This window comes from Salmo salar, chromosome 21, assembly GCF_965601325.2.
Source record: "Salmo salar chromosome 21, fSalSal1, whole genome shotgun sequence".
In the NCBI taxonomy this organism is placed as follows: Eukaryota; Metazoa; Chordata; class Actinopteri; order Salmoniformes; family Salmonidae; genus Salmo; species Salmo salar.
This window is the reverse complement of record NC_138311.1, coordinates 26761270-26833358: the sequence shown is the minus strand read 5'-3', so window position 1 is coordinate 26833358 and position 72089 is coordinate 26761270. Positions and strand designations below refer to the sequence as shown.

Below are 72089 nucleotides of genomic sequence, written 5' to 3'. Positions count from 1 at the left end.
CCTGTCCAGAAACAACCCCTAGCCCCTACTGCCCTACTAGACACTTGTGGAGATCTGTGAGGGATTGATGGGTGGTGACATGGTGAGAGCTCCACCTTCCCCACCGAAAGGCTTGGTGGAAATTTGGGGATATTGTTTACACCTGTCCAATCCTCTCAGACCTCCACAAGTGTCTAGGGGTAGGGGCTAGGTGTTGCTTCTGGACAGGACCCCACAAACCCTGAGGCGTTGGTTGGATGTTTCATTCCATTTCTATACACACATGAATTTGCACAGGTGTAAACTGGACACACCCACAGCACCTTATCAGGCTGATCAGACAGTTCTGAGTAGTTGAAGACCTTCTGTAAACAATGAAAGGATATATTTACATGTCTACTATTCACACCCTTGCTTTATTCCAGCTAGTTAGATGTGCAACCACTGACTAACTATAGCTAGCAGCATATCTCTAGTCTAGAAATAAAAACAGTTGTTTTGGCTGTATGGCACCATTGAATAAGATTACCCATGGTCAGTTAGGTAGCTAGGATATATCAGTCAGCTAACCATTTACAGTAACAGCAGTTCATTACTAAGTCAATTCACTCGAAATCTTACTTTAACTTGGCAGTGTGGCACAATACGGGCAGCTATTAATAGATTCATGAATTGATAATAGATTCATAGATTCATGGAATGGCGTTAGAAGGGTGAACTCCTACTTTGAAAGGATAGGAAGTGTAGGCTGTGCACTTAACCAATGACAGGCATTCCAAATTTAACCCCACCCCATGTGAAAATCTAAATAATAAGGTATTGTGTTTGTTTTTATATGCAAAAAACGAAAAACAACCCACTTTTTATTTTTCTATTTCTACTCAATAAAGAACAAGTCATTTTCAGGTTCCTGCTTGGTCCATTTTTACTCTGAAAACAAACAGTCAAAACATACACAGACTGTAATCTTACCTCAGGAATCTTGACATAATGTTGTCCACAACATAGGCTAATTATCTTGACTGCTGTGACAACATAGACACCAAAACATTTGTCAATTGTCCAGATCAACATTAATTCCCGTACTTTGGCTGTTGTTCTGTCACGTGCAGTAGCACACCAGCTCTTCATCAATTGACTGTCATTAAAAAAGTAATTTCCTGAATCAGCTGATGTTGTGTGATAATTTCCCCACTTAACTAAACAGTTAAACATCAAATGCGTATCAAACAACTATAATGCATCATTATTGAAGAACTCTGTTAATGACAGGATACATTTTGTTTGATTCATCTTGTTGAAGTTACTCTTTCAAGTTAGAAGCATTCGATTTTGCAATCCATACATTATTTTGGATATGTGTGCCCATGAAAACAGTTTTCACACCGTAACATAGGGAGATACAAAATGTTATGATGTTACAGTACACTTCTGAGGTCTCCATTCAAAAAAGAGTCCGACAGCAATATCCAATATTCAGTATCCATATTCAGTATCCAATATCCAATATCCAACAGAATTCCGTCTTCCACTCTCCTGGCTTACTTGGATACTAGCAGGGGCGCAACTTTCACTGGGGACAGGGGGGACATGCCCCCCCCCCCCCCCACACACACATTCTGAAATAGCATTTTTGTCCCCCCCAGTTTTATCATTGGAATGTGCAAAAACAAAACAAAAAGTTATTCCCCCCCACTTCTAAAACCAAAGTTGCGCCCCTGGATACTAGTATGTCAGTAGCTTAGTACAGGGATAGTTATGAAGGCTAAAACTGACCAATATGATATCCCCTCAGGCCCATTTTGACCAGACTGTGTTTTTCATCTTTTCTTTCATTATGGTTGATGTTCATTTTGACCTTTTGGGTCAGCAAAATAACATGTTTCTGTGTTTCAGAAATTCTAGCCGACTTTTTAATCAACTTGAAGTAGTACAAAAATCTATACTTCATCCCAGGTCAAGTAGCAACCGCCTATTTTGCAGTCCAAGGATATATTGGTGATGTTGAGGCCTGCAGTTTCTTCCTCCTAAAGCCACTATTGAAGATGTGTTATTGTTAAATCAATAGTAAATTTAGCCTCCTACAAGCACAAAGTTAACGACCACTTTAGTGTCTGAGTCAGTGGGAGAAGTCAGATTGATGAAACGTGTCTGGGGAGATGTTCTTCTCATAGAATGAGGTCAAGGAACATTTCCGTCCCCCTTTCTGTAGAAAGGGGTAACACATTTGTTGATTGTTTTCCTTTGGTTTAAAGGCAGTAATACATTTTATGGGGGTTAGGAAATGAAGCAGTTTCAGGAAAGGGCAGGGAGCACAGGTTGCAAACTGTGACATGGATCAACCACAAGCCTATGGTCTATTTAGATCTGTGGTGATAGAGTTATCTAGTCACTGGTGTCACCACGGCAGAATATTTGGCTAAATACTGCCCCCTATTGGATTGACCAACACATTTCAGCTTTCACATGCTAAGCAGAGAGGTGGTAATGAACAACCAAGCCTTTTTATTCAAGCAAGTGTCAAAACACTTCAATGTATTATACTGAAAAAGACTCTTGTGAGTTTAGAGTATTGACATTTATTTTGGCAGCAGAGTGAGCACAATTCAGGGCCACTAAGCCAGCACATATAATTCTAAAGTGCTTTTAAATTTGACCCTTTCTCTCCAGTGTGGTAGTGTGTGTGTGCTTGCCCCGGGGAGCGATTCGCTAATGTCTACATTTCCTGATCCAAAGCCACAAGCATGTCACACAAGACCACAGTGCACTCTGGGGGTTTACAGTATAGAAAGTTTTCCATTAGGATCGGAGAGAAACAGTCTGCATATAAACACAGCAAAAACTTACTGGCCAGTCTAGTTCCTCAAGTACATAACCTCATAACCCAGACAGTGGTGGAGAAATTAAAACTGAACTTACAGATAAAATACTCCAGCTATTTGACAATTACAACTATCATTATCAATAATTACAATTTTTATAGTATTTTCTTTTTTTTTAAAGGGACAAAGATAAAAGGCATGAAGCTGACGTCCCATTAAAGGCTTTATATCCATCAACTCTGGGTGACTGTACTGTACTTGACACAATGTTCTCTAAACAAAGACAGAGGTTAACGTCCACTGGGACAAGAACATCACATTCTCTCCTCACCCCTTCATGTGCACGTGAGTGTGTGTGTGTTGTGTAACTGCCAATATGTCTTACTTAAATAAAAATAATGTGTGTGTGTGTGTGTGTGTGGTGTGTGTGTGTGTGTGTGTGTGTGTGTGTGTGTGTGTGTGTGTGTGTGTGTGTGTGTGTGTGTGTGTGTGTGTGTGTGTGTGTGTGTGTGTGTGTGTGTGTGTGTGGGGGGACTGTCATTTCCCAGCTGGTTCTCTTCCCCTCTCTCGTGGTAACATCCAGAATAAGAAGCTTTGAGTTTTTCACAATGCAGGGGTACAGAGTCATAAAACCATTGACCTGTGATGTCAGAACGGTTGCATGTGAGATCCATGTGTCTATGAGGGCCAAAGCGCATCTTTAAACTTTCCCTCTCTCCCCCTGACAGGTAGTGTGTGTCTGATGTTTAGGATCACTCCATCCTCTCTCTATCAATCATCTCTGTAGCACTCTGAAGCAATGCCAGAAGAATGTAGGATCTGATGGCTGTGGATGGATGGCAAACGCAGGTGTGTGTGTGCGTGCGTGAATGTGATATGCATAAACTGCAAACTTCTCTCTACCTTGCAAGCATACTGTATCCATCTCACAGAAATACGCATCAGTCTCACATGTGAGTGTGCAAACACACATGCAAAAAGACACACCAGTGGAATTTCAAATGCTTCCCCTATCCAGAGATTGACCTTCCGTCAAGAGAATTTAGTACAATCTTAATTTTGCAGTAGAGGTCTCACACACCATTTTATATCTTCACTCCACATTTCATTACATCAGACTGACATCCAAATGGACTCTGCTTTGCTTTCCACACTTGAGTCCATGTTACCCTGTTGTGATTGACAGGCATACTCTACTTGGAAAAAGAGAGGTCTACAGTCAGAAAGAGTGATTTTAAGTATGTTTAAAGCCAAGAGACTGCATCCAGCCCCCACGGGGGGTCAGCACAGAAAAGAAATGTATGAAATGTATGCATTCACTACTGTAAGTCGCTCTGGATAAGAGCGTCTGCTAAATGACTAAAATGTAAATGTAAATGTAAAATAACCAGTAAAATGATTGGGAATCGTAAAGAGATAAATTACCCTCTGACAGGGCAGTTTAACCAAAATAATAACAATAAATAAGGGACATTTCATATGCATTAGTTATATTAGTATGGGAGAACGAAGCACTAGCCATGCATGTGTGGAACTCCACAGGCCAGAAGTGGGAACTCTCCAAAGACAAGAAACAGAGAGAGACAAACTACACATATAACTGTTTCATAAGCGGATGAAAGCCTTTAGAATGTCTAACCATTGTATCAAATTATCAATATTACAGTATTAGACTAGTAAAACCTACAAAGCAAACCTCTTGTGCAAGGTGACTCATCACAATGGCAGCCAGCTTGTTAAGTCCTATGAATTGTGATTTTCTCTCATACAGTTTCAAAGGTAGGAGAAGGTTCACAACGTTCACCATAGACATTTCCTGGAATGTATCCCAATAGCTCCATTTCCTAATAACTTTTCCTTCATGCACACTAATTTGAAAGAATTGGAGAAGTCATAGCAATATGGTGGAGAAGAGTAGACCTTTCTGGTACTTCCACCTATTGGTGGCCATGAAGGGAGAGTGACAAGGATAACCAACCTAAATATTTACCTCTTTCTGACAGTAGTTCAAACAAATGCCTCAAAAGATCGAAGGGAAGTGGAAAGTAGAAAAGGTCGATATTTAAAAAGGTTTTCAATTCTCTATTAGTCATGTCTTTAAATACAAACAGCCGTCACAGGTGAAAACTCAATGTTTGCTGTTATATGTTTTTTTAACTTCATTGCTCATGACTTTTTCCTCCGGTGCCATACCATGAACAGAATACTATAAAACATCATATCTGTGAAAACTGCCTCACCCCCAAGATTCCATAAAACCCTGCTTCTCTGAGGGCCGCTGAATCCTAACTTGATGTCAGCTAACTTGAGTGAATGTGCATAGAGTATTAGAGATTCAACCTAAGACTACCCGGGATCAGAATAATAAACCACATTAATAGGCATAAACAGCTCCCCTACATATCAACATATGACTTCATAAGGGTCACGAGGGTTCAGCTAATTCCTTTTGCTTTGTTTTCCCATCAGAGCTGACTCAGTAGTCCACAGCGCATAAAGCAGCGCTGAGATTTGCTTTGAGCCTTTGATCTCTGTGGTAATGGTTTGCTGTCTGAAACGTAACTCGGACTCATGCCACTAATATAAGCAGAAAACCTAATTAAGATATGTTCTTGGCCTCAGATTTAAGAAGTCCTGATGTAGTATATATTGTCCTAGACTTATGGCATAGAAACTAGGCCTAAATAATTGTACACCGACTTATTTGAAGTTAATAGCCTTCATGATTCAAACAATTTCATGTGAACAAATCATACAGTTGAACGTTTCCTAATCTGCATGACTGCAGCAAGTGTTTACTAAATAAGCAATAATTATTGTAAAGTTGGGAGGGCCAAGTTTTTCCCGTTGTTGTGTTGCTTCTGAATATTCGAGATCCTGGAACAAAGGCTGTTGTTGGGTTCTGGAACTTCTGCTCTTGTAACCAAAGGTGTTGTTTTGTTCTAGAACTGTATCTGGAACCAAGAGTGTTGCTCCAAACAGGTGCACTGCTGCAGTGGTTCCCAAAATGTGCCCCCCCCCCCCACCCTCCCTGCATCATCAGTTCTTGTTGTTATGTTAGTCATTGCATACCTTAGAGAGAACTTGTAAGAAATATCCAGATCAACGAGCCCATGTTAGCTAACATTGTTTTAATTAGGTTTTTTAGCACATAGTTATTGTTGTAATTTTTGTGTCACTCAAATATCACATTCATACACATTAAACATGGAAAAATGCATAAAATTGCAAGAAAATGTGCTTTAAAACATTTTCTTTGCACCCCACAACAAAATGTGTAGAATTGCAGGAAATAAACTTTAAACCTGCACAATTCTCTCCACCAACAAGAGAGGTGTGAACAGTTTGTGTGAACAGTACTTGTGTCCATAGAAGTAGACGTGGTGCGTGTGAGCGCGTGTGCGTGCGCAGGGGGGGGGGGGGGGGGGGGGGGGGGGGGGTGTTCTCCAGTGCTGGAAGGGGGGCCCGAGTTAACATTTTGGGAACCCCTGCTCTACTGGACAACCGTTCCAATATGTCAGACACATTTACTAGCTCTCCATAGAGGCAGAAAGAGAGAGAGAGAAAAGTTATGAACTCCTGCTGAGAAAGAGGTAACTGAGCCATTTTCTAACAGAGGAGAGGTGAAGAGAACGGGTGGTGATGATACTTTTTTTCCATTTAGTGAGGAGTTGATCAGAAAACTGCCAGAGGAAACCTGGGTGATTCTCATGAAACCAGTTTTACCATGGCAGTAGCAAACTGAGTTAGAAAACCATGATGTATCTTCAACAGGCCATCGGGACATCAGACTGCTAAACACCAATCACTAACCGAGAGAGGCTGCTGCCTACATTGAGACCCAATCACTGCCACTCAAATAAATGGATCACTAGTCACGTTATACAATGCACTCTAAATAATGGCACTTTAATAATGTTTACATATCTTACATTACTCATATCACATGCATATCACATGTATACCGCCTATGCCGCTTGGCCATACCTAGTTTATGGCACAGTGTCTTATTTTAAATAAATTCTAAATTTCCACCTGAATTTTAAAAATGTTCTCCTTAAATTCTCATTACCGAAATGCGTCCAGATTAAATTGTCAGATAATTTTAGAACATTTTACTTTAGAAAAACCTAACTTATTTGAATAAAACACAAAATATGTTGCTATAGTATGTCTATAAATAATAAAAATGGTATACTAGTTGAATTTTTTCAAGTATTTCAAGTCACCCATGATGGATCATCTGGAAGAGTATTCCTTATTTCCTTTAAATTCTTCACTTATATGCCTTCAGAATGAGGAACTTATTCTGAAACACCCTTTTTACTACACTTTACCTTCTCATTACCAAAATAACAAAAAAGCTCAAATTGGGAAAAACTTAGAGAACCGTTACTTTACCAACATTGAGGCATGAATGGGCTTTAGTGATTTGCTGGCTGACACATTATGGCTGTCATCTATTACTTGCAGATTGAGCTAAGGCCTCATTAACGAAACACACATTTCTCATTATTTTTAAGTACGTTTTGGTAATGAGAAGCTTAATTTCGGTAATAATACTAAGCTAATACTAATGTATAGTCAATGGGTGTGCTGTGCTGGTATCTTTAAATATTTACTAGCACTGCTTACACCTATTGTATAGATTTTGTAAAACATCAGTTATTTTATAAATTAGGGATTGTCAAGAAATATAGGTGTATAAAACCCATTTAATTTACTTAAAGCCACAATCTGGGGTTTGTGTTTCAACAAGGAGCAACCACTGCACCTAAAGGAGGATATCCCCCATTTTTTAAATGTGTACCTGTTTTAGAATATAACAATATTGTCGTTTGATATCCCAAGAAGGTTTTTGGTCCATATCCCACATATTTAGATATTCTATAGGAATATCATGTTATGCCATTTGCCCATAGGATCCCATTCAATTTAGAAACCATCTAAAATACCTTAGAACCACACATATCCATGTCCTAACACAAAAAAATTGTAATACATAATTACAGTACTTATACTTATGCTAAAATAGTATTTTACTATTTTAATAAATTGCATTAAGATCAAATAAAGAAACATTATCAACACTTGAAACGTGAATTGTCATAACACCATAAGCACGCATAAAAATGTGTTTACATGCAACAGAAATGATGAATCATGAAATAGATTAGAAAATCATTATTTACATTGTTAAACGTGGCTTTTTAAACTGAGTGCGTCTAGCTAGCTAGCTAGAGTGGGCAATGGACATAAGTGTTGACGTATCATAACTCAGGCTACGCTTTCTACGGTGATTAGTCAACAACGACGTTACCGCTTCAGAAATAGAACAGATTTATATTTTCTCCACCTCGCTTGAGCAGCCATCACTGGCACATTGAAAATGAATGAGCCACCCTGCCCACCACAAGCTGTCTGTTAGTGCCTTTATGCAAGTCATTTGGGATTAACCAATGACACAGTTTGATGATTTATTGGGTTACTAGTAGTTTTTCAATGGCAAACTATGCAACACTCATTATCATTACCGTAACACACCGACATTTAGGAAATATTAGGAAAAATGAAATGTATACTTAAGTAATTTGAGATTAACCCGATAGGGTGCCTTTTGATCTTTATCCAAATATGTGTACATATTACAGTCGTGGACAAAAGTTTTGAGAATGACACCAATATTAATTTCCACAAAGTTTGCTGCTTCAGTGTCTTTAGATATTTTTGTCAGATGTTAATATGGAATACTGAAGTATAATTACAAGCATTTCATAAGTGTCAAAGGCTTTTATTGACAATTACATGAAGTTGATGCAAAGAGTCAATATTTGCAGTGTTGACCCTTCTTTTTCAAGACCTCTGCAATCTGCCCTGGAATGCTGTCAATTAACTTCTGGGCCACATCCTGACTGATGGCAGCCCATTCTTGCATAATCAATGCTTGGAGTTTGTCAGAATTGGTGGGTTTTTGTTTGTCCACCCGCCTCTTGAGGATTGACCACAAGTTCTCAATGGGATTAAGGTCTGGGGAGTTTCCTGGCCATGGACCCAAAATATCAATGTTTTGTTCCCCGAGCCACTTAGTTATCACTTTTGCCTTATGGCAAGGTGCTCCATCATGCTGGAAAAGGCATTGTTCGTCACCAAACTGTTCCTAGATGGTTGGGAGAAGTTGCTCTCGGAGGATGTGTTGGTACCATTCTTTATTCATGGCTGTGTTCTTAGGCAAAATTGTGTCTGAGCTCACTCCCTTGGCTGAGAAGCAACCCCACACATGAATGGTCTCAGGATGCTTTACTGTTGACATGACACAGGACTGATGGTAGCCGGACAAGCTTTTTTCCCCAATGCCCCAAACAATCGGAAAGGGTTTTCATCAGAGAAAATGACTTTATCCCAGTCCTCAGCAGTCCAATCCCTGAACCTTTTGCAGAGTATCAGTCTGTCCCTGATGTTTATCCTGGAGAGAAGTGGCTTCTTTGCTGCCCTTCTTGACACCAGGCCATCCTCCAAAAGTCTTCGCCTCACTGTGCGTGCAGATGCACTCACACCTGCCTGCTGCCATTCCTGAGCAAGCTCTGTACTGGTGGTGCCCCGATCCCGCAGCTGAATCAACTTTAGGAGACGGTCCTGGCGCTTGCTGGACTTTCTTGGGTGCCCTGAAGCCTTCTTCACAACAATTGAACCACTCTCCTTGAAGTTCTTGATGATCTGATAAATGGTTGATTTAGGTGCAATCTTACTGGCAGCAATATCCTTGCCTGTGAAGCCCTTTTTGTGCAAAGCAATGATGACGGCACTTGTTTCCTTGCAGGTAACCATGATTGACAGAGGAAGAACAATGATTCCAAGCACCATCCTACTTTTGAAGCTTCCAGTCTGTTATTCCAGCTCAATCAGCATGACAGAGTGATCTCCAGCCTTGTCCTCGTCAACACTCACACCAGTGTTAACAAGAGAATCACTGACATGATGTCAGCTGGTCCTTTTGTGGCAGGGCTGAAATGCAGTGGAAATGTTTTTTGGGGGGCTTCAGTTCATTTGCATGGCAAAGAGGGACTTTACAATTAATTGCAATTCATCTGATCACTCTTCATAACATTCGGGAGTATATGCAAATTGCCATCATACAAACTGAGGTAGCAGACTTTGTGAAAATTAATATTTGTGTCATTCTCAAAACCTTTGGCCACGACTGTACTTGTACAAGTAATTGACAAAAAACAAGATTCAGAAAAGGTTGTGTGTTGCGGTATTGAGAAATTACAAAATCATTTTAATAACTTTCAGTGTTATTTTTAACTGAGGCCTTTTCATTAAATGAGCGGTGTTAAAAAATATTATAAATTGATTTGTTTATAACTTTTTGGGACTTTGAAAACTTTTGCAGTAATGCTAATTATCAATAAACATAATTAGGAAATATATCAATACAGATCTTAGTGATCCAAGAGGAATTATGGTGAAAAATGTTGTTTGTTTTCTCTCAATGTTTTTTGTCTAGTGCCAGATTCTTGAGAATCATCCACTACCCAGTCATCCTCCCTAGGAAGTAACCACCGTAGGGCATAACCTTAATGACCATGGCACCTAGCCACCTAACCTGAGTAGGAGGGAACCTTAATCTGAACCTAGGCCTCCCACAACAGGTGGATATTATCGGGCTATTGGGAGTGAATGGGTAGACACAGGTTGGACAAGTCAGGCCCTTTCTGAGACATTTATTAATGGTTTATTAAACATGTACTAATCCTCTCCATGGTTTATTAGCTTAATGGTTACATAACATGGTTCAGAATGTCAGTGAATAAATGTGCATTCATAGACTGAAGTCATGTTTATATTAATCAAGCTTTTAAATGGCATCTGGGTTTGAGGGGATATTTAATAAGAGGGCAGGCGAGTGGTGAAAGTGTGTGTGAGTGTATCACCATGTCAAATATAGGAGTTATTTAATGGGTGGGTGGTGAAAGGGTGTGTGTACACACTTGTGACCATGTTTTCAATCCAAAGTGTTAATTATTTTTTATCCCGGTGCAGCCGGTGGCCTTCCGTGTAGACGGGGCAGACAGGCGAGACGTGGGTAGCTCTCCATGGTTAAGAAAATAAACCAAGGAGCCAATGGGCACGTGGCGCTGCCAGTCTGTCTGCAAGGGGAAAGCCCTCAACTGGACACTTACAATTAGGTGTGTGTTGTGTATGCGCAAATTAGTCTGCATTTGTCTAAGAGATTAAGCCTATGTCCATACGTGTGTAAGCATGAGTGCATATCTGTGAGTGTGTCCAGATGAGCACTTAGGCCTAGCTTAAGTGCTGTGTATGCATGCAGACATCATTAGGCATAGGGAACAGAGAAGTGCACGTAGTGGGCTAGCAGGATGGACGGGGCAAGAGAGCATGATCTAGTCCAAAGGAAACAAAAATCAAGTCAACAGAGAATATCAGCCAAAATAATCATACCTGTAAAAGTGTTCAGCTCAAAACCTCAAAATGTGTCTGCTCACAATGTAGGCATGTGTGTGTGTGGTGTGTGTGTGTGTGTGTGTGTGTGTGTGTGTGTGTGGTGTGTGTGTGTGTGTGTGTGTGTGTGTGTGTGTGTGTGTGTGTGTGTGTGTGTGTGTGTGTGTGTAGACCTCAGCTGTGTGTGTCCTCCAAGATGATACCTGTGTGGCTGTGAGTCGTAGGTTTCAAGTACTTGCTGTAAGAATGGGAACTCATAAAAGGCCTCTGTGTTACTTTATCATTCCTTCCATCCCAGTAAACCAGTGGAGGGATGAATGCCAGAAAGAAAAGGGAGTCCAGATTGGGCTTCTGCTATCCGAGATCCTTGGGACGTCCCTACCCTAAAACATAACTCTAACCTTAACCCTTACCCTAACTTTAAGCATAACCCTTAACTAACCCTAACCATAACCCTTACCTAACCCTAACCCTAACCTTAACCATAACCCTAACCTTAACCATAACCCTAACCTTAACCATAACCCTTACCTAACCATAACCCTAACCTTAACCATAACCCTAACCTTAACCATAACCCTTATCTAACCCTAAACCTTTTACATTTAAATTTCAATGGGGTGATGTCAGAGTTGGGACGTTCCAAAGATTCCATTTAGACTTTTCTGTCCAGATAGCTCCATCTGTCTTAGTAATTGATACGGAGAGGATCACAACTCAGATAGGCAGACAGCTCTCGCACACGCACACACGCACGCACGCACGCACGCACGCACACACACACACACACACACACACACACACACACACACACACACACACACACACACACACACACACACACACACACACACACACACACACACACACACACACACACACACACACACACACACACACACACACACACACACACACACACACACACACACACACACGCATGCACAATCACCTTCCCTATAACCTATAATCCACCTTTCCTATAAGCCATTCTGTTTGTTTCGCTTGTTTAGAAAGATGGGCTGTTTTGATGACAACATCCAGCTGTTGCCTAAATCCTCACTCCCCCATTCTTGTGTAGGAACATCTGACTCATCTCTCACTGTTGTAGAACTCTGAAAACACTTGTCCTGTTTGTAGTGTAATTTTTGTTTGTGTACATGCATGTGTGTTAGCAGGCCTATCATGTGTGCATAATGCATACGTGTGCTTTCTGTGTATGCGCCCATCTACTGGCTACGTTTGGGACACACAGCTGTGTGTGTGAGCCTTTAAAATCCTGAATATAGTTAACGCGTTGGCTGTGTATTAAAATGATTCTCTATATAGATATAGATTGGGATCTGCAGAGATACTATTAGGCCTGGATATCAGACTTAATATAATCTGCGGTTGGACCAGCATTGTTTGCTGTTGCTGTAACCTGTTGGGAGTCAGCTTTGAGACACACACACACACACACACACACACACACACACACACACACACACACACACACACACACACACACACACACACACACACACACACACACACACACACACACACACACACACACACACACACACACACACAACGGTTCATCTCCTCATATGGTCAGTAATTAAGCCCTTGGTCTCTGGCACGCTCCTTATGCCTGCCAAGCCGTCAGCCAGACCTCCCAGTCAATTATGTGCTAACAGAGAAACTATGAGATGACATAAGGGTGACATAAGCAACATAAGCAAACATGCTAAAGCTATTTTTTTTTGCCCTGGGCGGCTGGTTATGACAAGTTGCCTAACAGTTTACATTAGTTGTAATAGAATCATCAAACATGTAACTGATACACACAAAGCACTCGTTCATTGATTCAAACAAGAAATAGGCTTACTTGAGTGCTCAGCTTCAAATTATATCACCATCTATTGTCACTGCACTAACCTCCCTTCACTGCCTCCCTATTCTCCTTCGCCACTCTTGTACTACCTCTCCATGTCCATAAATCTCTCCCTCGCTATTCTTCCCAGGTGGCTCCACAGATACGTTCCCGTAGCAACAGCCCCAACATGGCTGCCTGGAACGGCAATGGTTCACAGAACTCCGTGGCCCACCTCGACCCCCTCAAGGGCACCGTCCTGAGGGACAACATGGGGGGAGGAAAGGGGGGAGAGAGGAGGAAAGACCTGTCCAGGGATGACCTTGTGTTCCTCCTCAGTATAATGGAGGGAGAGCTGCAGGTGAGGACAGGACAGAACAGTTGCGTTCTAGTATTTCTGGATCTAGGTATACAGTAGATGTTTCATCCACAATCATGACCGCTGTGCCCTATAAGCTAACAAGATCAGGATGGTAGTATGCGGGCTAGTAATCCATAGCTCAGACTTGGCCAAACCACACTAGGGCCAAATCCTTATATGCATAAATGCGAGTGTTACATCGCACATTGACATCGTCAATGGGAGATTTGCTCCGAACTGAGTTGAGACCAGCTGTAGATGAGCTGTAGAGGAAACAGAATGAATCAGACTAATAAAAGAGCCTATTGTGACTAACTAAAACCATGAGTAAAACACTCCTAGACATGCCTCGCAGAACGTGACACACACACAGCCTACACCGCAGCTGCATAAGAAAGACTTGGGAGTGCAATCTCTTTTTCATCTCTATCATTCTGCATCCCTCTTTTTTATTCTATCTGTCCATCCCACCAGGCCAGAGATGAGGTGATCACGGTCCTGAAAGCAGAGAAGATGGATCTGGCTCTGTTGGAGGCCCAGTATGGCTTTCTCACCCCAGTAGAAGTGCTCAGGGCCCTGCAGAGAGACTCACTCCAGGCCCAGGCTTCTGAGGCCCAGGAGGCCCCACAGCAGGATGTCTACGAGAAACCCATGGCTGAGGTAACAGGAGATTAACACTAAGATTGAAAACACAGCCACTGTTAAAACCACCAGTCACACATAGGCTTGTATAGGCTTTAAGGCATGGGTTTTGAAGTAGAAAGCTAATGATAAACCATTGACCCTTTGCCCGTTTCCAACAACGCAATGAGAGCCACGGTGTCTTCAGCCCTGTCTTCATGTCCTTCTCTCTCTTTCTGTGTTAGCTGGACCGGCTGGTGGAGACTGGAAAGCAGAGCTACAGGCGGATGCTGGAGCAGCTGCTGCAGGTGGAGTGCTCCCACAGTGACGTCCTCTGCAGGCTGGAGGAGCAGGACCAGCAGCACCGTGCCTTCCTGCAGCGCAGCAATGACCTCACCTGTCTACTGGAGCATGACCGCGAGAGGTCAGTGACACCCACTGACCGCAACAGGACCCGTGTTGGAAATGCTACCTAGGCTAAGAGCAGGGGCTCTACCATATTAGGCTAATCTATCCTATCAGATCAGAGGTCACATAGGGAAAGAGATCAGAGGACAAAGGAGATTATCTAAGGACATTGGAACCAGTCCATCTGTACCCTGTAATGTAATATAGTTTAAGGGCTACAGATTCCTCTGTTGCAACCAAGAGAGTAGTCTCTATAATGATTTCCATGGCTGAGTGAGTGTGTAGGGCCACTGTGACCACAATGTGTTCATATACGCAGCAGTGTAGTGCTGCTGACCTCAGGCCTGTACTTATAGCTACTATCCTCACTCACGGACCATTACCCCTGCTCACTCCTTAAGCACTCTCAGTCCCTCAGAAACACACATGTTAGCACGCACACACACACACACACACACACACACACACACACACACACACACACTCTCGCATTTGCAACCCTTTGACAATTGTTTTATTGGTCGCTATTGGGCCAGTGAAACAAATGTAGCTAGTCACGACAGTTCGGTTCGCAATTTGATAATTTTTTTAATTATCATGATTTATTCAAACAGTAATGTGCATTTGATCAGAAATGCCCCTGTTCTGCTATCGGCTGCGGTGTGAGCGAGCCACTCCCTCGTGCACGGAGGAGAGAGAGGAGCATTCTAAAAAGCACAACCATATGACCGTTGCTCAAAATGCAATTGTGGGAAAAATACAGTTTTCAAAGCAACTTCTGTTGTTCTAGTTACAGAGAGGATAGTCACTGCTTGCTGTGAGTATATTATATCATTTATTTATCACCTCTCAATATTGAGCTCATAACACTGCTTTACAACTGGAGTGGGCTAAATAGCACAGGAGGCTGCTGAGGCTCATAATGATGGCCGGAAAGAAGCAAATGGAATGGCATCGATTTATTTGGCTCCAGCCATTACCACGAGCCCGTTTTCTCCATTTAAGGTGCCACCTGTGCTACATAGTATATGGTGTTGATACATCCCGCGGAGCAGAGTGGGCCATTTGTGGTGAATAGGCCTACATCAAGTAGTCTGTATAGACCTAGTGCTGGAAAGTTTCTGTAGGACATTACATTTACTGATAGATGATTCAATTAGCCTACATGGTTATCTAGCAACGTTGTCATATTTAAAGTTGGCAATCTAGCTAAGTGTTTTGAGTTCCTACTTCCTCAGGAGGTGAATAATATAATATATTATTTTCCATGCTAAATGTAAATCTGCTGCTGATGGAGCTCTCTGAGCTGGATCTGTCTGAGCTGACTTCAGTGTGTGTGTGTGTGTGTTAGGGGTGTAACGGTTCACCAAACCCACAGTTCCGTACCTATTGCAATTTTGGGGTCACGGTTCGGTTCAGGTACAGCGGGAAAATGAAATGCCATTCACAAGGTTCAGCATTCACAATGTTCCTTGCATTGTCTGTTGTGACCGGATTGTTATGTTGGGCCGCTCAAGTTTCCACTCTGATGGTGCTTTCGTAACCATGCGGGAGGTGGGAATTTAACAGTTGTGAAGTCTTAAATACCAGTTGGATGCGTTTAAGTGATTTGAACCCGTTGAAAAATGATGATTTGCTAATGGCCAACAGGCTGTCAACTATAAACTTAAAGTACAGCTATCATGCTTGTAAACAAATTCTAGAGTTCAAAAACCATATTAATAGATTGCTTTTTATAAATTATGTTTTGTTGCATTTTACTGCCGAAAATGCTGTTGTAGAGGCCATTTCCTTAAAAGGTGAAGTCAGAGGTCACCATGTGTGAGAAGTGAGTGCTCAGAATGATAAGACAACTTTCCCATTAGTAATTACCAGTTTAAGGGCCGTTCAAGTGGATTTTTCCTTGTTATATGTGGTAAATTCCCACTTGGTTACAAATCCACCATGACCCTACCTCCTTCAGTGCCAGTTGCCACTCTCATAAAGGGCAGCAGTGGCGGTCAGTGCTGTTTAAAATGAGGGAGGACAATTTTCTTTTCATGAGCATGGCCTTATTTCTATTACAGCATATCAGATGACTCTCCTTCATATTCCATTCACCAAGTTCAATGTAGCAGCAATAGTTTTAGGCTACTACATGATACAAAATGTTTCCCTGTACCCATCACGAGGTTGCTACAATCTAGCCTATGAATTAATGTTTACAACATAGGTGTACACATGTCAAGATAAATATTTGAGTTGCAAACTAGAGTTTCTATTGGACAAATTCAGGTATGTTTATTCCCGTTTTGTTCCGTTTGCTTCTGTTTAAGAAACATTTTTCAACAGAATCGGCGGAATGAATACACCCCTGAGCACGAGTAAACACAGTTCACTTTCATGGCAGCCACGTCCTATGCGCTCTCCTCTCACCACTTCCCTTTGCTTGTGGACTTCACTGCACAACACATCAGCTGTATGTGACCAGGCAAAAAACCTTTCCAAGCCAAACCACTACTGTACACACAGGCTACATCATTGTCACCATATTAGCAGTGGTGTAAAGTACTTAAGTAAAAATACTTTGAAGTACTACTTAAGTAGTTGTTTTGGGTATCTGTAATTTACTTGACTATTTATATATATTTTTTCCAACTTTTACTTTCACTTAATTCCTAAAGAAAACAATATACTTTTTACTCCACACATTTATCCTGACACCCGAAGGTCCTCATTATATTTTGAATGCTTAGCAGGACAGGAAAATGCTCCAATTCATGCACTTATCAAGAAAACATCCCTACTGCTTCTGATCTGGCAGACTCACTAAACACAAATACTTTGTTTGTAAATTATGTCTGAGTGTTGGAGTGTGCCCTGGGCTATCTGTAAAAAAACTTTTTTTTAAATGTGCCTTTTGGTTTACTTAATATAAGCAATTTGAAATTATTTATACTTTTACTTTTTGCAATTACATTTACTATTGATACTTAAGTATATTTAAAAACCAAATACTTTGAGACTTTTACTGACGTAGTATTTTACCGGGTGACTTTCACTTTCACTTCAGTCATTTTCTATTAACGTATATTTACTTTTATATACCTATATACCTATGACAATTAGGTACTTTTTCCACCACTGAGCTAAAGTAACATCCTAGTCAGCATAGTTAATAGAACTAACTCGTTAGTAAACCCGCTACAATCATGCAGTAATGTTACAGTGTACAGTCAGTCAGTAAGCAGTTACACCGGCAGGCAATAAATTAGTAATACCAAAAGCTTACCTTTCTGTGCCCAATAATATTTGTACCATGTTTTGTGCCTCTACCATGTTGTGTTTCTACCATGTTGTGTTGCTACCATGCTGTGTTGTCATGTGTTGCTATGTTGTTGTCTTAGGTTTCTCTTTATGTAGTGTTGTCTCGTCATGATGTGTGTTTTAATCCCACCCTTTTGGTAGACCTATTTGTAAATATGAATTTGTTCTTAACTGACTTGCCTAGTTAAATAAAGTAAAACACCATGGTTGTAACAATGTACACTGAGAGTCTGGAAGCAAGTTCAGGGAGAGAATACATTTAATAACTAAACCAACAAAACAAGAACCACTAACAGCACACCGACATGAAACAGAAACAATAACACCTGGGGAAGGAACCAAAGGGAGTGAGATAAATAGGGCAGGTAATCAAGGAGGTGATGGAGTCCGGGTGAGTGTCAATAAGCACTGGTACGCGTGACGATGGTGACAGGTGTGCGTAATTAATCAGCAGTCTGGTGACCTAGAGACCAAAGAGGGAGTATATGTGACAACGGCCCTACCCTACAGTGTGCTGTTGAGGCTACTGTAGACCTTTGCAAAATAGTGTTTTAATCAGTTATTTGGTGACATGTGATTATATTTAGTGTAGTTTTATCTAAAAAGGATCCATTTTTAAATGTTTTACAATAAAAATAAAAATAAATCACTGAGGATGGTCCTCCCCTTCCTCCTCTGAGGAGCCTCCACTGGTCTGTAGCACCGTACATCTCCCACTACCACTTGGGGTAATGTGATGGTCTGTCACTGCTCAAGTTCCAATGCAGCTGTTTTTATCTCAATATCAAATCATTTCAGGGTAACACATTTTTTTATTTAACCTTTATTTAACTAGGCAAGTCAGTTAAAAACAAATTCTTATTTACAATGACAGCCTACTCCAGACAACACTGGGCCAATTGTGCACCGCCCTATGGGTCTCCCAATCAAGGCCAGATGTGATACAGCCTGTATTTGAACCAGGGACTGTAGTGAAGCTACGTGCACTGAGATGCAGTGCTTTAGACCCACTGCACCACTCAGGAGTTCCTCTGTAGAGATGGGAGAACCTTCCAGAAGGACAACAATCAAATCTATTAAGAAATTATTTTCAGGGAAATTGATATGAAGTAATGTGAAATATGAAGGAATCATTTAAGATTACATTTTTTACTGTCGACCGTATGAATGTGTTGTGCATTAAGATTTTTGAAAAAAACATTACTTATTTTTTAAGTCTTTATTTCTCTTCGTACAATCTGTGAACTCACAGAAACACACACACTGACCTCGGGCCAGCCTTCCCTACTGATGTCCTAACCTTTAACAACACACAAGTTAAACTGGTCCAGGATCAGATTTGGTGTTCAGGACAGGGAGTGAGCTGACAAATTATCTCCTCACATCCATTACTATAGACGTGACTAATCAAACACAGATACAGTACATGGGGGCTGGGATTAAAAATAAAAAAATAAAAAAAATATCGGACAATACACACCTCACGACAGAGACAACACAACATTACATAAAGAGAGAATTAAGTACCTTACTGTGATTGTTTTAAAATAAATTGGTAAAAAAAAAATATATATAAAAGAAATAGCTTCTCAGCAAAGAGTAATTTCTCAAGCAAGAATTTAGCTAGGACTGTCTGGGAGTGGTCTGAGTGGGGAGGGAAAAACTGTCAACTAGATGTAAGCTACTGTAGCTGTTAGAGGTTTGGAACTCTCTTATTGGTCTATTACTTAATTTACTGCCTGGTGATGTCACTGTATCCCAGCAAAACAGGGATTTTCAATGTATTTTTAAACAGCTCATACACTACACGGGCATTGGCATAATTTTCACAATTGTACAGTATTATTCCAACTGCACAGTGTAGAAATATACTGTATATAAAACACAGGAAAAAAATGAGGTGCTATAAATAAAATATCCTACCTATCGCTCTTATAATTTCTTTGGTCGGGTCAGAATCAGCTGCCAAGAGCTGCTTGAATGCAGAGAGGAGACGATGTTGTACTGTTGCTTCTTTGTGTTTCTATCTTGCTCCAGTATACTGGGGGGATTTCGGAGTAAATGTGTCAACATATTTGAGGTGTTAGCAGTTGCATAGGCTATTCTCCTTGAGTGTGGCGGTATACTGTTAACATTTTACCCATAACACTTTATCCATCGCCTTTGTAATCTACTGGGAAGCCACAATGTTCCCAAACTGGAAATTTAAACGATGGAGGATCCTCCAATTCTAGTTTATCGACCCCGACACTCGTCATCATACAGAACTAGTTCCCGGCTGCGCCTCATTAAAGGACAGTTTGAAATGTGTCAATTAAGATGTGAATTCTGATTACAATGTGCGCATAGACTCTAGTTGTTTTAACAGAATAGCCTGAAATGTTTTTTCAGCTCAGACTTATTCAAGAGGCATAGGTCTACAACGCAGCGTAGTCATAGCATACAGGCCTTGTTTTTAATTTCGGAAATCTTTTTTTATGTATTCATTTGGGTTCACAGTGCGGACCGAACGAGGTCCCCATACCGGATGGTTCGTACACCACTAGTGTGTATGTGTAAATTATTATTTCTATGGTGCATGTACTATGAAGGCACCTGAACTGTGCCATAAAGGAGACCAGGCATCTACCACCCCACTACCACTATCAGTTTAGGGGGGGCAATGAAGCCTGTTTTTTGTCCCCCCCACATTGGTTTTGAAATCACCATCACCCACGAATGAACTTGTCATTTTTGCAGATTAAGTGTTTGAGCTAGTAATGTATCAATATTTATCCTTTACAAATGAGCTATGACATAGCCAATAAATATATAGCACAACTTTGGATTTCATCCCCATCTCAAAATCAAATGGTTTTGACTGTTTGGAAGTTTTTACATAGTGATTTTCTCTAATCTTGCTTCAACCATGCAGTGCACCTTGCAAAAGCTATTGCTGTCCTCTTTATGAAATGATCAACTTTACCCTGTATATCTAAAAATGACCATATGCACTGATTGTTTAAAGCAGAACTACCAACTATTGCTGATGGGGAACCTGAACTATTAAAATAAAATCGATTGTAAACTCCGTTCAGCAGGTTTAGCCAGATGAGATTTGCGTCTCTGGTATCTTACATTTATTCTGGTAAAACACCATTTTCAACAGTGCATAGATAACAATAACCTAGCAAATTACATAGGTTGTCCCTCAACTAATAAACTAATATCACGCACACCCTTTTAGCATTTGATTGCTGAAGGTGCAAGATCAGGAGCAGGCCTCCTACCTCGCTGGGTTGTTCGGCATGCAAAATGACTTGTAGATCAATGACTGTCAACACAGTTACATGCAGTTCAACACTGAACGAGAGGATGCATCAGTCGACACAGAAGATGAGAGGTGCTGTATTTTACAAGGTAGAAATAATTTAATATGAGAAAAAATGTATTGTGAACTGGTGATTTGTAATGTTTGAATCGATTTTCTGGTCAATGCATGCAACATTTGGATTGGGGTCAGGGTACCGATGCACTTGTATCTTAAACATTTGTTTGGGAACCGATGCATATTGGTGAATCGTTACATCCCTAATAGCTTACTTTTTGAATCATAGGCTACCATCTCAGTTGACTCATGTATCACTGAATCATAGGCTACCATCTCAGTTGACTCATGTATCACTGAATCATAGGCTACCATCTCATTTGACTCATGTATCACTGAATCATAGGCTACCATCTCAGTTGACTCATGTATCACTGAATCATAGTATCACTGAATCATAGGCTACCATCTCAGTTGACTCATGTATCACTGAATCATAGGCTACCATCTCAGTTGACTCATGTATCACTGAATCATAGGCCACCATCTCAGTTGACTCATGTATCTCTGAATCATAGGCTACCATCTCAGTTGACTCATGTATCACTGAATCATAGGCTACCGTCTCAGTTGACTCATGTATCACTGAATCATAGGCTACCGTCTCAGTTGACTCATGTATCACTGAATCATAGGCTACCATCTCAGTTTACTCATGTATCACTGAATCATAGGCTACCATCTCAGTTGACTTATGTATCACTGGAAAGAAATGGTCTACTGGCTATAGTTGATAGTCTACAAAAAGAAAGCTACAAAAATACATTTACCATTTGTCTTGTCTAGTCTACTTCAGAGATATTGATACTGTATCTCTTTTGAAAAGCAGTCTGTCTAAAAAGGGCAATGTCCTATTTTAAAATGTAAAAACTAAATCTTCAAATGACAGGCCTAAAGAATAGAAAAATGTCTTACATTGCTAAATTATATCATACAGTTTTTAATACATAATTAATTAATAACCAAATGTAGGCTATTACTAGCTGAATATAGAGAACAAGCATGCACCCTAACGATGCCGGATTCAAAACTTTGAATTTTTGAATTTAAATTATAATACAAAATTCTTGCAACCTATAGAATGTTATATATATATATATGGGGAATATCGAGTGGCGCAGCGGTCTAAGTCACTGCATCGCAGTCCTAGAGGTGTCACTACAGACCCTGGTCCGATCCCGGGCTGTATCCCATCCGGCCGTGATCGGGAGTCGCATAGGGCGGCGCACAATTGGCCCAGCGTCGTCCGGGTTAGAGGAGGGTTTGGCTGGGGTAGGCCATCTTTGTAAATAAGAATTTGTTCTTAACTGACTTGCCTAGTAAAATAAAGGTTAAATAAAAATGTTAAATTAAAATTAAATACAACCTTCCCAGCTCTGCTGGTTTTGCTGCGAAGAGACAGAATCATTAGACCATTTGTTTTGGTACTATCCATATGTAGCTTGTTTTTGGTCACAGGTCCAGGAATGGGTGAAGAATTGCAACATTTACCTGGAGCTAACTCTGCAGATAGCACTACTCTAGATATTATGAGAATAGAAAGGTTCAGAACTTATATCACAGCACGGTAGAAAAATATATGGCAAATAGAAATCCAATATGGGATGGAATGGGGTTAAATGGAGCTGAAGGTTGGGTATAATAACAACTAATAACAACAAGATAACTAATGTAAAACATGTCCGTAAAACATATATAGGTTCAGAACCTTTGTGAAAGAAATAGATGGGAAAGGTTGAGTTTAGAGGAAGGACAGGAGTAAAAACAAACAAAATATAACTATTGTAAAATAGACTGGGCCTGTAAAATGTATGTAGTATGTATAAAATGGAAGTAGAAGCCTAAGCATTGTTGTTCATTAGTTTACTCCAATTAGGGGAGGGGTGGTAAGGTTAAAAAGTAATTAAGGAAAATATATTTAAAAAAAATAAGTGTGCAGTGCCAGTCGGGCGTTTGGACACACCTACTCATTTGGGAGGATTTCTTTGTTTTTGCTGTTTTCTGCGTTGTGGGGTGGTGGTGAGGACATCAAGGCTGTAGGGCGGCACGTATGGAGTCATGTAGTTACCGGAGGAGTGTTGAACAAGTCAAGATATTTTTTGTATTTTGTATTCTTCGGGGTGGCCGCCCTTTGCCTTGCTGGCGGCTATGCGCATTCTTTGGCATTCTCTCAACCAGCTTCACCTGGAATGCTTTTCCAACAATCTTGATGGAGTTCCCACATATGCTGAGCACTTGTTGGCTGCATTTCCTTCACTCTGTGGTCCAACTCATCCCAAACCATCTCAATTGGGTTGAGGTCAGGTGATTGTGGAGGCCAGGTCATCTGATGTAGCACTCCATCACTCTCCTTTTTGGTCAAATAGCCCTTACACAGCCTGGAGGTGTGTTGGGTCATTGTTCTGTTGAAAAACAAATGATAGTCCCACTAAGTGCAAACCAGATGGGATGGTCGCTGCAGAATGCTGTGCTAGCCATACTGGTTAAGTGTGCCTAGAAAATCGAAATAAATCACAGACAGTGTCATCAGCAAAGCACCCTGATACCATCACACCTCCTCCTCCATGCTTCACGGTAGGAACCAGACATGCAGAGATCATCCGTTCACCTACTCTGCGTCTCACAAAGACAGGGCGTTTGGAACCCAAAATCTCAAATTTGGACTCATAAGAACATAGGACAGATATCCACCAATCTATTGTCCATTGCTTGTGTTTTTTGGCCCAAGCAAATCTCTTCTTCTTATTGGTGTCATTTAGTAGTGGTTTCTTTGCAGCAATTCGACCATGAAGGCCTGATTCACACAGTCTCATCTGAACAGTTGATGTTGAGATGTGTCTGTTACTTGAACTCTGTGAAGCATTTATTTGGGCTGCAATTTCTGTGGCTGGTAATGAACTTATTCTCAGCAGCAGAGGTAACTCTGGGTCTTCCTTTCCTGTGGCGGTCCTCATTAGAGCCAGTTTCATCATAGCGCTTGATGGTTTTTGCGACTGCACTTGAAGAAACGTTCAAAATTATTGACATTTTTCGGATTGACTGACCTTCATGTCTTAAAGTAATGATGGATTGTAATTTATTTTTGCTTATTTGAGCTGCTCTTGCCATAATATGGACTTGGTATTTTACCAAATAGGGCTATATTCTGTATACCACCCCTACCTTGTCACAACACAACTGACTGGCTCAAACGCATTAAGAAGGAAAGAAATTACACAAATTCACTTTTAACAATGCACACCTGTTAAATTGAAGATCATTCCAGGTGACTACCTCATGAGGCTGGTTGGGAGAGTGCCAGGAGTTTGCAGGGCTGTCGTCGGGGTGGGTGGTAGCTACTTTGAAGAGTCTCGAATGTGGAATGTATTTTGATTTGTTTGGCACTTTTTTGGTCGCTGCATGATTCCATATGCGTTGTTTCGTGGTTTTGGTGTCTTCACTCTTGTTTTACAATGTGGAAAGTAGTAAAGGTGGGGAGGAACCCTAGAATGAGTGGGTGTGTCCAAACTTTTGACTGGTACTTTATATGTATGTATATGTATGAATATGTATTTATATGTATGTATGTGTATGTATTTATGTGTGTATGAATATACACTACCGTTCAAAAGTTTGGGGTCACTTAGACATTTCCTTGTTTTTGAAAGAAAAGCAAATTTTGTGTCCATTAAAATAACATCAAACTGATCAGAAATACAGTGTAGACATTGTTAATATTGTAAATTATTATTGTAGCTGGAAACGGCAGATCTTTTTATGGAATATCTACATAAGAGGACAGAGGCCCATTATCAGCAACCATCACTCCTGTGTTTCAATGGCACATTGTGTTAGCTAATCCAAGTTTATCATTTTAAAAGGCTAATTGATCAATAGAAAACCATTTTGCAATTATATTAGCACAGCTGAAAACTGTTCTACTGATTAAAGAAGCAATAACACTGGCCTTCTTTAGACTAGTTCAGAATCTGGAGCATCGTCATTTGTGGGTTCGATTACAGGCTCAAAATGGCCAGACAAAGAACTTTCTTCTGAAACTCGTCAGACTATTCTTGTTCTGAGAAATTAAGGCTATTCCATGCGAGAAATTGTCAAGAAACTGAAGATCTTGTACAACACTGTGTACTACTCCCTTCACAGAACAGCGCAAACGGTCCTTAACCAGAATAGCAAGAGGAGTGGGAGGCCCCGGTGCACATTTCTGAGTTTCCTTGTTCTGACTAGCACGTGAACGCGGCAATAGGCAATGAAAGGAAGGCTTTGTAATTTCGTATTTTATTCGGATCCCAATTAGCTGTTGCAAAATCAGCAGCTACTCTTCCTGAGGTCCACACAAAACATGAAACATAATGACATAATACAGAACATCAATAGACAAGAACAGCACTACATATATATATTTTTAAAAGGCACACATAGCCTACATATCAATGCATACACACAAACTATCTAGGTCAAATAGGGGAGAGGCGTTGTGCCACAAGGTGTTGACATCATTTGAGTCAATTGACATCATTTGAGTCAATTGGAGGTGTACCTGTGGATGTATTTCAAGGCCTACCTTCAAACTCAGTGCCTCTTTGCTTGACATCATGGGAAAATCAAAATAAATCAGCCAAGACCTCAGAAAAAGAATTGTAGACTACAAGTCTGATTCATCCTTGGGAGCAATTTCCAAACGCCTGAAGGTACCACGTTCATCTGTACAAACAATAGTATGCAAGTATAAAAACCATGGCACCACGTAGCCTAGGAGATGCGTTCTGTCTTCTAGAATGGATGTACTTTTGTGCGAAAATTGCAAATCAATCCCAGAACAACAGCAAAGGACCTTGTGACGATGCTGGAGGAAACAGGTACAAAAATATCTATATCCACAGTAAAACGAGTCCTATATCGACATAACCTGACAGGCCGCTCAGCAAGGAAGAAGCCACTGCTCCAAAACCACCATAAAAAAGCCAGACTACAGTTTGCAACTGCACATGGGGACAAAGATCGTACTTTTTTGGAGAAATGTCCTCTGGTCTGATGAAACAAAAATAGAACTGTTTGGCCATAATGACCATCGTTATGTTTGGAGGAAAAAGGTGGAGGCTTGCAAGTCGAAGAACACCATCCCAACCGTAAATGGGGGGGGGGGGGGGGGGCAGCATCATGTTGTGGGGGTGTTTTGCTGCAGGAGGGACTGGTGCACTTCACAAAATACCCCCTCCCCGACACGCGGCTCCAGCCGCAGGACTAAAATGACGATCCCGGGGATCAGGAGTGGACCGGTCACGGCTGAGGTGCGGGAAACCTGTCAGTCCGGCTAAGACGTGGGAGCATGGCGACCTAGAGCACCGGAGAGAGCATACGTGACGGTACCCCCTCCCCGGCACGTTTGGCTCAGGCCACAGGACACCAACCAAAGGGACGATCCCAGGGTTCCGGAGCGGACCAGTCGCCTCCGCTGAGGCGCAGAAACCTGATGAACCGGCGGAGGTGTGAGAGCCTGATGAGCCGGCTGAGACTTCCCCGGTTGCCTCGGTCGAGGCACGAGAACCTGTTCACCAGCTGAGGCATGGGAGCCTATTGAGCCCACTGAGGCATGGCAGTCTGTTGAGCCAACTGAGGCATGGAAACCCATCAGCTGAGGCAGGGGAACCAGACAAACCGGCTGAGGCCTCCCAGGTAGCTCCGGTTCGGACAACCATCTCTTTATTACGGCCAGACCTCTCACCATCTTTACAACCATTGAATCTATATGTTTTGATCATGACCGTTTACAATCTAAGGTAACACCAAGTAATTTAGTCTCCTCAACTTGTTCAACAGCCACACCATTCATTACCAAATTCTAGAACTTAAAGAATGATTTGTACCAAATACAATGCTCTTAGTTTTAGTGATGTTCAGGACCAGTTTATTACTGGCCACCCATTCCAAAACAGACTGCAACTCTTTGTTAAGGGTTTCAGTGACTTCATTAGCTGTGGTTGCTGATGCGTATATGGTTGAATCATCAGCATACATGGACACATGCTTTGTTTAATGGCAGTGGCAGGTCATTGGTAAAAATAGAAAACAGTAGAGGGCCTAGAGAGCTGCCCTGCGCTACACCGCACTTTACATGTTTGACATTAGAGAAGCTTCCATTAAAGAAAACCCTTTGAGTTCTATTAGATAGATAGCTCTGAATCCACAATATGCCAGAGGTTGAAAAGCCATAACACATACGTTTTTTCAACAACAGGTTATAGTCAATAATATCAAAGGCTGCACTGAAATCTAACAGTACAGCTCCCAAAATCTTCTTATTACAGCTTATTACAGTTTCATCAGTGAGTCACACACAACGTTGCAATGAGCTGGAGGCAGTATGCATTTTGAAAACATATACTTAATTGTTTGAAACCTGAACGTTTTAATACATAATATGAGGCATGTCTTACCTTGCTTCAATGTAGCCTAGCCAAAATCATATTATATCTGTGGAGGAAATTTTCTTTCATTGTCCAGTAGCCAAAGGCACAATCCTAGTCATATTAGCAACCCATGCTAGTTGTTGCATATTAGATCTCCCCTCTTTCAACATTTCTAACGAATGTTTTAATCTCGGTCACATGAAAACGCTTGCATGTGCTGTGCCCTTTTGACAACAGTGTTTTTCAGCTAATTGCATTATGGAACGAACATTTGAGCATAGCCTACTGCCTTGTGCACATTGTTGCGCCATCTTTCTAAAATTTTGAAACTTATTTTGTACATAATGTTCCTGCCACGTATCTTACGGCATAAAAGAGCTTCTGGATATCAGGACAGCAATCACTAACCTTGGATTAGACTAAGAATTTTTCTTCAACAAGCAGGATGCACAGGATGTACTTCAGACACCCGACAAGGCCGAAATCCCTGTCATTGACAAGAGAAAGGTCCTCAGATCCTCAAGAGGTTCTACAGCTGCAACATCAAGAGCATCCTGACTGGTTGCATCACTGCCTGGTACGGCAACTGTTCGGCCTCCGACCGCAAGGCACTACAGAGGGTAGTGCGTACGGTCCAGTACATTACTGGGGCTAAGCTGCCTGCCATCCAGGACCTCTACAGAGGAGGGCCCTAAAAATTGTAAAAAAACCCCAGCCACCCCAGTCATAGACTGTTCTCTCTGCTACCGCATGGCAAGCGGTACCAGAGTGCCAAGTCTGGGACCAAAAGACTTCTCAACAGCTTTTACCCCCAAGCCATAAGACTCCTGAACAGGTAATCAAATGGCAACTCTGACTATTTGCAATGTGTCCCGCCACCCGCCACCCCCCACCCGCCAACCCCCTCTTTTATGCTGCTGCTACTCTCTGTTTATCATCTATGCATAGTCACTTTAACTATACCTACATGTACATATTACCTCAATTAGCCCGACTAACCGGTGCCCCCGCACATTGACTCTGTACTGGTACCACCTGTATATAGCCTCGCGACCGTTATTTTCACTGTCATTTTACTGTTTTTTTATTTTTATTTCTTTACTTATCTTTTGTTTACTTTTTAACTTAAATTGCACTGTTCGTTAGGGCTTGTAAGTAAGCATTTCACTATAAGGTCTACACCTGTTGTATTCGGAGCACGTGACAAATAAACTTTGATTTGATAATGTGAAGAAATAATAGTTTATCAACATTTTAAGCTAAACGTTCTGATTCGATACATCAGACTCATTGCTTTTTAATGTTTTTATTTTTTATTTAGCCAAGGCCTACTGGTTTTTGGGATCTATCGTCCCACAACTGTCCCAGAGACTGTTTGGAAAAGGCTATTTCTTTCTAGCTAACCAATAGAATAAGATAACTTTTCTACTCTGGGGATATTAGATTGAAGTAGGCTGGTGATGTTGCTGTTGCTTACTGGTCTTGTTGATGAGGAAAAGTAAATGTGGACAGTTATTCTAACATCCTCAAAGTGCACATCAGAATTTTGTAAGAATTTGACTTGCATGTTCTGTTAATATGAATGACCATAATCAAAATCTGGTTTCTGTCATTCTGACCCCAGTGGGTGCGACGCCCTAATCAGGTTACGCACCCAATGCATATGGGTCTGGTAAATTAAAATTCTGCCAGTCAAATGTCCAGCGCCACATTTTCCTAACGGAAACCATGAGTTGAACTCTAAATCTATCCAAATCAATTTAAGAACACAAGGGCATGCTAATTTAAAGATGGCTAGCCATTATTAGCCTGGTTCTGTATGGAATGCAGGTACATTATCGGACACGGGTCAGTTCATTATCGGCGCGCAGTAGTACAAATTGTGCTGGTGTAATCAACAGACAAGGTGAAAAAACTTAGTCTAGGGTCCTGCACACACACATTTGTATGCAGCCAAAGCTTTAGATGTGTGGGCTTTCAGGTTGGGACAGCAGCGATTACTGGGTTAAAGACGTGTTTCTGAGCGAAACCATATACTGTATTGACAGCGGCTGTGTCAAAAAGACGATTCTGAGTCCAAATAAATGAAATTGTTATTAGATGGGGTGTGGGCTCTGGAGGTCGTTAGACTTCTAACAGTGACTACAGGAATGTCTGTAGTCTACAGGAAGACATACATTCTCACACCCATTCATACGGCTTGTGATTCAGACCTAGGAATCAACACATACCACCCTTTGTGATACATCTAGGATGATGAATATAAAGAGCAGTAGACACCGTCACTGTTACAGCCATGTTAGCCCGATCTGTAGACTAGCGTGCGACTTACTCATGCATTCCTGGCTAACCTCGATTTAGCACTGAGACAGGCAGGCAGTACAGACATACAGACAACACAGCCAGTATACCATGGCCAAGTCCTCCCACTGACATGCGAGCGCACATACACACAACGAAGAGATTCTAGGTGAGGGTGAGATGAGAACAGGTAAGAGCGTGAAGGATCTATGTTTTTCTCTCACTTCATCCTCTCTCTCCCTCCTGTCTCACCCTCTTCCCAACAATAAATGACATTGTGCAGGTGGACTGAGAACATTCTAGAAGAGTGAGATCAGTGTGCATACACACACACAACTCTAAGCTTCACAAGGCTTACATTTAATTTGCCATGTCTATCTTTGATATCAGACACACTCGTTCAATCAGACTGTTGTTACAACATTATTTATCCTCTCTACTTCTCTCCCTTTCTAAAAATACACACACACTCCTACACACACATTCCTTGGAGCCTGACGGAGACAGAAGGTTGGAGATTGCGTCAGTGATAATGACCTCTCTTTAAACATTAGAGAAAGAGAAAATTCTCCATGCTTTGACAAGAGACTACACATGGTAGTGCTGGAGAGGAAAAAGTAAATACTGGAAGTAAGCGATGTTTAATCTGCCATTTATCTCTCTCTCTCTCTCTCTCTCTGTGTCATCACTCCATCCCATCTCCTGCGTAAATAAGACAAGCGACTGAGTCAGGAACATATCTAAAGTTTATCAGCTCTCAATCCATTTCTCATCCATCCTCCTCTCCTCTAAATAAATAATATACAGTGCCTCAGTAAGGAATGTCTCCCACTCTGCTCCTCTTAATATCTATTTCTCTCCATCCTTTCCTCCTTCTCTCAATCCACCCACTCAGGGTTTAAAGCTATCCACTTAATATCTGATCGCCCCTTCCCTCCCTCTTTCCCCATCCTATGGTAAATAAAAGAGATTAGATAAGAAACGTGTTTGTGTGGAAGAGTTACAAGAGAGTGTGTATACAGAGATTTGCCTAGATGTTCTGCTGTGATCGTGAACTGTAGACTTTAGGCTATTCATTATGTGAAGGATGATGTAATCATTGCGTGTTATAGTATGATTAGGCCATCATTGCGTGTTACAGCATGATTACACATGTCTATCAGAATGCAGTGATCTGACTGTTCAAACCCCAGACATCAGACCATGCTTTGAATCTCTGTTTTCTATGCCCCGTCATTAGGTTGACAGGTCTTAAGTGTTAACCGCTCCCACATGTTGTTGACGACACACACACACGTCTGTGTGCATTATCTTTTACTCACTCGCACGTCTTAAAATATCGCCCCGCACCAGCAACCTTCTCCAGACTAGTACATGTTTTCTCAAATGCGTCCCAAAGAATTGACGGGATTGTTCGAATAATCACATCATAACCATCTAAATGTAAGAGAGTCTTGTGGCACATAACAGATGGCCACTCCAAGCCAGAGATAGGGGAAAAATCGATACAATTACATATCACGAAATTACACTGTACAAAACATTTAGAACACCTACCTAATATTGAGTTGCACCTGGACTGGAATAATACATTATGGCCTTTCTCTTGCATTTCAAAGATGATGGTATAAAAAAATATACTACCTTTTACCAGATCTAATGTGTTATATTCTCCTACATTAATTTCACATTTCCACAAACTTCAAAGTGTTTCATTTCAAATGGTATAAAGAATATGCATATCCTTGCTTCACATTGGGAGGGAACTTAGACCATTCCTCCATACAGAATACTGAGTAAAGTTCATGATGCCGTTGACCTTAACAAGGGCCCCAGGACCAATGGAAGCAAAATGGCCCCATAACATCAAAGTTCCACCACCATATTTTACAGAAGGTATGGGGTTATTTTCTGCGTGGCCAAACAGCTCTATTTTGAGTTTGCTAAACGGCATTTGCACTTGGATTGGAACCGGTGCTTTGGTCAGATGACATAAAAAGAGAGCTGTTTGGTGTCGAAATGAGAATCAGTATTTGAATTATTGCTTTTTAAACAAATTATTCATTTTTAACAAAACTCATTCTCTGAGGAATTGTACTAGTATAAAATTATATATTTTCCCAATTTTGTGGAGCACACAATATAGCTCAGTATGTAGTTCAGTATTTATTTTATACAGTAATTTTTGCTCATCTTTATCAAGGGTGTCAATAAAATGTTTTAATTGGTCATCCTAAGGGACAGGATTGAGGACAGTGTAAACTTGGCTGAGTCGTCGTGGAAACCAGCTGTTTCATCTGTCCTCCACGCTCACACATCCGTCCACTCAGCCAGTAATGTGTCAGGGCCATTAACAGGAGGATCTGGCACTGCAAACTCATTCAGAAGTCACAACTCTTTTGTCACGATATAAACTGATGGGTTCATTCAGAACTCTAAAATATTGCTTATTGATTAGATACAACCAATCATTTCCAAATAGGTCTAAGTGAATCCATTGTCTGAACAGCTTGACTCAATAATGGTCTGAACTTTGCCATTGTGCCATTGAGAAGGGTCAGGGGAAAAGAAGGGGATACAATAACCCGAAGGATTACAGTTGCCTTGCACAGAGAACTGTGTTGACAACAGGCTCTGGAGTCTGCCAAACACCAAGAACAGCCTTAATTTACGCAATTTTTTTTCCTCTGACAGATCAGTTATAAATCACAAATGAACTCCTTCCTCTGAGTAGTTTGGCAACAATGGAGTCAGCTCTTTATAAAAGAGCAGAGTAGAGGCACTTAGGACAGCAGAGAGGCCCTGCTTGACTCAACACTGGCCATGATTTGATGAGGTAAAACCCCCGATACACATTCACACACACTGCTGATTAGGGCCTACCACTGGCAGGGACATAAGAGATGTACACAACTTAATAAATTGTGAGCTCAAGCAGATAACTGCAATCAGCAACAGCATTGTCACAAACATCAGCTCTCCTCATATAACAGGCCTATTACATGGCAGCCATTTTGAGGGCTTTCCTGGAAATGCCTTTGAGAGATTCAATCATTCATGTAATTGTGGAAAGGCAATGAGGCAGCCAGCCCTTCCTTGACGCGAAACAGGACCCCATGAACCCTGTGTTTAGAGTTAGTGGTCCTTCTGAATACTTTCAAAATGCATCCTTCTTCCTCAATTTAGGCTATAGGTGTCTGCATCTGCAAGCCCTCCGTCACATAGCTTTCACCTATCCAGTTATGTCTGGGCGTATAGTAATTTGGTGCACAACATGCACCATTTCACACATGTATAAGTGTGTATAAATATGTGAATTGGAAATGCTTTCTTTGCATATCCCAATTCCCCCTGAGACACGATAGCCAGGGTCTGCCATTATCAACGATGACCATGTTGCAATTAGGATTAAGTGCCTTGCTCAAGGGCGCATCAGCAGATGTTTCTGCTCAGGGATTCAAACTAGTAACCTTTCGGTCACTGATCCAACACTCTAACCGCTGGGCCATCTGCCAACCCATAGGCCTAAGCTACTTCAAGGGAGGAAGGAAGAATAAATTCCTGAAGTATTCCAGGACAGTGGATTGGGCTGGAATGAGGAGCACTGTCTAATACACATCCCATTCCTTCAGTTTTCAATTAATTGATTATACAGTACGCATAGGTAGGGAAGAGGAGCTTTTCCCTGACCATGGGAACTGACCAGGTAAAACTCCAGACCAAGCTTTTCCTCAACAGGTTAAATGGGGAAAAAAAGTGTTAACACACTTCTGAATTGCATAACGTACAGTAGTTCCTGCCTTCATTGTAAACTACTACCTGAAAACATCAGGGCTATTACAGTGTTGTTGCTGTTATTTGCTATTGGAATTGGAGCCACATGCTGCTAATCAGCTTGGTCCAGGTTTAATGGATGTCACATGAGCTACTCCCTCTTGTCCCTCTCTCTGTGTGTTTGGCTTGAGCTTTAGTCCTATGCTGACTAATTCACATACATACATACACACACATACTCACCAACAGTCCCTTCTATAAATAGAGAAGTTTCCAGAGAACTGTGGGTCTTTGGGCTGTTTTGAAAATGCTTGTGTGATGACGACATGTCACAGGGGACATATTTCACCCTTAATTGGGGACTTGAGGCTTTTTCTCCAGCAAAAAGGAGGGAAAAACGTCTATTTCCTCCTCTGAGTGAATTGACCAGTGTTTAGCCACAATGTTGTTCCTCAAGAGAATCAGTTCCCATGGGAAAGAGAGACAGCTCCAAGAGCATCTTCCTGTGTGTGTGTGTGTGTGTGTGTGTGTGTGTGTGTGTGTGTGTGTGTGTGTGTGTGTGTGTGTGTGTGTGTGTGTGTGTGTGGAGATCAGGGAAGAACGACAGCCCCCGCTCATTGAAGCCACAAATTTCAAGGCCGGCCACGTTACTTCAGGCATCGTTTTCAGAAAACAGTATCCCCCGTTATAGTGAATGGGAATGGCAATCTTCGTGTTCAATCTTAGTGTAATTAAAACTTTTGTTTATGTCAATCATGGTACCAATAATTGCTTTGATTTATTTTAATCGATTAACCAACTTCTTTGGCTTCAAATGCGCTATTGAGTCTTCACATGGGATTGAATGGTATCACGTGATCGATGGCTTTGGCCATTCATATGCAGTCATTGGTGTAAATGAGTGCATGTCAAACATGTGTGTGTTTGTGTGTGTCCCTTGTTTTGGCGTTCCAGGGTTCTCAAAAAATTGCATAAACACAGTAAATATAATGTAGCCCTACTTGTTCGGGAAACATGGGGTAAACTTCCACCCGGGGTAATATGCCCCCTGCCTGTACTTCTATCAGAAACCTTCACCATTTTACCCCCACCACTTTCCATGGTTGCCACTACTTTTGCTAAACAAAAAATGTAATCTGTCTCATCATAATTTAAGTCACTCCCCCCAAAAAATGTTAAGTAGGGTGGTGTTTTACAACAAGTTACTCTACAGTTGACCCGTGTAACATTTAGCCCCACCCTCCCTTATGCACTCACAGTAAATGGTGAAGGTGCATATAGATGGAGATATTAAGATATGACGTCTTCGTATGAGAACTATCCAGACTTTTTAAACTACGGTGCACGACATGGTTCAATGTAACTATAAATCAGCTCAATTGTCACGCCCTGACCTTAGAGATCTTATTTATTCTCTATGTTTGGTTAGGTCAGGGTGTGACTCGGGTGGGAATATCTATGTTTTCTATTTCTTTGTTTTTGAGCCGAGTGTGGTTCCCAATCAGAGGCAGCTGTCTATCGTTGTCTCTGATTGGGAATCATACTTAGGCAGCCTGTTTTCCACCTGAGTTTTGTGCGAGGTTATTTTCTGTTTAGCGTATGTGCCTGACGGAACTGTGCGTTTTCGTTTTTCCCTTTTGTTATTTTGCTTGAGTGTTTCTTGAAAAAAATAATCATGAGCACTTACCACGCTGCGCTTTAGTCCACTTCTTCAACTACAAACGACGAGCGTTACATCAATCTACTTTTACATTTTTTTAATTGCGCCCTCTTGGAGATCGAATTGGGATCATGTATACTGTCTTAATGCCAATACAAAAAAAGAGTAATGAAGAGCACTGTACAATACGGTGAACTGTAGTAAGTAGATGTGGGGCCGCCATCTTTATGCACGTGCTTAACCATGCTGCTGCTAAATACTCTGGGTTTAAAATGGTGTAGTTCGCACATTTACAAGTTGAGAAATAAATAAAGTAGGAATGCAAAGCTGGGATCCCCCCTTTTTAACAAAGGCCATTAAAACTGCTGTTTTCCCCAAAATAGCAATAATTGTTGTGCGTTGACTGCTTGTCAGAATGCATGTTTCCCTCCTGGCACTCGTAACTTGAATGTGGCTCGAGATAAATATTTCTCTCATGTAGAACACACAACAAAAAACCAATAAGGTACATAGATAAACTATTCTACTATGGGGTTGTCTGATTTTTATATTCATTACAGGTTTTGTTTGCAGAAGAAAAGTAAATGTGGACTGTTCTAGCATCTTCAAATGAAATGGTTTTGCTGTGATGCAACGCCACACATAAATGACTGGAGCGGAAATACTGGTGTGTGTCTCAGCACAGTGCCTTTAGAAAGTATTCACACCTCTTGACTCCAAATTTGTTGTGTTGCAGCTTGAATTTAAAATGACTTAAATTGAGATGTTTTTATACCAGTGGTGTAAAGCAGGGGTTCCAAAACTTTTTCACTCATGCCCCCCTTCCAGCATTGGGAACATCCCGCACCTCCCATTCGCATTTTGCAGGTTTAAAGCTTATTTCCTTTAAAACCTTAAAACAGTTACGGAGTTTAATGGCTGTGATAGGAGAAACTGAGGATGGATCAACAACATTGTAATTACTCCACAATGCTAACATAATTGACAGGTAGAAAAGAAGGAAGCCTGAACAGAATAAAACATACTTGTTTGCAGCAAGGCACTAAAGCAATTAACTTTTTGTCCTGAATACGAAGTGTTATGGAGAAACATATGCTTTTCAAGCATAGTGGAGGCTGCATCATGTTATGGGTATGCTTGTAATCGTTAAGGAATAGGGAGTTTTTCAGGATAAAAAAGAAACAAAATGGAGCTAAGGACAGGCAAAATCCTAGAGGAAAACCTGGTTCAGTCTGCTTTCCACCAGACACTGGAAGATGAATTCACCTTTCAGCAGGACAATAACCTAAAACACAAGGCCATATCAACACTTGAGTTGCTTACCAAGAAGACAGTGAATGTTCCTGAGTGGCTGAGTTACTGTGCTTGATAATCTATGGCAAGACCTGAAAATGGTTGTCTAGGAATGATCAACAACCAATTTCACAGAACTTGAATAATTTAAAAACAAATAATGTGCAAATATTGCACAATCCAGGTGTGCAAAGCTCTTAGAGACTTACCCAGACAGTCTCACAGCCAAAGGTGATTCTAACATGTATTGACTCAGGGGTGTGAATACTTAGGTATTACTTTTCAATAGATGTGCAAAAATGTCTAAAAACATGTCCACTTTGTCAGTATGGGGTATTGTGGTAGATGGGTGAGAAAAACATATATTTAATCCATTTAGAATTATGGCTGTAACACAACAAAATGTGGAATAAGTCAAGGGGTATGAATACTTTCTGAAGGCATTGTATATCAAATCAAATTTCATTGGTCACATACACATAGTTAGCAGATGTTATTGCGGGTGTAGCGAAATGCTTGTAATGCTATGTATGTGTGTGAACACATGTATGTGTGTTTGAGAGAGCCTGCAAGTGTGTGTGTGTGTTTGTGTGTGTTTTTGTGTGTGTGCCTCGGACAGTGTTCCTGAGGGGAAAGCATTTCTGTGCACCTATAGAACACCCTATATGGATTACACCTCAATGTATCTGTCCCATGTACCAGCAATAGAGAGGGAAAAGGGAGTGATAGAGCATACCGCTACACATGTGGATGTGATTGCAGACCTATGATGATGTCATCCCTCAGTCAGGTTATCAGGCCCCAGGCACGGGGGCTAGCACAAACATGTGGCTCCACACAACACACACACACACACACACACCACCCCGTCTCTGTACTGTACACTAATGTGAGTGTTGCCAAGTAACTTGTTAGAACTGAGATTGAGTGTGAGGTCCCTCTTCTCTCTTTCGTTCTCTCTCTGAGTAAAGTCTCTTCCTCTGTCCTTCCCATCAGCCTCTCCGGCATGGCTGCAACATGACCTCATCTGGAATAGGCTTATATCCAGTTCACACGCACACATACACACACACCCCCATACACACACACACCCATACACACACACACACACCCCACACCCACCACACCCACACGCACACACACACACACACACACACACCACACACCCCCGCATGCAGCACACTTAAGATTAGCAAACATGACAAACAAATTGTTCATGATGCGTACACACACTTACATGTACACACACACACACACACACACACACACACACACACACACACACACACACACACACACACACACACACACACACACACACACACACACACACACACAATAGTCTGTACATCACAGAGCCCCTTATAAGGTCCTGTTGATGATGTAATGGGCTCTAGAGCTGTGCTGTCTGGCTGGGGGTGTGTGGAGAACACTTCTCATAATGTTAGTTTTCTGCCTGGAATGTCCACATTGCTGGGAACTACGGGAAGGAGAGGTGGGAGAGCGGAGGGAATAGGATTTGATCTGAGACTTTACGGACATACAGATCAGGTAGGAACAAACCCAGATGAACTCAGAACATGCTACAGTATAGTCCCTTTGAGTGAAGTTTTGGGAGGGTGGGGATTGGGGGGGTTTTAGGTTTTAAAAGAAAAAAGAAAATCACCAGGAATTCAGCAAACAAATTGTTTAAATCAGGAAATCTGGTCCCAAGTATTCCCACAAATAAAAAGGGACATATGTGATCATGTCTCAATGTAATCAAGGTATATATACAATTATTGTTATTTTCAAAAACTCTTATTGGGCTAAATTATTATAATTATGTTCCGGCCCCCCCGACCATCCACTCCAACAAAAATCGGCCCGTGGTTGAATCTAGTTGCCTTCCCCTATATTACAGGGATGGATTTAGGTTTATTCTTATTAGCCTACACATAACCTGGAGTATTGATACAAAATAATGATAACATGCTAAATTATGCTTACAGTATTTCACTTTGCTACAAACACTCAAATTAACATTCCACCCATACATTTATTTGGATAACTTACCTCAACAACTTATCAGACAAGTCTAGAAAAATGAAATACACCCAACGGTTAGCCTAACATCTAAAAGCAATTCTCAGTCTAAAGAGAAGATAGTCTATAACGGGAACAATAATAAGGCTGCTAAAGTATTATAAAATATTCCTCTTAATTGCTTTTGCTCTAAATTATAGGCTACATTAGCCTAAATATTCACACACAAACACAAAATGATGAATATGGTCACTATCACTAATCACATTTACGGGTAGAGAGATGAGCTAATCAGAAACTCAGTTTAGATTTCCCAGCTGCGCTCCCGGCATTGATTTTCCAGCATTCCGAACCATGTGGGTTATAAATCAGTTGGGAATTTTCAGTGAGAAGATTTAAAATCTATCAAGTGAAACAGGAATATTACAATACAGAAAACTCAGTTCGTCAATGAAGAAATACTGTAAATGTGTACAATATAGGCTAAACAGTTCATCTAGCTACTGTACATTTCTGTAGAGTTAGGCTGTATTTTGGGCCTGTGTGTGTGTGTGTGTGTGTGTGTGTGTGTGTGTGTGTGTGTGTGTGTGTGTGTGTGTGTGTGTGTGTGTGTGTGTGTGCGCACGTGTGTGTGTGTGTGCGCACGTGTGTGTGCGCACGTGTGTGTGTGTGTGCGCACGTGTGTGTGTGTGTGTGTACACATAAGTACACGTGTGTGTGCATGAGAGAAAATCCCAATTGGGTACTGACAGTCATCCAGCTCATTAGCATTTCGGTATTGTAGTAAAACATAATGCATGCCAAGAAAATGCTCATAAAAACAACCCCATAAATATTTACAGAGAAAATAAACTACTAAATTGCATTGCAAAGTCATCAAAAGTAATACAGCTCCATGCAAGAGTTTTCTGTAAATTTGCACGCTAGCCCTGCCCTATACAAACCCAGGCGTCCGTCACTATATCTCTGAGATTCTGTAAATATGTTCTTGCCTTAATGGGAAAAATGTTTTACAACACAAAACAATGAATATCAAATAAATGTCTTAACAATGTGAACAAACATTAGCTACATGCGTGTTTGTTCTTGTGTGTGTATTTATGTATGTGTATATGTATAAGGTTTATGTGTATTCAAACACATGTTTATGCTGGTGTGTATGGTGAAAATAATTAACCAACTGCTCCTTGCCAAGGCACCATCTGTGATGCCAGTCAAAACATCCTTGCAAATGCCAGCAGGACAGGGATGTGGAGACTGGAGGGAAATGAGAAGGGCAACACACACACACACACACACACGGGTCGGGTGAAGGAACAGAGATTGTTCCTAGAGAGAGCACTGAGGGCCAGGGAACAGGGAGGAAATGAAGTCTCCGTCATGGACATGGTACATTTCCTGTCTGAACATTAGCTCACCAGCTCAGAAGTGTACTGTAGTAGACAGAGGAAAGGGAGTGTGGGGGGACTTGCACACACTGGATAACATTGCATTCAGAAGAAAGACAAATACAGGCAGGTATTTCATGTCTTGATTTGATTGAAAGTAAAGGCTCGTAAACCTTCAACAGAAGTCAAGTTGTTGTAGACTTTTAAATATGTTACATCAGTAAGTTAAACCACACCTTTCCCTTTGAATCACATCCTTTTGTTTGTCTCCCTCTTCTAAAGGCTGAAATTATTGCTCATCCAGGAGAAAGCCTACTGGGAAAGAAAGGAGGAGGAGAGCAAAAGAGAGGTCTCTGCTTTAAAGGAAGAGCTGACTAAACTCAAGTCTTTTGCATTGTTGGTCGTTGACGAGCAGCAGCGCCTGACGAATCAACTTTCACAGCAGAGTAAACGCGTCCAGAAACTGACAGAAATCGCCGACCACGCCCAACTGGAGCTAAACTCCACCCATTCCAGGGCAAAGGAGGAGGAGCTTAAAGCACTTCGTCTGGTGGCGGAGCTACACAAACAAGCTTCCTACTTCCGCCTCAAACAGGGAGCCATGATGGCCAAACTGTCCAATGAGGACACCCAGAACCGGCAGCTGCGTCAGCGGTTGGCTGCCCTCAGTCGAAAGCTGGATGAGCTGGAGGGGACCAAAGGCGCCTTCCAGAGGGCCGAGGAGGAACTGAAGGAGCTGAGGGACAGGCTCGGCCACGGGAGAGAAGGGTGCGCAACAACCCCTGGCTTGCTCTCAGAGGTGGAACAGCTGAGGATGAGGGTGGTGGAGATGGAAGGAAAGGATGAGGAGCTGATCCGAATGGGGGACCAATGCCGGGACCTGGACCGAAAACTTGGAAGGGAGTCCAGCCAGAGCCGCAGCCTGAAGGCCGAGGTGGACAAGCTGAATGGCCGAATCAGTGAGCTGGACAGACTGGAGGAGGCTCTGGGGAAAAGCAGGCAGGAGTGCAGCTCTCTGAAGGGCAGCCTGGAGAAGGAGAGGGCCAGCTCCAAGCAGCTGTCTGGAGAGCTGGATACCCTCAGGGTGCGGGTAAGGGAACTGGAAGCCATCGAGGGCCAGCTGGAAAAATCCGAGGGGGCGTTGAGACAGGACTTTGCCAAGCTGAGAACACTCACAGTGGTAGTGGTTGAAGAGAGGAAGAACATGGCTGAGCGACTCAGGCAGACAGAGGAGAAACTCCAGGAGAAGAAGGATGGGAAACTCCAGGCTGAGAGTGACAGTGTGTCAACAGCCACAGAGAAACTCATTGAGGAGAGCCGCAAGGCACTGAGGTCTAAAGCAGAGCTCGAGGACAGGATTCAGAGTGTGGCGAAAGAGCGGGACGCGCTGCGGGTGAGACTGAGGGCAGAGGAGGATAGGAGTGTGGATCTGCAAAGCAAAGTTAGCGCCATGAAAAAAAGGATTCTGATCTTGGAGGTCAAAAAGGTGGAGTTATGTCGAGAAGTTAAGAGCCCCCTGCTGGACAACACTAACCATGGCTACCAACAGGAAGACAACAAAGTCAAAGAACTCACCCAGGAGGTAGATAGACTGAGGAGGAGACTCATGCAGAAGGGAGTGATAGAGGGAGAGCTGATGAAGGCAGAGGAGGACTTTGAGTCTTTGGAGAGGAGGTGCTCCGAGGAGCAGGAGAGAGCCAGAGCTCTGGCAGTGGAGCTGGAGGAGTCCAGGAGGGAGCTCTCCAAGTACCAGCTGGCTGAGAAGAAGGAGAACAACCAGGAGCACCTCCTCCTCAGGCGACTCCAGGAGGAGCAGGTCAAGTCTGTCCTCCTCAAAAGGGAGGTGGAGACACTCAAGGAGAAGGTCCAGAGGCTGATGGGGACAGAGGAGTCCATCTGTCGGGTGCAGACGGACAGCTCCACCCTGCAGAAGAGGCTGACCCAGCAGGAGGTCAGGAACAGGGAGCTGGCCAGGGAGATGGAAGGACTGACCCATGAGCTGGAGAGGTACCGGCGATTCAGCAAGAGCCTCCGGCCAGGCATGACTGGCCGATGCTTCTCAGACCTCCACCTGTGCACCAAGGAGGTGCAGACAGAGCCCGCAGACACCCTGCCACCTGACTACAGAAGCCTGACTCCGCTGACTCTCAGCGGTAAACTGTATGAGGAGATCGATGGAGAGGACCCAAATCAAAAGGAGGATCGTGTCATCAACAAGTGCAACTCACCTCCGCTGAACAACATTGAAAGCTTGAACCACCAAAACAATAATGTGAGGCGATTCAGCATACCTTCACCCAACGGCAAGGACAATCACCATCCCATTAACTGCAAAGTGTTGAACGGTAATTTTTTCCAGAAAGGAGATGTGATGCTTGCACACACCCCAGGGAAGCCCTTACACATCAAGGTAACGCCAGACCATGGCCTCAACACGGCCATGCTGGATATCAGTAGCCCCACCACTGACAATGCCTTATCCTATACCAGCACCGCCGTCATCCCCACCAGCGGAGCCCCACCAAAACAGAGAATCACCATCATCCCAAATGCTGGCATCTCACCAGTGGCCAGAACAAAGAGTGCCCCACTATCAGAAGGGTTTGGCAGCCCAGACAGAGTCCTCTCCCCTCTCACCATGACACCCGTCTCAGTCATGTCCCCAGATTCCTCCAGGTCAGTGTCGCCTGACCACACTGGCTCTCCCATCCAGATGCTAACAGTCAGCACTGGATCGCTTGAATCCGCTAAGGTCATAGGTCAAGCCGTATTCCAGGTGAGCCCGGAGAGGCAGAATGGCTGGCAGCTACAGAGGTCCAACAGCACTGGTCCGAGCATCATCACCACAGAGGACAACAAGATCCACATCCACCTTGGGAGCCCCTACATCCAGTCTTTTAATGGTATAACCCAGAGCCAGTCTGGTGGCCCGTACCACACCCCCGGGCGGGAGCTAAGGACACCAGTACTGACCAATGGCTGCCACGTCAAAGGCAACAGCAAGATCACCAGTAGCATCACCATAGCCCCTGCGAACACCCCTGTCTCACGACCCTCACACATTACAGTAAGTGGCCCTTATGATTGAAATGCCCACCCCCATCCAGCCCCTAGTGACTTAGATTATTTACCCAATCCTGAGTCCCTTTCACCACAAAATCAACAGAGAATCAGCTCAAACCAGCCTATGTCTGAATGGCCAGATCATCCTAATAATAACAAGTGTGTGATTCCATCAGTGTGTGCATGAAAAATCACTTATCAAACACATATCTAATCCTAACTGGACTTGGTCTGCACTCACTGTATATGGTCACCTTAATGCATTTAAGACTACTACTTACATATATAGCCTTTCATACTTTACTATAATGTGTTCATTACATTTTTAAACATTAAAAACAATTTGGTTTATTTTGCTGTTCCCGTGTTGCCCATTTAATAAAGGGTATAAATTCCTGATGAATATGTTGACTATCATTCTAAAATAGCATGTGTTTTATATTAACCTAGCTTACTTACATGTTTTTTGATTGGGCTATATTTTCTTTGATGGTCTAATCTCATTCACTATAAAAGACAAACAATCTAACTTTTAAATGGTTGAAAATAGCTGAAAGTTTGATATTTTTTTATGCACTGATTTGTAATACTTACTGAGACCTTAACACAGAGGATTTTACCATGACCTAGAGGTTTATAATAGAGATTAATGGGACAGAAAAGAAGGAGTAAATTCCAACATGTGTGTACTTGGATCAGTGATATTTACAAGCTGATATCACCATTTCATCTCTACCACACCATAACCTCAGCATGAGCATATGCCTGTACTCTCTGTAGGCCTGTGTGTGTGTGTGCGTGTGTGCGGGGGGAGGGGGGATAGTGAAACAAGGAACATTCTGCCATTTCCCACATCCCCATGGGGACATATGCTATTTTAAGCGTTGGGGTTAGAGTTAAAATTAGGGTTAGGGTTACAATTAGGGTTAGGTTAAGGGTAAGAGGTTAGTGGTTAAATTCAGGGTTAGGAGTTAGATTAATGTTTAGGGTTACGGTTTAAGGTAAGGGTTAAGATTAGGGTTATGGTAATGGTTAGAGAAAATAGGATTTTGAATGGACATTCATTTAGGTCCCCATGAGGACAGAAGAACAAAACGTGTGTGTGTGTGTGTGTGTGTGTGTAGCGGCTCCAGCCTTATCCAATGATACGCAGGCAAACTCAGTTCAGATCAAAAGCCCCATGTACAGTAGCAGAGCAAAGGGAAGGGGGGAAGCACTGTGGGGAACTGAGTGTACTCAGTGATGTTAGGTCTATTCTTGATGGGAAAACATTTCCTCAAATGAGATCCATTTCAAGGATCAGTGTTCCAATGTGAAAATAAACTGAGTCAGTGGCCTAATTTGGGCAAGCAATTCAAGCACAAAACAGAAGTGCAAACAAACATATAGCCTAAGCTGAGGTAGTCAAAGATAATATACAGTAGGTCAGGTAATCTGCCAGCCTCTCTTTTTATAAGCACACACACAACACACACATAGACACACACAATTGCGACTGACACAGACACAGAGCATACCATACTCTACAAAAGGAAGGAAGGAGTGGTACTTTTAAAGATGCACTCCAGTGATTTTTTTTTTAGCTTTCATGTTTTAACTTTTCCTGTTGAAAAACAAAATCCCAAGTATGAATACAGCAATGTACACACACTTAAAGGTAAAACATATGTCTTCAGCAAAATAGTGCTGCAAACTTCAAAGTGTAAACCATTCAAGGAGTTGGTCTGATGTGATGTCATCATCTCATCCTTGCTTGTGAGAACAATAGACGAGCAATAGAGGACAAAAGAGAAAAGGCCCAGCCCCCACTTGTGCCATGTCATTTCATACCTGGACCAGCTATTGAGATGTGCCGTTTGTTAAGTAAATCAGGTGTTAAATGAGGTCAAAAGGAAACTGTAGTAGGTCTTTAACCTTTTAGGGACAGACGTTCCGCTAGCGGAACACCTCACCAATATCCAATGGTAGAGCGTGGCGCGAAATACAAATACCTCAAAAATGCTATAACTTCAATTTCTCAAACATATGACTATTTTACACCATTTTAAAGACAAGACTCTCGTTAATCTAACCACATTGTCCGATTTCAAAAAGGCTTTACAGCGAAAGCAAAACATTAGATTATGTCAGGAAAGTACCCTGCCAAAAATAATCACTCAGCCATTTTCAAAGCAAGCATATATGTCACTAAAACCAAAACCACAGCTAAATGCAGCACTAACCTTTGATGATCTTCATCAGATGACACTCCTAGGACATTATGTTATACAATACATGCATGTTTTGTTCAATCAAGTTCATATTTATATCAAAAAACAGCTTTTTACATTAGTATGTGATGTTCAGAACTAGCATACCCACCGCAAACTTCCGGTGAATTTACTAAATTACTCATGATAAACGTTCACAAAAAAACATAACAATTATTTTAAGAATTATAGATACAGAACTCCTTTATGCAATCGCAGTGTCAGATTTTAAAATAGCTTTTCGGCGAGAGCACTTTTTGCAATATTCTGAGTAGATAGCTCGGCCATCACAGGCTAGCTAATTTGACACCAACAAAGTTTGGTGCGCACTAAACTCAGAATTACTATAAGAAAAATTGGATTACCTTGCTGTTCTTCGTCAGAATGCACTCCCAGGACTTCTACTTCAACAACAAATGTTGTTTTGGTTCCAAATAATCCATAGTTATATTCAAATAGCTCCATTTTGTTCGTGCGTTGAGGTCACTATCCGAAGGGTGACGCGCGAGCGCATTTCGTGACAAAAAAAATCAAAATATTCCATTACCGTTGTCATGACGTTGGCCTGTGGGTAAGGTTTATGACCCCCCCCCCCATAAATACCTTAGTCCCTTCCCCTCTCTGACCCTACTGAAGGACTTGAATAGCCTGTGTTAAATATAGAGAGTCTGGGAACATCAAACAAATGGGGAAAGGAACCATATTTTGGTAATAAAACCAGTTGGAAATATGCTTGATAACGTAATAAGTATGGATGTCAGTTCGTTGTTATCTGGGACATTATGATTGATGACAGGACGACATAAACTGTACCTGAGAAAGTATACACTCTCTAGTTATCAGAGTAACATGGAATTGTTATGCAATTGAAATGTTTGATATTGAAATTGTTTGTTAGGAGATGAAATGTAATTTTAGCTTCCAAATGAGAGATTTGGGTTTTCATAAGGAAAGTGCCCTGCTTGATCAGTGGCCCACCCCTGTGAAGAGGAGGGGTTATAAACGATGAAACACGTCCTTCCCCCCTCTCCACTATATAAGCCTTTGACGAAAAGATAACCAGGTTGTTCCAGTACGGGAGGTCTGCAGACTCTACGTTAGAAGGACACACATGTCAACTAAGCCAACCTTGGCGTGAGCTATGGTATGAACTGGTATGAACTTTGAGCTTATTCACTACAGAAGTGATACTTCCTAGCCGCTGTAGACGTGGGCTAGGAAAGGACGGACGACGGATCCAGTCTAACAGACGGACGAAGATACCACCACGTATCCAATTTACCACCAGAGACATTCTTCCGAAAACAGGGAGATCTGTTGGCTAACCCGGCCAGCATCTACGACCAATCTACCGAAGCGCAGCTCAGAGTAAATATTTATTGCATTTTCCTTTTCCAAATGGGCGGTAATTTAGAATGCATAAGATAATGTATTTACGATAGCATAGCTGCTGTTTGTTTGTTCCTAAATCTTCCCGCTCTTTCATTCAAGCCCAACCCCCTTTCCTTTGTGTAACCAGCTTTCATACAGGTTCCATTCACCAGGGGTGAATTCTGTATGACATCATTGTATTCTGTGTATTTGTAATTCTGTGTGATTAGTTAGGTATTTAGTAAATAAATAATTAAACCCAATTTTGTATTGCTGATTCAACTTGTTAGCCAGGGTTCGTGAAGATAGCCAAGAATTTACAACTTTCATTATGAGATTGAAAATAAGATAAGGGTTAATATTGACTGCTATCGATGTAAAATATTACTAAGTATTTTAAGAGTTTATTCGGAAGATAACAGCTCTATAAACGTTCTTCCGTGGTGCCCCGACTTTCTAGTTAATTACATTTACATGATTAGCTTAATCAGGTAATATTAATTACAGAGAAATCATTTTATAAGTTAGCATGTCATATCACTTAATCCGGCATAGCCAAAGACACGACACCGTACTTCGAAGCATGTCAAACACTGTTTAAAATCAATTTTTATACTATTTTTCTCGTAAAATACCGATAATATTCCAACCGGGCGACGTTGTATTCATTCAAAGGCTGAAAAAAATGGAGTAGTCTCGTAAACGCGCATCTCCAGTGTCACTGTTCCCAGGCTGACCACTAACAAATTATCCTGCTGTTCTTCGCCCAGAGACAGCAGACACCCCATTACACTTTCTGGCGCCTTCTGAGAGCCAATGGAAGCCTTAGAAAATGTCACGTTACAGCACAGATGCTGTATTTTCGATAGAGATGCTACAGAAGGACAACAAATTGTCAGACAGGGCACTTCCAGTATGGAATCAAATCAGGTTTTGGCTTGCCATATGAGTTCTGTTATACTCACAGACACCATTCAAACAGTTTTAGAAACTTTAGAATATTTTCTATCCAAATCTACTAATTATATGCATATTCTCGTTTCTGGGCAGGAGTAGTAACCAGATTAAATCGGGTATGTTTTTTATCCGGCCGTGAAAATACTGCCCCCTATCCCAAACAGGTTGTGGCACTCCAGTCTCCTTTTCACCCCACTTAACACCAGATTTACTTAACAAAAGGCACATCTCAATAGGTGGTCCAGGTAAGTCATGACATCGTACAAGAGGTGTGTGGGCCTTTCCTCTTTTGTTCTTTATTGCTCCTCTATTGTTCCTCAAGCAAGGTGGAGGCCGATGACATCATGACTTCCCACCAGACCAACTCCTTGAAATTTGCAGTTGTGTCTAAAAAACACAATTTTTCTCAAAACATATTTTTATACTCTTTAGTGTGTGTACTTTACCGTAGTTATACTTGGGATATCAATTTTCAACAGGACAAGTTCAAAAATCACTGGAGGACCTCTTTAAGCTTCAAAGAATTGACTTCAGTAGTTCAGCCATATCTGAACAGAGAAACAGACTCACAATGCAGTATCCTGTACCTATGGTGACAAGCTGAATCCCATCATGATTACACACCAGAGATGTAAGGGAAGAAGGTTGTCTGGAAGCCACCAGGAGCAGACAGACCATGACCATACATGACAAACATGGAGCGTTTTCTGTGCTGACGACATCACTTGGCATGGCTGTGGCCAAGAGAACCGTCTGAAAACAGTTTGGACAGATTTTTGCGCAACAGAGGCCTCATGGGAGTGTGACGGCCATGAAATCTCACACACAATGCACTCACACTCCTCTCTCTATCCCTGCAGAGTCATTCCATGTCATTTCAGCAACCCATGACACCCACCATCTCAGATTGTTCTGAAATTGTTTCTGTAGTTACAAATAGATACGATTAGAATTCCTGCAGTTTTTGGGGGGTGAAATGTATTTTGAAATTAAGCTAATTAATTGCACCCTAATTGTCCTTTAGGTTTTTAGGATTCACATAATATTCACTAAATATAGTGCCGAACATCAGATTTGGACCAAACTTCCTCCTACCATTGAGTAAGACATAGGGAATCCAATAAAATTGTCAAAAGCAATCCACGGACCCCCACACCCCATGCCAATCCCATCTCAACAACCAGTATACAGTATAAGAATTATTCTGACAAGTTGTATGGAGCTGCGGCTTGGTGTATTGCTTCTTTATCCTATGTTATATATTCCCTGTGAATCTGGTGATGTTTCTTTTTTTACCCGTTCAGAGAAATTAGTCATTGAAGTCATTTGCAATAAATTAGTGTGAAAGTACAAGGTTTTGCCCACTAGATGTCATTGTTGCTGCTACAGCCACTCTCTTTTGTCCATTTGCTGGTCATTTAAATGGATCACAACATTTTCTTTGGAACTTTGGGTCGAAAAACAATAGCTTTTGCTCATTATGAAAATAAATGGTGGTCATCCTCACAAGTCAAGCCAGTCCTTCATGAAAGCAACTCTCCTTGAATAGTCCAACAAATGGCAGCTCTCTAGGGCTATCCCTATGGTGCAAATCTAACATGAAGACTTTTCCTACAAGCCCAAAACTTTGATGGAGAAATGGGCTAGTGACCCTAATAAAATAATACAATTATAAACCATTGCATGGCAGTCTTATAATTTTCAATAACATTATTAGAAAACATCTCTACATGTATGTAGTGTGATTATTGACATTTACCATTAAAATCAACACCATTATCATTGGAAATTACTCCACAGTGTGTGAGTTTGGAACTTTTACAATTGAAGACCATTAGAGACCTTCACATTAAAACCATTAGATCTGCTGTAGCCAAAAGGTTTGCTTGTTCACCAGGAATAGTCTAACTAATCTATACCGTTTTTGAAGGGAATAAACCACACACAGATGGACTGTTTCCTGGACACAGATTAAACCTAAGAGAAGGACAAACGTAATTGCTTTCATGGAGGACTGGCTTGAATTGTAAGGATGACCACACAATTTATATTCATCATGAGCAAAAGCTATTGGTTTTCTAACCAAAGTTTTAAAGAAAATGTTGTGATCCATTTAATGAACACAAGAGACCAGTAAAATGGATAAAAGGGTGTGGCAGTAGTAGGAACAAAGGCATCTAGTAGGCAAAACCTGGTACTTTTACACTTATTTATGGTAAATAATGCAATATGGCTAATTTCTCAGAACAGCAATGTTTTGCCTATATGTATTTAGCAGCGGCACAACTTTGCCACCGCCGCAGAAAGAAATCCTAATGGAAACACACACAAAAAAACATGATCAGATTCACAGGGAATACATTACATAGGATGAAAAAACAAGCAGCAGCTCCATACTACTTGTCAGACATGGCGAACTGACACTGTATATACTGGTTGTTGGGTTGGGATTGGTGTGGGTTTCTTTGGATCATTTTAATGTGTTCCTCATGTCTTACTCATTGTTAGGAAGTATTATGGTCCAAATCGGATGTTGGATACCATATTTATTGAATATTATGTGAATCCTACAAATTAAAAGGGCCAATTTGGGTGCAATCAATCAGCTTAATTTTTCAGATATTACATTATATTTCAACAACATAATGAAGGAATGCTAATCTTATCAGTTTACTACTAAATTACAGCACAATGAGAGATGTTGGTTGTCAAAATCCTCTTGTGCTTTTTGAGGTGGAAGGACAATGCAGTTCTTCCACTCCCCAACTTCTTTCTCTCACTAGTCCGTCCCCAAGCCATCGCTCTCCTTCTCCCCCACCCTTTCTCCTCCCACTAAAAGAAGGGATGAAAGGAAGGATGATGACTGATACTCTTGTGGTCATAGGGACATTCCGTCAATATGACACAATCACACACGCACACACACGGAACTCATTAACATATGCTAAGACAGATCTTCTCATAAAACCACATTCTCCACAGTACAATCAGCTCATTCACTGCCAGCCCTTTAGAGAAGTTACTGGATCAGTGCTAGGCCATCACTATCATACTGTATCCAGGCTGTATCACATCCGGCCGTGATTGGGAGTCCCATAGGGTGGCGCACAATTGGCCCAGTGTCGTCCGGGTTACCCCGGGGTAAGGCCGTCATTGTAAATAAGAATTTGTTCTTAACTGACTTGCGTAGTTAAATAAAGGTTAAATTAAATTACGATAAAGAGATCAGTTGGCCTAAGCAGCCACCCCTGAGTAGCACAGTGTCATGTGACTTAACCAGGAATCATTCCTGGCCCTACTCTTGTGTGCACTGTGTAATAGTTTAGTCATCTCAACAGCAGTGGATAAAGTAGTGGTCAGGTGCTTTAAAGTGAAAGTGAGGGAGGTAGACACAGGGAGATGCAGGGGAGGATAAAGGAGAGGACGTAAGAGCATCTTCCTCAAGTACTCAGTCATTTTGATGCGACAGAAATGACAGTTGTTGGGTCTCTTTGAAACATCAGACCAAACACTGATTGAATTTAGGGCTGTGATGGTCATGGAATTTTGGATGACATTATTGATCAGCCAAATGACGTGGTCACGCTTATAGGCCTAATCGTTTTTATTTTCTTGGTAAAGCGTATTTTACTATATACATGGACTGGTTTGGATTTTTACTTTACCTTACATAACGGTATTTCAATGTTTGGTTTGTTAAATGTAATTTAAATTGTAATAACTGAGTGAGGAAAATCAAAAAATTATGGCAATTGTCTTTTCTTATTGCCAATAAGTAGTGCTGAGCATTAACCGAAATGTGGGTTATTTTAAATTTTTTAAATAACTAAGTGACCAATGTCGTTCAGATAAATCAGATCAAGACTGAACTGTGCGATTTAGTAGGAAGTTGTAGTTTCCAACAGGCCAATATTCTACATAGTTTAGTGCAGAAAACGTGGTAATTAACTACAATGACCATAATCCATTGCCCGTATACTTTTCCGGTCTGTGTGGGGCAGACACATAAACAAGAAGAGAGAGGGACCTTCACAAGATATCTCTACCTGAAAATACATGATCTAAGTGATTGATAGTTGGTATTCAGTCATAAAATTATGCCTTATTTACTTTGAACTACTAAAATAGTGATTTTGTCAGACAGCATAAGCAGTAGCTCTATAGAGATGAGATGACTTGGAATGAAATAATAAAGTAATAAAATAAAACAAATGTAACAAATATACACAACAACTGAAATATTTTATTAAAGTAAAGTAATGTGAATAAATTATGCTTGATAAGCAGTAATGGGTAGTCACTACCATCATGGGACTTGTATAAATTGTTTTGCTCTGTGCTGTTACAGTGATTATTTTTTTATAATCAAACCGACATCGAAATGACCTCAAAAAGCACAAATCGCTCAACACTACCAGTAAGAGACTGCTAACAATTAACAACTGCTTATTTGCTAGCAAGAGCTTTGGGTGCGCACATTTAGCCTACTTTCTTTTGAATCTTGCCTGTGAGGCAGTACTGGTGACAAAGGTAACCTAGAAATCGGCACAATGCCCCTTGTGACTAATTAAGAACTGCCATAGACCCAGATGGTATTAGCTAGAACGTCTATTCTAGACCCTGCTCGCCTGGGATGAAAACAACCATTGATAACCATTGGCTCACAGCAATAACATCACCTATTTCAAACACAATTTTCTTGTTGTCTGCTTGTTTTAGTCAATTACAAAACAACATTTTAGAAAAGTACAACACGTCTAAAGATTCCTTTTCAACATTGCCTGCTGCCTGGTGTTCTCACTACTTAGAAAAAATGTAATATTGTAGGACTTCCCTAATTCTCTTTTTCATGATGACACTAGCAGCCACTTGAGTGAGTGATTGCTAGCTAGCTACCAACCTGAACATTAAGGTAGCCAAGACAAACGGACTAAACAGCAACAAGTAGTGAGCGGAGTCACAAACAGACTGTACTTAACAAGTTAAATGTTTTACATGTGATTAAATGTTTTCCACACATAGCTACGTGTAGCCTACTTGGATACTTCGCCCCCCCATTTCCCACTCTACCACACGGAATAGCCTGAAGCCACAGGGCTCTTCTCGCAGGCATCATTTCCCTACATGGGAGCATTGCAAAATGTAGGTCAGGATTTTTGACCTGGCTAACAACACAGCAGCTTTCCGGCATGTTTTGTTATTTCTGTATATCAAAAAAATCAACAACAATGTTGCCTCTTTTACAATGGGGGTCAATAGGAAATAATGTTGGTTTTCCACTATCTGTAAGCGTGGTCGAGGGAAATGTGTTATTATTATGTGTATTTCGACTCGGGCTATTGTATCCATTGAAAATACATGGTCATAGAGGAGCATCATTATTCTGACAATGGAAAAGTTACTTTTTCACAAAATAGAGGCATACAAAGACAAAACATGTGGTACAGTGTGGAAATGATAACAAATGATTAAAGTAAATCCAGAAATGTATGAAAATGTTTTGGTTGAAGTTTGATTGAACAGCATAAAACAATCAGAACAGAGAACACCGCCGCCCTTCATCCACACAATATACAATATTTCATGACACTAAACCTGCCCACCCCACAGATATAACTGCGGGACTGCGGGTTATGAGTCAACCTGTGCATCACTAATGTGCTGCTGCAGAGAGGTCAGTGTTGCCTAGGCAACCAAAGACTTGTTTGCTACAACACAGCAAGGAGCAACAAAGTTTCATCATGTTGTAAAGAGTCCTGCTACCACAAAAACGGACTCAACGGTACCGGAGCGCCAAGTCTAGGTTCAAAAGGCTCCTTAACAGCTTCTACCCCCAAGCCATAAGACTACTGAACAATGAATCAATTGGCCACCCAGACTATTTGCATTGTCACCACCAGGGGCGGACTGAAACAATAATTCAGGCCGGGAATTTGACTCCATCCCAGGCCACCATGTTCACACAAACCACCAGACCGCTAATTTTGTAGGCTTACCCTATTTGTTGATGTAACGGGTACCAAACGAGTTATACATTTGGCCACTATGTTCATCTGGGAAGAAAGTTACCAACATTACAAAATACAAACATTTGGGACTGACCAACAAGTAGCCTATCTGAACACTGAGTTTTCAAGGTATGCTATGGCTATGGGTGCACCCTCAAAAACTCACTAGGAATACACCAATGATAGCACATACAAATGTACAAGGCTAGACACACAAAACAATTAGCCTACACTTTTTAAAAAGAGAATGAGATATACAGAGTTAGCTCAAATGTTCAAATTATTATCACACACACACATTCACTGAACTTGAACATAAGCTACAACAATGTAAGTATAATACAAAAGTCGAAAAAGCACTCCTCTACAAAAGTAGATTACAATGTTCACTAACTGGTGTCCATAAAGCAAACAGCACAACAATAAACACATCTATACACTGAGTCAATGAAATTGAACATTGGCTACATAACTGCAAGTATAATACGAAAGTCCAAAAAACATGCCTCTGTACAAAAGCTTTAAGACACAGCAAATGTTCTTTCACCCTTGTCAGCCTGTTAAGGAAGAGTCATAGCATAGCTACTTCAGAGTAACCAGTAAGTAATTACCTGTAGTAAACCAGTGGGCGGCGCAGTAACTCACTGCTCTCTGCCATCTTGTCAATGATGTCATCTTTGTCAAGTCCCAGAAGAATCTCCTTCTCTGTTGCCATCAAAAGGAACGCTTCAAGGTTCTCTTGAGTGAGGGAGGTTCTTAGGTGGTTCTTCACAAATTTCAGGGTGGAGAAGGTCTTCTCAAGCCACTGAGGGATGGATAGAGTGAAGAGGAACTTGTAGCCCAAACCAAGATAGCAGCATATTGGGCAGTTTTTACATGTGGAACAACTTCTGCTCACCAACTCCACACTTTCATCAGGATCCTCAAAGCCTTCCCCTGATTCATCACTGGCGGTGGTGGCCCTGGTGTTGTACTCCTCCAATGCTGACTGTTTCAGTCTTTCCCACTGTTGTGCAAGGCTGCTCAGTTCAGCCTTCAATGCCTCAACAGTGGCATGTTCATCAAATTCCAGTAAGCATTTGCTGAGCTCCTTCATGGCTGTCTTTGGAAGGCCCTTTTCTCTGATCTCAGGAAAATGCTTTGGATTCCTGCAGGAGACATCTGCACACAGCACTGCATTTGCTGCATAACGGCAGTGAATACTTTCAACAACAGTGCCCAGTACCACATTGTGGATGTTGATTTTGTAATCCATGTCTGCATTAGCAATGGGCTTGTCTTCTGCCAACTCACCTGGTTTTCTCTTCTTTTTTTGTTGTTCTCATCTCTGGGAGAGCAGTCTGAGCTTCGGCATCACAGTCCTGCTGCTCCTCCAGAATTCCATTGGCCCACTCAACAATGTCGTCTGCTGCCCTCTTCACACCCTAAAAGTCTCGGGCACACTTTCTCAAGTTATCCTCCGTTCCCGTCACCAAGTGCTGTGCTGTTACGATATCCATGCCACTTGTTTGCAAGTATTTAGAGAGAGGGAACGTCTGCTCAAAAATCCTGAGAAAAACCTCAGCTGTAAGTATGGTTTCATACTTTAGGAGAGCATCCTAGTACCCTTGGGCCTTGCTTCGGATGGCAGGTTTTATGGTCACATCCTTTTCAATTCTTTCCATAGTGATGACCACATCCGTGTAAAGTGCACGGTCAGGCTTTGCAAAGCTTCCAAATTCTTTCCTCAAGGCCTCGTCTTTGACCCACCAGCGTGTTTCACCAATTACATCAAGCCATCTGTGTCTCCTGTCCTCACTGGTTTCCTCCCATAGCTTCATGCGTTTATAGGAATCTCAAACGAACACTGAAATGTCATTCAGTTGTGAGAAAAGGGATTAACTTGCCACAACAACCCCTGTGGTGTCAGTTAGCACAAAGTTGAGGACATGTGAGTAACACCATATGTGCACCTGGTTAGGAGACTCTCCTGTGAGCAATGCATAGAAGCCCCTGTACTGTCCCTGCATATTTGCTGCTCCGTCTGTTGCATTACCAACACACTGTTTGATATCTATGTCCATCTTCTCAAGGGTCTGTTTCACACGGTCCACAAAGTACTGTCCAGTCGATGACTCACAGTCAATGACTGCAATGAGTCTCTGGTGGACAACATCAGTGACATATTGACGAACTACTGCACACTGGTCTTTGGATGTTAAATCCTGTGTTGTGTCCATTTGTATTGAGAACATCCCTGCCTTTCTCACTTCAACAGCAATTGTCTGCTAAATCAACATTCTGATGACTTCAATTACTTTATTTGCTGTTGTTTTGGGCATCATAGTTACCAAGGGCCCTCTTCCTTTATTTCCCATCTGCTTCTTGCTCTTCTCAATGCAATCACTAACATGCTCTTGTAGGCAGACATCATATTTGCATCATAACAATATAAGCTCAAGAAACTTGCCATGATTGACGGCCATGTTTTCCAAGTTATATGCAGCTTCGTGCCTGTGTCCTCTGTAGCTAAGCCCACATTTACAATAACTTTAACTACATCAATCACACGTTCCATGACCTGCCTCCTCTTTCTGACCTGGTCTCGTTGAACTGACATTATCACTCAGAAGGGTACGGATGTCTGCTTTGCTGGCTCTGAGGAAAAAGGCTTCTGCACTTTCTCTATGGTTCTTGCATCTCTCATGTTCCTGTACTCTCTGATGGGCATGTTTCCAGGCCTGCATGCCTCTTTTGACAAATGCACTATCACTGGCTGAAGGTTTTGCGACTGCAAGACATACTGAGCAGAATAAGGAGGGAGTTACTTCATTGTACGTCAGCCATTTTCTGTTTGTGCCATCTTTATAGTGGAATACATTGGGAATGACTCTTTGAGGGGTTTGTTTTGGGTGGTACTGAAAAAACAAGTCAAAATCCATTGACTGAGGACGGGCAAAACAATCAAATGGATTTTCAGTGCTTTCGCTGTCCATTACTATTTTCTCTGTACTGGGCTCTGAACCTCTCTCTCTCTCTCTCTCTCTCTCTCTCTCTCTCTCTCTCTGCACATCTGGTTGCTCTGCAGAATGAGATTAACATTGTAAATAACCTAAATTTAAACTTGCATTACTTGTGCAGTCATTGATTGTATGCCCACCGATTACAGTCCTACTGATAATCTCATAAATAAAGCACATATTAATGTAAATTCATAGCCTACATATTTAGGTTTGTGCTCTTAAGTTGTACCTGAAGGTTCCTGCTCTGAGTCTGACTCTGTACTGACCACCATCTCCAGTTCTGCAGGAGCACCTGAAGCTCTAGTGCTGCTGCTGCTTCCTTCTCCACCTTTACAAAGAAAATACTATTATCATACTCACTATCATTAGTGTATCAGTAGCTCTAGTGCTGCTGCTGCTTCCTTCTCCACCTTTACAAAGAAAATACTATTATCATACTCACTATCATTAGTGTATCAGTAGGCTACATTAATACAGCTCAGGAAAAATGTAACAGTGGCCTCTTAATTTGGAGTGGGCTCTTAATTTGGAGTGGCCTCTTAACTTGGAGTCGTCTCTTAATTTTTCCCAGAGCTGTATATCATTGTAGTAACTTGTAATGCTGGTACTAATGGCTCTTATGATCTTTGTCATTGCCTGTGCTGTGTCACACATTCATGTGTGTATTATGGTTATGTTACTGTAGCCTATTTTGCTGTACAGTGTATGTGCACTTTCCCCAGCTTATGTGGCATAAGTCATGACCGAATACTGGCAAGTCCATAGTCTAGGTTAACTATGTTTTACTAGTTGAAATATATTGCCTTCAATGTCATATTATGTTGTGTTAATGCTATGCTATTTATGCTATGTTGCACTCCTTGATATGATATAATTCAAGATTCTCTGGTCTGATGAAACCAAGATTGAACTCTTTGGCCTGAATACCAAGCGTCACGTCTGGAGGAAACCTGGCACCATCCCTACGGTGAAGCATGATAGTGGCAGCATCATGCTGTGGGGATGTTTTTCAGCGGCAGGGACTTGGAGACTAGTCAGGATCGAGGCAAAGATGAAGGGAGCAAATTACAGAGAGATCCTTGATGAAAACCCGCTCCAGAGCGCTCAAGACCTCAGACTGGGGCGAAGGTTCACCTTCCAACTGGACAATGACCCTAAGCACACAGCCAAGACAATGCAGGAGTGGCTTCGGGACAAGTCTCTGAATGTCCTTGAGTGGCCCACCCAGAGCCCAGACTTAAACCCAATCGAACATCTCTGGAGAGACTTGAAAATAGCTGTCCAGCAATGCTCCCCATCCAACCTGACAGAGCTTGAGAGGATCTGCAAAGAAGAATTGAAGAAATTCCTCAAATACAGGTGTGCCAAGCTTGTAGCGTCTGACCCAAGAAGATTCGATACTGTAATCGCTGTCAAAGGTGCTTCAACCAAGTACTGAGTAAAGGATCAGAATACTTATGTAAATGTGATATTTCAGTTTTTTTATCTTTATTAAATTAGCAAGAATTTCTTAAAAACAGTTTTTGCTTTGTCATTATGGGGTATTGTGTGTAGATTGATGAGGGAAAAAAACAATTTAATCAATTTTAGAACAAGGCTGTAACGTAACAAAATGTGGAAAAAGTCAAGGGGTCTGAATACTTTCCGAAGGCACTGTACATTCTAATGCTAGAATGTATTTTCAACCAGCAACTATCAGGAAATAACATTGATCACATTTTTCACACTTTTACAGTGTTAGTTTCATCTGCTGTTGTCCAATATCACATGAAATATATATCTTTGAGAATACCATATAAGTATCATTAGCTTTTAAAACAATTCAATATGTTTTTCTTTTATCATATCTTGGACCAGAGTGAGGCTATATCTCGACCTGCCTATACCTTTTGTTCCTGCAGTGAGGAGGATTCACCATCTTCCTCGAAAAAAGCCTGCCAGTATGCAAATGAGGGAGACAAATGATTCACTCACTTTAATGTCACTGTCTGGCAAGTCCTGATGGACAAATGAAGTCTTTGGTTTACTTGTCCTGATGCGATACCATGGACATATAACTATGTTATATGATTTATAAATGGCAAGGATTTACACTGAGTGTACAAAACATTGAGAACACCTTCCTAATATTGAGTTGAGATCGACTTTATCCAGTCAGTTCAACACCTTTTATAAACGTGTCAAGTTTGCTGTTCGTGAATCAAAGCACAATAAATAGCCTATGCGCCACTCCGTGGCTGCATATGAAACACGCCAGGGTCCAACGTTAACTTTTTTTATCACTGGCCAGTTGGCCAAAACTCGACTGGCCTGAACAGAATTTAAACTGTCACGGACATGGTGTAGTTCTTTCATACATTGGGGTCATGCAGGGCCTATTGGTTGTCATGCTTTCTCTCTATATTCAACTACATTTGTTTATTATATGTATTAAAAATATATGTAATATAATTTAGCAATGCAAGTCATTACTCTATTCTTTAGAATTCTATTGTTATTTTCATACATTTTTGTTTCTAAAGAATGTCATTTTGAGATTTGAAAATAGGACGCTGCTCCTATAAGACAAACGTTCCCAAAGAGATAGCTTATATTGACATGCATACAATAGGTTAGCCCAGACGAATGCTTTTTTAGCTTTCTTTTTGTGGACTATCAACGGTAGCCAGCATATTCCTAGCATTTTCACTATCGAAGGTTAACTTTTGTAAATCACTTTCCCTAAAACAAATAAGCTCAGAGAGTAGATTTATGGGTGCTTCTTTTTGCTCTGGCCAGGTCGCGTGTGCTATGGCAACACATCAACTCGTGTACTGCTCGATGGGTCGAGAAGTTGTGACTCGCGGGATCGTGCTGGTGTTTGGGGGAACGGCCATTCATAGCTAAAATACATATAGCATGACATTTACACGTGTTCATTCATGGTTTTCAATGGTAGACTGCGACAGAGCAGGTAAATGTTGAACTTGAAATCAAAACATACACTGAAAAGTGACTGACGTGATCCACAGGCATGTCATGTTTGTATTGGCCCTGGGCCAGTAGGCCATTGTTAATGTCGGACCCTGCACATGAAATAAAACCAATTAATGTGCCAAATAACAATAGGCTTGTCACAGCTGTCTTCAGGAAAGGACCAAAATGCAGCAGAGTTAGTGTTCGTCATCTTGAATTTAATAGAAAGAACACTATAACAAAAACAAACTGAGAAAACTGACAGCCAACAGTCCTGTCAGGTGCAACCACACTAAACAAGAAACAATTACCCACAACCCCAAAGAAAAACACACACTCCTATATAGGACTCCCAATCAAAGGCAACTCAACACACCAGCCTTCAATTGGGAGTCCTAATCACCAACACAACCATTCACACACACAAAAACCCTACCACATCCTGACCAAAACGAATCCAATTGCTCCCTCTGCTGGTCAGGATGTGACAAGGCTAAGTGGTTTTCGACTCATTGTTTCCACATTATATTAGCAGACACTCTTATCCAGAGTGATTTACAGGAGAAATTAGGGTTAAGTGCGTCGCTCAATGGCACATTGGCAGATTTTCCCCCCTAGTTGCCTCTGGTTTTTGGAACCAGCAACCTTTCTGTTATTGGGCCAATGCTCTTAACCCATAGGCTCCCTGCCTCCCCAAATCCACTCACGTTTATGGAACATGCAAATTCATGCTCTCTCCCTCCATTTAAAGAAATCCGACTGCCTACCACAACGCACACAACAGACACACCAGGGTTGCCAGGGCTAGCGAAAATGTCTTGTACAATGACCATTAAAAACCTGCCCAAAGGCCTGAAAACGAGTCAATGTATTTTTCACAGCAAGAGAGGAGTTGCCACGTTTACACAGTAAACCCTTTTTCCATAACTTTATCGAGCCAAATAAGAAGGAATATCGATGTAACTTGTAACGACATTAGAAGCAAAATGTGAATCATTCTTGCAAACTATGACATGAAGTAAAAAAAACTAATTTGAATATGTTGCAAGAGAAAATATAATTCTCCCTTATTAAACTGCCAGATCATTTTCCATCAATGGATGTCGATTTAACTCATTTGACTGCTATGATTAAGCAATAAGGCATTAGGGGGTATGGTATATGGCCAATATACCACAGCTACGGGCTGTTCTTCTGCATGACACAACATGGAGTGCCTGGATACAGTCGTCAGCCATGTTATATTGGCCATATACTACAAACCTCCGGGGTGACTTTTTACTATTATAAACTGGTTACCAACGTAATTAGAACAGTATTTTTTTTATCATCATACCCATGGTATAAGATTCAGGGCTCGAACCCAGTTTATAATTGTAATTATAAACTGGGTGGTTCGAACCCTGAATGCTGATTGGCTGACAGCTGTGGTATATCAGACCATATACCACGCGTATGACAAAACATGTATTTTTACTTCTCTAATTATGTTGGTAACCAGTTTATAATAGCAAAAAGGCACCTCGGGGGTTTGTGGTATATTGCCAATATCCCACTGCTAAGGGCTGTATTTTCTGCCAATTTTGTCATTATTATGTGCCAGATGTTAAGACTACAAACAGGTATAAATGGCCCATTTGTGAGATTGACTTGTCATTTCAATAGGCATAGGCAACATACAAAAATGTGGGTAAATCAACTTTGCCATGGTTTGCCTAGATAGATGAAGGTAGCCTATAGCAGCCCCTTATTTCAGATAGTCAACAGTAGCCTAGGCAAGATGTAGGCAAGATGTAAACTGAACGATTTAGCAGCTTGCTTAGTTCAAATTAACAGGCTCATTTATTCAACATGAATAGCTTGGTGATTTCGATGTTAGAAGTGCTTGTGTTTCCCAATAGCCTGCTGGAATAGGCTACTGAGGATGGGGTCATTATTTCAATTCTATAAGTAAATATTAATATGCTTGTCAACAACAGCCTTTTTTTTTTACATGTAGTCTAATCTGATTGACTGTTACCGTCAATCTAATGCGTTCTAACAACTGATCGGCAATAGTGATAAAGCTTTGATAACTTCCAATTTATTCAACTAAACATGGCCATTAATAATTGCATAATAACACAAGGCTACAAGAACAATACATTGAAGCTATAGGCTATTTATTAAATCTATTTGCCAGCTCCAGCTAGGCTACACAAGTGGCACAAATTGATTTGCAATGACTCCAGTGATATAGGCCTAGTCATTTCAACATATTTATTGTATCAAATGGTAGCCTACAGTAGCCTACAATGGCATATACATTAATAGGCTACCTGATGGCCAACAAATGCAAATGTATAATTCTCCACATGTCAGTTTCATTGAGGACTTTTCCCCATAACATAAGCACGCTAGGGTGTTCCATAACTTTTTTCAAATTTTCACTCGCCCAGCCCCCGAGAACCAATAACTGAGCATGCGTAAAACACTTCGCTTGATAACGTTTTCCATAAGCAAAGTCGACATTAGAATGGAGTTTAAACTACCGCTGAGCAAATGATATAATGCGCTCTAGTGTGCCCAAAGTAAATTTCCAGTGCGTTGTCACTGTTATTTGTTGATGAGCATCAGTTCTAGCATGTTGGGAAACGGGTTAGAGAAAAACAGGTGTCTCCATAATGTCAAGTTAAATAGACTACCGACAACTCGTAAAAAGTTGTCATAATGTGCGCGCGTGCTGCTCTGTCTTCTTGTACTTTCCCCCCCACCACTCACTCACCAAACAGCCTGGTCACTGCCCGATAGTCACCAGCAGCAGGTTACAGTGATATATATATATTTATTAAGAGAAATGCCATGGCGGCCGCGGTGCAGCAAGTAGCCCAACAGCCCGCGACCAATACATTTTCACCCACAGCATCGTGTTCAAAGTAGCCCAACACCCGGTAAAACTGCGGACATGGCAACCCTGACACCCATACCCAGGTACCGAGAGCCGGGACAGACAGCAGACTGTCAAACCAGTAGTGTTTCCCTGTCATCGTTCACTTTGAGGTTGACAGGAGCCTGTCCTATCAGTAGATTCGATAGAACATGCATATCGTTCAATACTTTTTTCTGACTATGGAATTGAAAAGTAGCCTCATTAATTTAAGTGGAAAAAGTAGCCGGCTGAAAATGTGTTTGTAATCTGCTTTATAGCCGACAGCCGGCGCTAGTGGAAAACACTGGAAATATTATACATTTGTTTTTCTGTATTTTCATTCAGTGCAGAAAGCAAGTCTTCCCCCCTAAAACAACATGACCCTGACTGTGGGTGTGTGCTTGTGTTACTATCCTCGTGGGTACCGGAAATCCCCAAGCATTTCCCCACGTACCCACGAGGACAAAGGCTATTTTAAATTTAGGGGTTAGGTTACAATTAGGGTTAGGGGTTGGGTTTAGGATTAGGTTTAGGGAAAATAGGATTTTCAATGCAAATCAACTTTATGTCCCCACAAGGATAGTAAAACGTATGCTGTGTGTGTGTGTGTGCGTGCGTGCGTGCGTGTGTGTGTGTACCTGGCAGGGTTGAGGTCTATTCGTTCCCTTCTATACTGCAGTGTTTGATCTTGGGAAACATATTTTTTCTGATATTTAAAAATATTAAGGGAATTATAAATTATTATAGACAACCCACAACATGATCTTAGAATATTCCTAGACCATTGTAGTTATAAAAAATGTTTTAGGAGTGTCACGTCCTGACCAGTATAAGGGGTTATTTGTTATTGTACGTGGCAGGGGTGTGTTTGTTTATAGTGTTTCGGGGTTTGTTGGGTTATGTTCTTGTTAGTCTATTTCTATGTTAGTTCTAGTATGTCTATTTCTATGTGGTGTTTGTTGGGTTGACCTTCAATTGGAAGCAGCTGCTCCTAGTTGCTTCTAATTGAAGGTCCTATTTAAGAGGGGTGTTGTTCTATGGGATTTTGTGGGTAGTTGTTTCGTGTATAGCTGTATGCCTCACAGGACTGTTTGTCGTCGTTATTTTTGTATATGTTTGTTTTGGTTTTCCTTCTTTATGCCAAATAAAAAGAAGATGAGTATACACATTCCCGCTGCATTTTGGTCCAATGCTTACGACGACCGTGACAAGGAGAGTGAGTTCTAAAATGTTTCAACCTAAATGCTTTGGTAACCACCATACATTATGTCAAAATAAATGTGACTATGGTCATGTGTAGAATAAATAATCAATTTCAATTTCCTTGAATTAAATTGTACTTCCTTTAATTCAAATTCTGCTCCCTCTGGGGTGTGGCCAATTCAAAAAATGAATTGGCATCAAAGAGTAATTTGCAACTCATTTCAGAATTAACCCCAACCCTGGAACCTGGTCAGGAAAAATGAATGGCCCTAATCAGTGCCAATTTTAGCATGTAAATCTTGGTAGGCCCCCCCCAAAAAAGTGAGATGCATGCCAGCAAAGCCACTACACATCACTAAACAAGCTACACCTGGCTATCAGCGGAGCCTTATCTGGCAGCGAAACAGTTCATTCAGCCTCATTTACTGTCTTTAAAAAAAAAACATATGGCTGACTTGCTTAAACAAATGTGGTTTCAACTGACAATTGAGATGTACAAACTATGGCATAAGGGGATGACAAGTGGAAGAGGCAATCCGTACTTTCAATTAAGACATTAATGAGCGAGCTAGGATGGACGTAGTCAATATAACTATTTATTTGTTCAGCACTTTTGAAATGTACAGCGACAGAATTCAGAACATGGGCTGTTCTTACAGTGTTCTCCCTGTATACCAAGTCAGAAACATAGGATAAATAAAGGGGGCATATAAGCAGACCATGAAAGCTCTTACAATAATCAATGATTACATTTCTCTAAAACAGGTTATAGGATACATGTGCACAACCAAGTCAGAACAGTTGGTGAAATTTAGAGTTGAAAATAGACCAAATTATTAGGGTGACGCACATGGGCTACTAACAGCTTACTACACAACGTACCTTAATATTAGTTTCTTAGCTACAGTATACATATCTCCCTGGCATATTCTATAATTTATGCAGCAGCATAAATCAGTCCAATCAAAGCTACTGTAGATATAATGTGTTTTGACGTCATTTTATCTGTGGCCAATGATCTTGAGCCTCCTTGGATGGACACTTCTAATGTAACAATATGGCAGCACCCAAGGGGCTTGAATCTTTGAGCTAAACCCTTAGACTTGGCGGTGACGTAGTATCCCCATAAGTGACAGAACACTGAGCCAATAATGATACAACGCTCCGTATTTTCTGCTGGCTTGCCCCACCACCATAGAAAGCGCTGAGCTAGGCTGAAACACCTGCATTTTTGAGCTGTCTTCCTCAAGAAAACAAAAAAGAGGCCATGTTTGTATGCGGCTTTATTAACTCAGTGATATAAATATTTTAACATTGTTTGCAAACTGATATGAGACACGTATTAATGCCAAAATAACATGCAAAACAGGCAAGACATTTTTTGTTGCTAAAAATGTGGGGCTAAAACAGGTGCACCTGCCCTGAATGACGGGTCGCTGGCCCTAATAATAACTTTCGGTGACCACCTCTGTGACATGTTTCTACTTTCTCCATTTGGGTTCCTCTGGAGGCGTTTCGGAAGCCCGGCCCCACCAGGATCCCTAAACACAAAGGCTACGGCATGCCCAGAGGGACAAACAGCACTATTAACACTGGACAGAGCAAAGGACAGCTGCCAGCCACCGTGCACTCTGGGAGAAACACTGTGAATGGTCAGACTGCGTCCAACAGGAGAAATGGTCCAACCACATTCGTTCAGAACATTGCAGAAATGTAATAACTAGAGCTGTGACACAATTCCATATTTTACTGACTGTGTAAAGAACAAATTGCAGGTGCTATAATATTGAGACCAACTGCTTGCACTAGTGCTGTGTAAATCAATAAATAATTTATTTTTCTGCCATTTGTGTGCAATCGTTTGTCTATCTCTCAATTCTTTGGTCTATTGAAATGTTCCTATCCTCCTTAAAAGTTGTCTAGTAGGGCTGGGAATTGCCAGGGACCTTACAATATGATATTATCATGATACTTAGGTGCCGATACAATATGCATTGCGATTCTCACGATTCTATATTGCGATTCGATACTGTGATTTTATTGTGATTCGATGTTCCAAACATATTGCTCACCATATGTCTTCCGCAGAGGGAAAAGAAAGAGCCATGAGAACTCGGCCCTCCGTGAAATTATTGCAATATTGTCAAAACGATACGATACAATATATCTTTAAAAATTATATCCCAATGTAACTGTATCGTTGTATTCCCACATCACTATTGTCTAGGTCAGGGGTAGGCAACACTGTTCTTGGAGTGCCTTAGGTACTGCAGTGTTTTGTTCCAACTAGGCACCACACCAGGTGTGAGTTCAGTTCGCTTGAACGTTTGCTACGTTGCTGAAAGGTTTGTACTGAACAAAACGTTTTCCCAAGATGTTCTTGTACGTTCTTGAACAGACTTTGAGATACATTTGCTCCGATCAGTGGGTGCATACACCTGGTCTAGGTAGATGCATGAGAAAACTATCCAGATGTCCATCATACTCCAGAGTGTCAAACTCATTCCACGGAAGGCCTAATGTCTGCAGGTTTTTTTCCCTTTCAATTATGCCCTAGACAACAAGGTGTGGAAAGTTCCTTACTAATTAGTGACCTTAGTTCATCAATCAAGTATAAGGGAGGAGCAAAAACCTGCAGACATTCGGCCCTCCATGAAATTAGTTTGACACCTATGATCATACTTGACAAGTATAGTATGTTCCATCCCATTTACTGCATTAACCTCTAGTGGTCAACTTCCAAATGACATAGGATGTAATAGTACAGTCACAGATGTTGGTACAGTCCTGTAGTCAGGGCTAAAATTAAAGGTCCACTATGCAGAAATCGTTCCACCATTTCCTGGTTCCTAAAATTTTAATTGTTCGCCTAATTTCAGATTATGTGGGAAAACAAGCATAGAGAATGTAGACAATCATTGTATCATCTAAACTGATGTGAAATATATTAGTATTAGTATTATATAGTATTTTCAGCTGTCTGAAGCTGGTTTAAAAACGTGAAGGTAAAAGATGTAAAAACTAAACTGGTCCACCATCCACTATGGCAGGTAGATGCAAAAAAAAAATATATATAAAAAAAAAAAAAAAACGATGACCATGCTTTGTAATGTTTCTAAAACATGTTTTTTGTGACCTGAGTCTTTAAACTAAAGTATCAGATGAGACAAAATGTTCAGCGGCCCCTTTAAGGGCAGGAGGTTACCATGATAAAGGGGTCACTTGAGTCATGTCAAGTGTGGCTGTATGTGTGTGAGATTTGGGATGTGACTAGTAGCAGACAGCGTCTACAGTGTCTTTTCGCTCTCAGTTGTAGCAGCAGATTCAAACTAACATTGAAAAACAACCGAGATTATGAACGAAAAAATGTAAATAACCAATAAACATGACATTTGTGAACAGTTTGTAAGCAAAGTGTTACTGGGACACTGGCAAATAGATAGAAGTAGAACTATGTAGAACTAACCCATACACTAACAAAGCCCTTGCAAAAGACCCATATTGAGTACCACAGTATGAGTCACAATGCCCATAAAACCTAGCCGTAAAACCTGGAAATGTTTCCAATCGTTTAATCACCATTAATTTTTCCGTCTCGGAATTTCAAACTACTTCATATAAGGTTTGTGTTTAGTGTAGGCTTACCCTGAGGTGACGTTTTGATAACCGCACAAATCTCTCTCAGACAAGGTAACTTTTATCAACATATTTGCCTGTAATTACCACCATCCCACACGCAAAAAAGTGAATTAGCCGCTAATGTGGCTATTAAAAAGAACTACACATCTTGTCGCAAGCTTTGACGTTATCTCTCAAGGCACATTTCTCCATGCAAACTCATCGACAAGTAGCATGTAACCTAGCAAGTAGATATTATAGCCTTTTTAGTTTATTGTGTAAATAATTGATATTGTATATTTCTTGTGTGTATTCTTATTTAGCATTTTTAAAATTACCCTGCTAGCTACGGGGCGCTGTCCTCAGATAAACCTTAACATTATTAAATTACTATCATTTTTTAAATTACCCTGGCCTTTGTAGCAAACTAGCTAACCTTAGGTCTCTCCGTCGATCAGAAGCAAGGATGGTTCTGTGCTATGTACAGGATTGTAACCACTACTCTGATAAGCACACGTGCATTTTATCGTTTCCCAACATCTGTAATCGAGAGGCATCGCTGGAGCTGTGTGATAAGGTAAGCCCTGTTTGCTAGTTCCTAACAAGCTATTTTGGTTAGGTCAAAGATCTGTGGTTAGCTAGATCTTTGACCTAATGAAAATTAGCTAGATAACCACTGACAGTAGTTATGTACACAATGCATGTTACCCTCCTTACAAGTAAAAAGAAAATCAGCAAAGACTAGCATAATGACTGTTGTGACCTTTCATTGGCAAGTCTTTAGTGAGCTAGCCAGCTAGCTAGTAAACGTTAGCTCACAGTTTGTGTAGTTATACTTTTTTCACGTTGTGACATGCTAGCTAGCGTTAGCCCACCAGGGAAGGAATATTTAGCTAATGTTACATAGTTAATGTTATCTTATCGTTTGTTTAGTCAGACTTGCTAGCGTAACGTTAATCTGGCAGCATGGATAGTTGGTTAGCTAGCATGTCACAACTTTGAAAAGGTGAGCTAATGTTAACTACATTACATTACCAAATGTATATGGACACATGCTCGTCGAACATCTCATTCTAAAATCATTTGGTCTGACTCACAGTCGACGTTCCAATTCATCCCAATGAATGCCTTCCCCAAACTTTTGCCACAATGTTGGAAGCAAAGAATCGTCTAGAATGTCATTGTATGCTGTAGCGTTAAGATTTCCCTTCAGTGGAACTAAGGGACCTAGCCTGAACCATGAAAAACAGCCCCAGAACATTATTCCTCTTCAACCAAACTTTACAGTTGACACTATGGCAGGTAGCATTCTCCTGTCATCCGCCAAACCCAGATTCGTCCGTTGGACTGCCAGATGGTAAGCGTGATTCATCACTCCATCGAATGCGTTTCCACTGCTCCAGAGTCCAATGGCTTTACACCACTCCAGACAATGTTTGGCATTGCTCATGGTGACCTTAGGCAGGTGTGCGGCTGCTCTGCCATAGAAACCCATTTCATGACGCTCCCATTGAACAGTTCTTGTGCGGAAGTTGCTTCCAGAGGCAGTTTGGAACTCGGTAGTGAGTGTTGAAACTGAGTACAGAGTATTTTTACGAGCTAAGCGCTTCAGAACTCAGCGCTTCAGAACCCATTCTGTGAGCTAGTGTGGCCTACCGCTTCGCGGCTGAGCTGTTGTTGCTCCTAGATGTTTCCACTACACAATAACAGCACTTACAGTTGACCGGGGCAACTCAAGCAGGGCATACATTTGACTAACTGACTTGTTGGAAAGGTGGCATCCTATGACGGTGCAATGTTGAAGTCATTGAGCTCTTCAGTAAGACCATTCAACTGTCAATGTTTGTCTATGGAGATTGCATGGCTCTGTGCTCGATTTTGTTTTACACCTGTCAGAATCGGGTGTGGCTGAAATAGCAGAATCCAGTAATACTTTTGTATGTGAAAGTATTCAGACCCCTTCCCTTTTTCCACATTTTATTAAGTTACAGCCTTATTCTAAAATAGATGAAATAAGACATTTCCTCATCAATCTACACACAATACCCCATAATGACAAAGAGAAAAATAGTTTTCTCAAAATAAAAACCTTATTTACATAAGCATTCAGACCCTTTGCTATGATACTCAAAATTGAACTCAGGTGCATTCTGTTTCCATTGACTATCCTTTAGATGTTTCTACAACTTGATTGTAGTCCACCTGTGGTAAATTCAATTGATTGGACATGATTTCAAAAGGCACACACCTGTCTATATAAGGTCCCACAGTTGAAAGTGCATGTCAGAGCAAAAACCAAGCCATGAGGTCGAAGGAATTGTCCATAGTGCTCCGAGACAGGATTGTATAGAGGACCAGATCTGTGTCTTTAGTGAGCTAACCAGTTAGTTAACGTTAGCTCACGGTTTGTGTAGTCATACTTTTTCACATGGTGACATGCTAGCTTTAGCCCACCAGGGTAGGGATATTTAGCTAGCTAGTTAACGTTAACTCACTATTTGTGTAGTCGGACTTGCTAGCTAACATTAGGCCAGCACCATGCAAGGACAGTCGGTTAGCTAGCATGGCACCATTTAGAAAAGTCTGAATACACGAACATTGAGCTAATGTTAACTAACTAGCTAGCTAAATACCTCCTGGTGGGCTAACTAGTTAGACATCTTAGTTGGCTAGGTAGCTATATTAGCTAAAGTTGGCTAGCTAGCTCACAAAGGACTTGTGGGCTCATTGTTTTCTACATACAAAACACAGAAATGGTTTTGTTCCACAAGTGCATCTGTTGTACATGACTAATCAAATGACCTGAGATGTCAGTTATAAATGTCAGCAGGGATGTAAATTAAGACATCCACAAGTCTGGTTCATCCTTGGGAGCAATTTCCAAACACCAGAAGGTACCACGTTCATCTGTACAAACAATAGTACGCAAGTATAAGCATCATGGGACCACACAGCCGTCATACTGCTCAGGAAGGGTGCGCGTTCTGTCCCCTAGAGATGAATGTGCTTTGGTGCGAAAATGTGCTTTGCAAGCCGAAGAACACCATCCCAACTGTGAAGCACGGGGGTGGCAGCATCATGTTGTGGCGGTGCTTTGCTGCAGGAGGGGCTGGTGCACTTCACAAAATAGATGGCATCATGTGGAAAGGAAAATTATTTGGATATATTGAAACATCATCTTCAAGACATCAGTCAGGAAGTTAAAGCTTGGTCGCAAATGGGTCTTCCAAATGAACAATGACCCCAAGCATACTTCCAATATTGTGGCAAAATGGTTTAAGGACAACAAAGTCAAGGTATCGGAGTGGCCATCACAAAGCCCTGACCTCAAACCTATTGAGAATTTGTGGGCAGAACTGAAAAAGCGTGTGCGAGCAAGGAGGCCTACAAACCTGCCTCAGTTACACCAGCTCTGTCACGAGGAATGGGCCAAAATTCATCCAACTTATTGTGGGAAGCTTGTGGAAGGCTACCCGAAACATTTGACCCAAGTTATACAATTTAAAGGCAATGCTACCAAATACTAATTGAGTGTACGTAAACTTCTGACCCACTGGGAATATGATGAAAGAAATAAAAGCTGAAAATAAATCATTCTCCCTACTATTATTCTGACATTTCACATTCTTAAAATAAAGTGGTAATCCTAACTGACCTAAGATTTTTACTAGGATTAAATGTCAGGAATTGTGAAAAACTGAGTTTAAATGTATTTGTCTAAGGTGTATGTAAACTTCCGTCTTCAACTGTAGTACCCTAGACTGTCCTGATCATCTAGTTGAGCATTCCATATAATTCCTCCATCCCAGCAGAAATGTCCCATCAACATAGTATTAACACAGTATATTTTACCGTTACTATAGGGAAGTCTGCGGGTTATGGTATTTTAATATCGATGTTACCATTTTAGTAATCAATTTAGCTAGCTAGTAAAGTAACTTTTTTTTCTTCTTTCTGATGGGTGGACCGGAAACCCAGTGACAACACTCGAGTCTGTAGCTGCCATTTTCCTGTTGGAAAGAGAAATGGCCTTGTATTTTGCAAGAAAAGGTAACTCATCCACTATGACAGAAGAGGAAGATCCGCACTGAACAAACAATGAGGCATGATTGGGTGTTGAGGGACCACTTATCACATTGTCAAAGGTGTGTTTGTATTATGATAAACAATGCGTTTTCTGTCCAGATAAAGATGGTGATACAGCATTGAAAAAACCTACCTACCACTGACCAAATGTCACTTTTGTTTTGGCATGGCTGGCTTCCTCCACTCGCATTCCAAATCCGTACGGCCGATATTGTGAACCGCCAAAATAGGCTGCATGGCTACACTTATGAGCACCACGGAGGCATTCGCATGTGGTAGAAAGAATCCTCTGGTCACCTATAGAGACCTGCCAAGAGAAAGGATGTTAAGTGCGTAATAGTTTGTAGGCCAAATCGTTCGGATGCTACAGATGATTTTTTGAGAAGATCGATTTTCGGGATGTCTCATGGTCTGACAAACATGGCTCTAGCTCTGTCAACTTTCACCGCAGATGTGGAAGTGCGACATAAAAAAAACAGATATCTGTAGCTTAAATTGACAGATTTTTCAGGGGATTTTTATATATTCATTTGATTTTCCGCGGGGCGCGGACATTTACAGCCTTTCCTTGTAGAATGTTGATAGCTGTATAGAACACATTGTATTGCTAAGATGTTCAAACTTAACTTAATAGCA

General features: G+C 41.3%; 2 protein-coding genes across 2 annotated transcripts; both read left to right on the top strand.

The window, feature by feature from the left end:
* Positions 1-12281: 12281 nt before the first annotated feature.
* LOC106582008 (filamin A-interacting protein 1-like) lies at positions 12282-26745 on the top strand. The gene is made up of 5 exons (XM_045704889.2): positions 12282-12341; positions 13274-13483; positions 13958-14143; positions 14350-14562; positions 26578-26745. The coding sequence occupies exons 1-5, from the start codon at positions 12282-12284 to the stop codon at positions 26743-26745; spliced, it is 837 nt and encodes a 278-aa protein (XP_045560845.2).
* An 11262-nt stretch (positions 26746-38007) lies between these two features.
* LOC123723998 (filamin A-interacting protein 1-like) lies at positions 38008-43499 on the top strand. The gene is made up of 2 exons (XM_045704609.2): positions 38008-38171; positions 40316-43499. The coding sequence occupies exon 2, from the start codon at positions 40635-40637 to the stop codon at positions 43119-43121; it is 2487 nt and encodes an 828-aa protein (XP_045560565.2). The 5' UTR covers positions 38008-38171; positions 40316-40634; the 3' UTR covers positions 43122-43499.
* The last annotated feature ends 28590 nt before the right edge of the window (positions 43500-72089 follow it).

What these genes read in the sequence shown, in the direction of transcription:
- LOC106582008 (XM_045704889.2), top strand. Translation starts at nt 12,282, where the DNA reads ATGGGCTGTTTTGATGACAACATCCAGCTGTTGCCTAAATCCTCACTC. An exon ending in TAATGGAGGGAGAGCTGCAG is followed by an intron (nt 13,484 to 13,957) that starts GTGAGGACAGGA and finishes CCATCCCACCAG; the next exon opens with GCCAGAGATGAGGTGATCAC. An exon ending in ACGAGAAACCCATGGCTGAG is followed by an intron (nt 14,144 to 14,349) that starts GTAACAGGAGAT and finishes TTTCTGTGTTAG; the next exon opens with CTGGACCGGCTGGTGGAGAC.
- LOC123723998 (XM_045704609.2), top strand. Translation starts at nt 40,635, where the DNA reads ATGATGGCCAAACTGTCCAATGAGGACACCCAGAACCGGCAGCTGCGT.